Source organism: Ranitomeya imitator, chromosome 5, assembly GCF_032444005.1.
Source record: "Ranitomeya imitator isolate aRanImi1 chromosome 5, aRanImi1.pri, whole genome shotgun sequence".
Lineage (NCBI taxonomy): Eukaryota > Metazoa > Chordata > Amphibia > Anura > Dendrobatidae > Ranitomeya > Ranitomeya imitator.
Genome location: NC_091286.1, coordinates 246,875,880 through 246,947,968, shown reverse-complemented (window position 1 = coordinate 246,947,968; position 72,089 = coordinate 246,875,880).

The window sequence follows — 72,089 nt, the reverse complement described above, 5'->3', positions numbered from 1 at the left end:
CACTGGGCCTGAGTTTTGTTGCAGTCTCCCCCAAATAAAAGGGAGATTTAAATTGGCACTAAGTGGATCTACGTCACGGTTCTGTTAATTTGTCGTACATCTTCCAGCCACGTTCTGCCACTTACATTGTGTAGTGTAATACACTGGGCCTGAGTTTTGTTCCAGTCTCCCCCCCAAAAAAGGGAGATTTAAATTCACACTAAGTGGATCTACGTCACGGTTCTGTTAGTTTGTCGTACATCTTCCAGCCACGTTCTGCCACTTACATTGTATAGTGTAATACACTGGGCCTGAGTTTTGTTGCAGTCTCCCCCAAATAAAAGGGAGATTTAAATTGGCACTAAGTGGATCTACGTCACAGTTCTGTTAGTTTGTCCTACATCTCCCAGCCACATTCTGCCACTTACATTGTGTAGTGAAATACACTGGGCCTGAGTTTTGTTGTAGTCTCCCCCCCCAAAAAAAGGGAGATTTAAATTGGCACTAAGTGGATTTATGTCACAGTTCTGTTAGTTTGTCGTACATCTTCCAGCCACGTTTTGCCACTTACATTGTGTAGTGTAATACACTACGGCGTACGCCTGAGTTTTGTTGCAGTCTCCCCCCCCCAAAAAAAGGGAGATTTAAATTCTTCACAAGTTTATATACACCTTCTACCTTGTTTCACAGTTCACAGTACCATATAACGGTTGTTATTTTGGTTAGATTTTTCAAAAAATGAGGAAGTCTGGTGGAAGAGGCCTTGGGCGGGCGTTACCAGCTGGTACTGATGGTGGTGGTGGTGAAGCATCTGGTGGTAGTGGGAAAAGCAAAATAGCACCAAAGGCTCGAGGTGTTGAGCCAGTGTCATCGTCTGGCTACACAAGGCCTCGAAGGCTCCCTTATCTGGGAGTAGGAAAACAGGTTTTAAAGCCGGAGCAGCAGGAAAAAGTTTTGGCTTTCCTTGCTGACTCAGTCTCTAGCTCTTTCGACTCCTCTTCAGAAGGTTCAAAATCTAAAAGTAGCGAGTCGTCAGTGGATGCTCCCGGTGAGGAACAAGTCGCTTCCTTGTGTCCTTCACCCAAACCAAAAGTGAAGGATGCGGCAGGCGAAACTACAGTTTACTCCATGGAGCTCTTTACACATACCGTGCCTGGGTTAGAGAGGGAAATTGTTAATATACCATTACAAGATGAATTGGACATGGAGTGCACTGATGCACAGCTACAGCTAGATTATTATGCTGTTCCATTGACTCATATCACTACATTGCCCTCGCAGTGTACTGAGCCATAATCTGACCCTGATGAGACTATGGTGCCCCGTCATGAACGCTATAGCACGTTACACGGTCACACAGAGGAAGGTGCACATGAAATTGAAGAGGAGGTGATAGATGACCCAGTTGTTGACCCAGATTGGCAGCCATTGGTGGAAGAGGGTGCCGCTGCCAGTAGCTCAGAAGCGGAGGAGGATGATCGGCAGAAGCCATCTACATCGCAACAGCTTTCATCTGGCAGGCCTGTATCTGGCCAAAAATGTTTGTCAAAACCAAAAACAGTTTTAGGACAGCGTGGCCATCTGGTGAAAGTAGCACAGCGTGCAATGCCTGAAAAGGTAATCCATAGTAGGAAGAGGGCTGTGTGGTCATTTTTTAACCAAGATCTGAATGATCAGTGCAAAGTTATCTGTAAAAAGTGCTCAAAGACCTTTAGCAGAGGGAAGAATCTACTAAATTTTAATACAACGTGCATGCATAGACATTTAACCAGCATGCACTTGCAAGCCTGGACTAAGTACCAAACGTCCAGTACCGTTGGTGCACCTGCTCAGAATGAAGGTAGTCAGCAACGCTACATTGCTGCAAATGTGGAGGTATCATCGCAAGGCCAAAGCAGTCAGGGAATCACAAGTTTATTGGTAGGAAACACTGTAGGTAGGCCAACATCAAGAATACCATCACCAACCCTCTCTCAATCTGCCATGTCCACCACCACCCCCGCTAGTTCCACCATATGCAGCTCTCCAGTCCAGCTCACCCTACAAGAGACTCTCATTAGGAAAAGAAAGTATTCATCCTGTCATCCCCGCACACAGGGTTTGAACGCCCACATTGCTAGACTAATCTCGTTAGAGATGATGCCCTACCGGTTGGTTGAAAGCGAAGCTTTCAAAGCCCTGATGCCCTATGCAGTACCACGCTATGACCTTCCCCATTGACACTTCTTTGCGAGAAAAGCCATCCCAGCCCTCCACCAGCATGTCAAAGACCGCATTGCCCATGCACTGAGGCAATCAGTCAGTAGAAAGGTGCACCTCGCAACAGATGCATGGACCAGTAGACATGGCAAGGAACGTTACGTGTCCATCACGGTGCACAGGGTTAATGTGGTGGATGCAGGGTCCACAGGGGACAGCCATAGTGGGACAGTTCTGCCTAGCCCACGGTCTAGGAAACAGTTTGCTGTAGGCGTTCGCCACCCCTCCTCCTCCTCCAGAAGTGAAAGCTCGTCCACAAAGCGCAGTCGCACGACCACTCCATCCTCAGCTGCCAGTGTTGCACACGAGGTGTCCCATTATGGAACAGCTAGTGGTAAGCGTCAGCAGGCTGTGCTACAAATGAAGTGTTTGGGCGACAACAGACACACCGCGGAAGTACTGGCCGAGTACTTGCTGCAAGAAACACAGTCATGGCTAGGCAGTGTACATCTTGAGGCAGGCAAGGTAGTCAATGATAACAGAAGGAATTTTATGGCTGCCATAGCCCTTTCAGAACTGAAACACATTTCTTGCCTGGCTCACACCTTGAACCTGGTGGTGCAGTGCTTCCTCAAAAATTATCTGGAGTTACCAGCCCTGATCCTGAAGGTGCGAAGACTTTGCTCGCACATCTGCCGGTCGCCCGTACACTCCAGCTGCATGCAGAACCATCAGCGATCGCTGAATCTTCCCCAGCACCGCCTAATAATCGACGTTGCAACAAGGTGGAACTCCACACTGCAAATGCTTCAGAGGCTGTGCGAACAGAGGCGTGCTGTTATTTATTTGTGGGAGGAAACAGATACACGGGCAGGCAGTTGGATGGCAGACATGGAGTTGTCAGGTGTGCAGTGGTCGAAGCTCCAAGACCTCTGTCAAGTCCTTCAGTGTTTTGAAAAATGCACATGGCTGGTAAGTGCAGACGATGCCATCATAAGCATGAACATCCCACTAATGCGTCTGCTGATGCAAAGTTTGACGCACATCAAGGAACAGGCGTCTGCGGCCGAGGAGGGAAGCCTTGATAACAGTCAACCATTGTCTGCTCAGGGAACTCTCCTGGACGAGGTGGTGGACGAAGAGGAAGAGGAGGAGGATGATGGGGATGAATATTTATGGGAGGAGGATGCTTCACAGGGGGCAATAGAAACTGGTGGCGTTGCAAGGTCAGGTACAGGGTTTTTGTGGGACACAAGAGATGTTGATTTGCAAGAAAGTGCTCCTCAACCCAGCACAAGCAGTGAATTGACACCTGGAACATTGGCCCACATGGCTGAGTATGCCTTGCGTATCCTAAAAGGGACCCCCGCATTAACAAAATGATGACCGATGATGATTACTGGTTGGCCTGCCTCCTGGATCCACGATATAAAGGAAAATTACAAAATATCATGCCACATGAGAACCTTGAGCAAATATTGGCTACCAAACAAGCAACTCTTGTAGACCGTTTGGTTCAGGCATTCCCAGCACACAGCGGCGGTGATGGTTCTCACACGAGCTGCAGGGGGCAACATGGCAGAGGTGTTAGAGGTGCACAAATCAGAAGTGGCATTGGGCAGAGGGGTTTTATGACCAGGTTGTGGAGTGATTTCACAATGACCGCAGCCACGACACGTACTGCTGCATCGATTCAAACTGACAAGTGACAGCATTTGTCCAGTATGGTTACCAACTATTTTTCCTCCCTTATCGATGTTTTCCCTCACAAGTCATTCCTCTTTGATTACTGGGCATCTAAAATAGACACCTGGCCTGAATTGGCAGAATATGCATTACAGGAGCTCGCTTGCCCAGCTGCTAGTGTGCTATCAGAAAGAGTCTTCAGTAGGGTTGAGCGAAACGGATCGGACAATTTCAAAAATCGCCGACTTTTGGCAAAGTCGGGTTTCGTGAAACCCGACCCGATCCCACTGTGGGATCGGCCATGAGGTCGGCGATCTGCGCTCCAAAGTCGCATTTCGTATGACGTTTTCAGTGCAATTTCTCATCCAATGAAGGAGGATGCAGAGTGTGGGCAGCGTGATGACACAGGTCATGCTATTAGGGATCAGCTGACGGCACACAGTCTGAAGAAGGCGGAGGGAGATGAGTGAGAACATGAGGTGCAGGCTACGGGACAGATTCAAATAACGCTGAGGAGGCGGCGCCTGGCACCAAGGGGGTAGGAATGACGGCTGCATTGCGTCTCATTAGACGGAAAGTTCCACCTCTGGGCCATTTTCACGGTTTTTACATTTTATAAGTGTTAAGTTCAGCGTGTGCAAGGAGCATAACTAAAAGAGCCACCTTTTCCTTGTGCAGCATTACTGCTGCACAAGGTGGCTCTTTCTGTAACAAACGCCTGGGGGGGGACAGGTTGCCTTAAATTTCAGATGTAATGTCAGCGTGGAGGTAACAGGACACATTGCCGCATACACAGCTGGGGATCAGCTGACGTTACTGAAACCAATAACACTGGGTCATGTGTTTTGACTGTGCAGACGGCACTTCTGAGCAGCAACTGGCGGTGTTGGAGCCCAGGGATTACAGTTCAGGTGGTAGAAACATGAACGCCACAGGAGACCTGGATACTGTAGCCAACCAATTTTTTAATCTGAAAGAGGAGTTGCAAATTCCTGCGAGATCCAGGCCTTGTTCATTTTCAGAAAAGTAAGCCGGTCAACATTATCGGAGGATAGTCGCATGCGATGGTCTGTTAGTACACCTCCTGCGGCACTAAAGACGCGTTCCGATAATACACTAGCAGCAGGGCAAGCCAGCACCTCCAATGCATACTGACTAAGCTCTGGCCATGTATCCAGCTTAGAGACCCAAAACGTGAAGGGGGAAGAGCCGTCTGGGAGTACACTGAGAGGGCAAGCCATGTAGTCTGTCACCATCTGACGGAAGCGTTGCTCCTTGCTGACTGAAGCCATCTGTGATGGTGTAGACATTTGTGGCGGGCACACAAAAGTTTGCCACAGTTGGGCCATACTGGTCTTGCCTTGTGCTGAGGCACTACTTCTGCTCCCTGTTTGTGCTGACCTTCCTCCGCTGCCTCGACGCACTGAGCGGCTTTGTAAAGCACTAGCAGCACTGCTCTCAGTTGGACAGGAGAAGATGATGGAATGCAGCAGTGTGTCTATGTACTCCCGCATTTTATGCTCCCGCTTCAACGGTGTTATGAAGGTTTGTAAGTTGTCCCGGTAGCGTGAATCTAGCAGGGTGTACACCCAATAATCAGCCGTGTTGAGAATGTGGGCGATGCGGCAATTGTTTCTCAGGCGCTGCAGCATGAGATCAACCATGTGCTGCAGACTGCCAACAGGCCAAGAAACGCTGTCCCCTGCTTGAGGCATGATCTCTTCCTGCTCTAAATCACCCCACCCTCTCTCTACACACTGAATACTTGAGAATTGGGTAACTCCCTCCTCTGGACCGATGTCTTCCTCCTCCATTGACTCCTCCTCATCCTCCTCACAAAGTGTCCCCTGCCTAGGCCTTTGTGAGGAACCACGTCGTGCAGACTGTCCAGAAGCAGATGGAATTGGTGACTCCTCATCTTCCACCTCTTCCACAACATCATCCCTTAGCGCTTGCAGTGTTCTTTCAAGCAAGCAGATAAGGGGGGCAATCTGCACTCGCCATCCTCGTGGAATCATCGAAGGCACGCAAAACCTGGCAGACATCCTTCATAGTGGCCCACTAAGTGGTTGTGAAGTCTGAAGTCTGAACTGCGCGTAGTGCGACTTCTTTGCGCCTGATGCAGCTGGTACTCCATTACTGCTGGCTGCTGCTCACACAACCGCTCCAACATATGTAACATGGAATTCCACCTGGTGGGTAGGTCACATATGATTTGATGTTCCGGAAGGCGGAATCGGCGCTGCAGAGCTGCAATGCGCGATCTTGCCATGCTGGAACGCCACAAGTGAGCACACTCTAGGCGGACCTTGTGCAGCAGTGCATCAAGATCCGGATAATCCCTCAAAAAACTCTGCACGACCAAGTTGAGCACATGTGCCAGACATGGGATGTGAGTGAGGTTGCCTAGGGCCAGAGCTGCCACCAGATTTCGGCCATTGTCACACACTACCATGCCTGGCTGGAGATTCGCTGGCACAAACCACACGTCGCTCTCCTGCTTGATGGCATTCCAGAGCTCCTGCGCTGTGTGGCTTCAATTCCACAAAGAAATTAAGTTCAGTACGGCCTGTTGACGTTTGGCCATGGCTGTGCTCATATCGGTCATAACAGGTAAGCGTTCAGGGGTCAAGGTGGAGGTAGACCGTGACAGCTCCTGCAGCGATGATTCTGAGGAACTTGAGTATGAGGAGGCGGCAATGTGTACAGACTGGATTCCTGCAGTCCTTGGAGTTGGAAGAACATGTCCTGCGCCACTTGCATGATCTGTACCCAGCTCCACAACATTAACCCAATAGGCAGTGAGGGAAAGGTATCGCCCCTGTCCATGGTGACTGGTCCACGCATCGGTGGTGAGGTGGACCTTGCTACTGAAGGCACTCAGTAGCGCGTATTTTACGTGTCCCTCCACATGCTTTTGCAGGGCAGGAACGGCTTTCTTGCTGAAATAAAAGCGGCTGGGCACCTTGTATTGTGGGCCAATGCCATGAAGTTGCGGAAGGTGTCAGTCTCCACCAGCCTGAATGACAGCATTTCAAGGGACAGTAGTTTTGCAATGCCAGCATTCAGAGCCTGTGCTCGGGGGTGGTTTGCCTAGAATGGCCACCTTTTCTCCCATGCCTGTGCTACCAATGGCTGTAGACTGGGCTGGGAGTGTGAGGATGACTGGGAATGTGGTGATGTGGGTGGAATTACATTGGGTCTCTGGACAACAGTGCCAGAGGTTCTTCCATGGCGATCCTGTAAGGAAGCTGAACCAGCTGTGTGTGAGCTGGAGGAAGAGGCAACAACATGAGCTGAAGAGGTGGTTTGTGCTGCTGTAGGTTGGCCTAGGTCTTCAGTGTGTTTTTGTAACTCCACCGCATGCTTGGTCCGCACATGTTTCCACATATTTGTGGTATTGAGGTTGCTGACACTTTTTCCTCTTTTGACTTTCTGATGACACACCTTGCATTTTACTAAGCAAATGTCATCTGCAACTGTGTCAAAAAAGGACCAGGCACTGCAAGTCTTGGGAGCGCCCTTTTTGGCTTTTGGAAGAGCCATGCTACGAATGGGTGCCGAAGTGGAGGCTACAGGCACCGCAGTCTTCCCCCCTCCCTCTCCCTCTTTGGGCCATTTGGGAAATCTCTTCCTCAGAGCTGCTCCCACCACCTTTCTGTACCTCACGCCATGATGGGTCAAGGACCTCATCTATTCTGAATTCTGCTTTTGGGTTGTAGGTGGGAATGCAGTTGTCCCTGAGTCGCAGTCTTGGCCAGGTGTATCTGCTGATTGCAGTTCTGACTGGGATATTTAGGTGTGCAGGATTCTTTAGTCCTTGCCAGTTGTCCATGGTTCTGGGAGGAGTAGGTTCTCTGTCTGGTTCCTCTTGCCTTGCTGCTAATTCAGCAAAGATAAGTGTTTGGTTTTTTTTTCACCAGATTATAACAGTACAACTGGCTAATAATGAGTTAAATGCATCTCAGAAGAAGGGAAAAAAGGTGTTGAGCCATTTTTTTTTCTGTAGTCTGCTTTTTCTTTTCTTCCCTCTTTATCTCTGGGTGGCTGATGAGTTTTGTGCTAGCATGGATGTTCAGGAATTAGCTTCTCGTGTAGACCAGCTTGCTGCTAGGCTATAAGGTATTTCTGATTATATTGTTCAGACTCCTGCTTTAGAGCCGAAGATTCCTACTCCTGATTTGTTTTTCGGTGACAGGTCCAAATTTTTGAGTTTTAAAAACAACTGTAAACTGTTTTTTGCTCTGAGACCTCGATCCTCCGGTGATTCCATTCATCAGGTGAAAATCATCATCTCCCTGCTGCGTGGCGATCCACAGGATTGGGCATTTTCCCTGGAATATGGGAATACAGCTTTGCTTAATGTAGACTCCTTTTTGCAGTCATTAGGATTAATATATGATGAACCTAATTCTGTGGATAAAGCGAAGAAGACCTTGTTGGCCCTGTCTCAGGGTCAGGAGGCGGCAGAATTGTATTGTCAGAAATTTAGAAAATGGTTTGTGTTGACTAAATGGAATGATGATGCTTTGGTGGCAATTTTCAGAAAGGGTCTTTCTGAATCCGTTAAAGATGTTATGGTTGGGTTTCCCATACCTTTCGGTCTGAGTGATTCTATGTCTCTGGCCATTCAGATTGACCGGCGCTTGCGGGAGCGCAGAACTGTGCACGCTGTGGCATTGTCCTCAGAGCAAATTCCTGAGCCTATGCAGTGTGATAGGATTCTGTCTAGAACGGAACGACAAGGATTCAGACGTCAGAATAGGTTGTGTTATTGTGGCGACGCTTCTCATGTTATTTCATATAGAGAAACAGCAACCAACAGCACTCAATAAGACAGGATGCACGCTCCAACGTCCATGGACCGATACTCACAATATAGGAAAAGAAGCAGCATCCATTCCAGGTGAAGGATATATGAAAAAGAAGTCTTTATTCTGCCATTACATCATACAACGTTTCGGCCAAACATGGCCTTTGTCAAGTATACAACATAGCTCACCTGGCCACCTTAAATAGTGTGGAGCCAAAGCAGGCACCAATCACTAACAAGGGGCGGCCTTTATTTAACCATATACGAAAATATAAAAAATGCATAAATTACATTGCTAAAAACAAAATATATAAATACCCACATCACATTGACATCACATTGCATCATAACTACAAAATAGTTTAAGAAAAACGCCAGGAGTACTCCAATAGAGAAGCTGTGATCCAATCGTAGCTTTGTTATCTTGGCTGTCTTGGCGACGATCCACCAATAGACCATCCCATCCTCGCTGGATGGATGCTGCTTCTTTTCCTATATTGTCTCATGTTATTTCAGTCTGCCCTAAGCGTACAAAGAAGATCGCTAGTTCATTTACCATCAGTACTGTACAACCTAAATTTCTGTTATCTGTGTCCTTGATCTGCTCATTGTCATCATTTTCTGTCATGGCGTTTGTGGATTCAGGCGCCGCCTTGAACTTAATGGACTTTGAGTTTGCCAGGCGTTGTGGTTTTCCATTGCAGCCTTTGCAGAACTCTATTCCTTTAAGGGGCATCGATGCTACACCTTTGGCTAAAAATAAGCCCCAGTTTTGGACACAGGTGACCATGCGCATGGCGCCAGCCCATCAGGAAGAATGTCGATTTCTGGTGTTGCATAATTTGCATGATGCTATCATGCTGGGTTTTCCGTGGTTGCAGGTACATAATCCTGTGTTGGATTGGAAGTCTATGTCTGTGACTAGTTGGGGTTGTCAGGGGGTTCATAATGATGTTCCCTTGATGTCAATCTCCTCTTCTTCTTCTTCTGAAATTCCAGAGTTTTTGTCTGATTTTCAGGATGTATTTGATGAGCCCAAGTCCAGTTCCCTTCCACCGCACAGGGACTGTGATTGTGCTATTGACTTGATTCCAGGCTGTAAGTTTCCTAAGGGCCGACTTTTCAATCTGTCTGTGCCTGAACATACCGCCATGCGGAGTTATATTAAGGAGTCTTTGGAGAAAGGGCATATTCGGCCATCTTCTTCACCGCTGGGAGCGGGATTTTTTTTTGTTGCTAAGAAGGATGGCTCCTTGAGACCCTGTATTGATTATCGCCTCTTGAATAAGATCACTGTCAAGTTTCAATACCCTTTACCTTTGCTTTCTGATTTGTTTGCTAGGATTAAGGGGGCTAGTTGGTTTACTACGCCCGAAGGCCATTTTGAATACCTTGTGATGCCATTCGGGCCCTCTAATGCTCCGTCTGTTTTTCAGTCCTTCATGCATGATATCTTCCGGACTTATCTTGATAAAGTCTTGATTGTATATTTCGACGATATATTGATTTTTCCGATGATTGGGAGTCTCATGTGCAACAGGTCAGGATGGTATTTCAGATCCTTCGTGACAATGCTTTGTTTGTGAAGGGGTGTAAGTGTCTCTTTGGGGTGCAGAAGGTTTCTTTTTGGGCTTCATTTTTTCTCCCTCATCTATGGAGATGGATCCGGTTAAGGTTCAGGCCATTCATGATTGGATTCAACCCACATCCGTGAAGAGCCTTCAGAAATTTTTGGGTTTTGCAAATTTTTATCGCCGTTTCATTGCTAACTTCTCCAGCGTGGTTAAACCCTTGACCGATTTGACTAAGAAAGGCGCTGATGTGGCGAATTGGTCCTCTTCGGCTGTCTCTGCCATTCAGGAGCTTAAACGCTGATTTACTTCTGCTCCGGTGTTGCACCAACCGGATTTTTCGCTTCCGTTTAAGGTTGAGATTGACGCTTCTGAGATTGGGGCAGGGGCCGTTTTGTCTCAGAGGGATTCTGTTGAAGCCGCGTGCCTTCTTTTCCCGTAAGTTTTCGCCTGCTGAACGCAATTATGATGTCGGCAATCGGGAGTTGTTGGCTATGAAGTGGGCGTTTGAGGAGTGGCGACATTGGCTTGAGGGAGATAAGCACCGTATTATGGTCTTGACCGATCATAAGAATCTGATTTACCTCGAGTCTGCCAAACAGCTGAACCCTAGACAGGCTCGATGGTCTTTATTTTTTTCCCGTTTTGATTTTGTGGTTTCGTATCTTCTGGGTTCTAAGAATATTAAGGCTGATGCCCTCTCTAGGAGTTTTTTGCCTGATTCTCCTGAGGTCCTTTAACTGGTCGGCATTCTGAAAGAAGGGGTGGATCTTTCTGAGATTTCCCCTGATTTACGACGGGTCCTTCAGGAATTTCAGGCTGACAGACCTGACCGCTGTCCAGTGGGGAAACTGTTTGTTCCTGACAGATGGATTAGTAGAGTGATTTCTGAGGTTCACTGTTCTCTGTTGGCTGGTCATCCTGGTATCTTTGGTACCAGAGATTTGGTTGGTAGGTCCTTTTGGTGGCCTTCTTTGTCACGTGATGTGCGTTCTTTTGTGCAGTCCTGTGGGACTTGTGCGCGGGCCAAGCCTTGTTGTTCCCGTGCTAGTGGGTTGCTTTTGCCATTGCCGATCCCTGAGAGGCCCTGGACGCATATTTCTATGGATTTTATTTCGGATCTTCCGGTTTCCCAGAAGATGTCTGTTATCTGGGTTGTTTGTGACCGGTTCTCTAAGATGGTTCATTTGGTGCCTTTGCCTAAATTGCCTTCTTCTGATTTGGTTCCGCTGTTTTTTCAGCATGTGGTCCGTTTGCATGGTATTCCGGAGAATATTGTGTTTGACAGAGGTTCCCAGTTTGTTTCTAGGTATTGGCGGGCCTTTTGTGCTAGGCTGGGTATTGATTTGTCATTTTCTTCTGCATTTCATCCTCAGACAAATGGCCAGACCGAACGAACTAATCAGACTTTGGAGACTTATGCTTTGTGTCTGCTGATCAGGATGATTGGGTGGCCTCCTTGCCATTGGCAGAGTTTTCCCTTAATAATCGGGCTAGTTCGGCTACTTTGGTTTCGCCTTTCTTTTGTAATTTTGGTTTTCATCCTCGTTTTTCTTCTGGGCAGGTTGAACCTTCTGACTGTCCTGGTGTGGATTTTGTGGTTGACAGGTTGCAGCAGATTTGGGCTCATGTGGTGGACAATTTGGTGTTGTCTCAGGAGGAGGCTCAACCTTTTGCTAACCGTCGTCGGTGTGTTGGTTCCCGGCTTCGGGTTGGGGATCTGGTCTGGTTGTCTTCCCGTCATGTTCCTATGAAGGTTTCTTCCCCTAAGTTTAAGCCTCGGTTTATTGGTCCTCATAGGATTTCTGAGATTATTAATCCGGTGTCTTTTCAATTGGCGCTTCCGGCCTCTTTTGCTATCCATAATGTCTTCCATAGATCTTTATTGTGGAAATATGCGGTGCCCGTTGTTCCCTCTGTTGATCCTCCGGCCCCTGTCTTGGTTGATGGAGAGTTGGAGTATGTGGTTGAGAAGATTTTGGATTCTCGTTTTTCGAGGCGGAGGCTTCAGTACCTTGTCAAATGGAAGGGTTATGGCCAGGAGGATAATTCTTGGGTTTTTGCCTCTGATGTCCATGCTGCTGATTTGGTCCGTGCCTTTCATCTGGCTCGTCTTGATCGTCCTGGGGGTCCTGGTGAGGGTTCGGTGACCCCTCCTCAAGGGGGGGTACTGTTGTGAATTCTGCTTTTGGGTTCCCTCCAGTGGTTGTAGGTGGGAATGCAGTTGTCCCTGAGTCACAGTCTTGGCCAGGTGTATCTGCTGATTGCAGTTCTGACTGGGATATTTATGTGTGCAGGATTCTTTAGTCCTTGCCAGTTGTCCATGGTTCTGGGAGGAGTGGGTTCTCTGTCTGATTCCTCTTGCCTTGCAGCTAATTCAGCAAAGATAAGTGTTTGTTTGTTTTTTTCCTGTGGCACACATGCTGTGTGCTAATAATTTTGTGCTATTCATTTGTTTCTTATCCAGCTTAGATTGTGTCAGTGTTTTCTCAGTCTAGTTGGATTCTCAGGAGTTGCAGATATACGCTCCACATCTTTAGTTAGATGGTGGAACTTTTTGTATCATCTGCTGTGGATATTTTTTGAAGGGTTTTTTACTGACCGCTTAGTATTCTGTCCTATCCTTTCCTATTTAGCTAGAAGTGGCCTCTTTTGCTAAATCCTGTTTCCTGCCTGCGTGTGTCTTTCCTCTATTACTCACAGTCAATATTTGTGGGGGGCTGCCTATCCTTTGGGGTTCTGCTCTGAGGCAAGGTAGAATTCCTATTTCCATCTATAGGGGTATTTAGTCCTCCGGCTGTGTCGAGGTGTCTAGGGTTTGTTAGGCACACCCCACGGCTACTTCTAGTTGCAGTGTTAAGTTCAGGATTTGCGGTCAGTATAGGTTCCACCAACTCCAGAGAAAGTTCCATGCGGCTCCAAGGCCACCAGATCATAACACTCATCATCTACCCTACCCTCTTCCACCAATTGCTTCTCCTGGGTAGTCTCGGCAGCACAGTATGCACCAGAGAGTGGCACCTGAGTCTCATCATCAGATGTGTACTGAGGTGTGCTGACCGGAGGCACTGGCCCATCCGCCTCTTCAGACTCAGAGAGACAAAGCTGTTGGGCATCACTGCATACTGCCTCTTCTTCCATTTCTCCAATGCTGCTTGGCTTTCCACCTCTTTCCAGGCCAAAAGATTCAGAGAAATAAAGTCGAGATGGCTCCTGTCCTGGGCTCTCTGACTGCCTGGGCAATTTGGCAGGTGGTGAAGAGACAGATGGGTGCTCTCCAGTGCTCTGTGCCTGAGAGGATGTGGCACTAATTGAAGTCGATGCATTAGCTGCCATCCATCTGACAACGGCTTCAATTTGTTTTTCCCGCAGCAGCGGGGTACGGCGATCTCCTACAAAGCCAGCCGTGAACGGCGCTGCAAGGCCAAAACAAGCTCCTCTATGTAATCCTATATAGTGTTTGTCCACAATCTAGCAGGATACGGAGGGAAAGCCACTAATAGGATAAATTTGAAAAAATGGGCAGCAGGCTGCACTAATTGCAAAAAAGGACAATGGATTGAACAGTATGAGGCAGTGACGCACCCTGAGCTGACTACAGCCAGCGGTGGCTGCGGACAGACTACAGAGTAAACTGCACTCACACACACAGAGACCTTGCAGACAGCTGTGAACAGTGCTGCAAGGCAAAAGCAAGGTTCTCACACAGCGGTTGCTAAATTAGCCTGGGTAAAGCACAATGAAGCAAATTGCTATCTCTAAACTGGCCCTCAGTCAGAACACAGCGTCCTGTCCCTAACTGAATTCACAGCAGAATGAACCCAAAATGGCGGCAGCGACTTTATAGTGCATCATGACATCATTTCAGCAGCCAATCACAGCCATGCCAGTAGTTACATGCCTAACATGCAGAACAGGATGTGCCCACACTTCTAATCATTCCTCATTGGCGGAATTAAATGATACTGGCTCTTTGAATTATGGGAACTTCCGATTCCGGTATTCGATATACTGAAAGTATTGGAACTCGGTATCGGAATGCCGATACCGCAAATATCGGCCAATACCCGATACTTGCAGTATCGGAACGCTCAACACTAATGGCCACACGTCGCGTCCGTCGTGCAATGGATCCATCATGTTTTGGTGGATATTTGGAACGAAAAAACGTTCAAGTGAAGGTTTTTTGTCCGTCGCATCCGCCATTTTCTACCACGCATGCACGGCCGAAACTCCGCACTCTCCTCCGCGGACTTCAGAATGGGCAGTGGATGCGTTGAAAAATTGCATCCGCTGCCCACGTCGTGCACAAATTTCACAACGTGCGTCGGTACGTTGGCCCGACGCATAGCGATGGACCAAAACCGACCCAAGTGTGAAAAATGCCTTAATGAGCGTAGAATTTAAAAAAAAACGGAAAAAAATAGCGTGGGCTCCCGCACAATTTTCTGCACCAGAAGGGGAAAGCCGACGGCTGGGGACCAATATCTGTAGCCTGCTATGAATATCAGCCCGCAGCTGTCTGCGTAGCCTTTACTGGATTTTTCATTTTTTCCGTGTTCGTTTTTCACTCCCCTCCTTCCCAAAGCCATAACTTTTTTATTTTTCCATCAATTTTGCCATGTGTGGGCTTATTTTTTGCGGGATGAGTTGTACTTTTGAACAACATCATTAGTTTTAGCATGTCGTGTACTAGAAAACAGGAAAAAAATTCCAAGTGCGGTGAAATTGCAAAAAAAGTGCAGTCCCACACTTGTTTTTTGTTTGGCTTTTTTGCTAGGTTCACTAAATGCTAAAACTGACCTGACATTATGATTCTCCAGGTCAGTTCGAGTTCACAGACACCTAACATGACTAGGTTATTTTTTACCTAACTGGTGAAAAAACATTCCAAACTTTGCTAAAAATAAAAAAATTGCGCCATTTCCGATACTCGTAGCGTCTCCATTTTTCATGATCTGGGGTCGGTTGAGGGCTTATTTTTTGCATGCCGAGATGATGTTTTTGTGCAGATACATTCTTTTGATCGCCCGTTATTGCATTCTAATGCAATGTCGCAGCGACCCAAAAAACTTAATTCTGGCATTTCTAATTTTTTTCTCGCTACGCTGTTTAGCAATCATGTTAATGCTTTTTTTTATTTGATAGATCGGGCGATTCTGAACGCGGCGATACCAAATATGTGTAGATTTGATTTTTTTTTAATTGATTTATTTTGATTGGGGCGAAAGGGGGGGTGATTTAAACTTTTATATTTTTTTTTATTTTTTTCACATTTTTTTTTTACTTTTTTTTAAACTTTTTCCATGCTTCAATAGCCTCCATGGGAGGCTAGAAGCAGGCACAGCATGATCGGCTCTGCTACATAGCAGCGATCTGCTGTTCGCTGCTATGTAGCAGAAAAATAGGTGTGCTGTGAGCGCCGACCACAGGGTGGTCAGGGCTTACAGCTACCGGCGATCAGTAACCATAGAGGTCTCATGGACCTCTATGGTTACTATTCAGAAGCATCGTTTGACAGCGGCATTTAACTAGTTAATAGGCGTGGGCAGATCGCGATTCTGCCTGCGCCTATTACGGGCACATGTCAGCTGTTCAAAATAGCTGACATGTCCCGACTTTGATGCGGGCTCACCGCCTGAGCCCGCATTAAAGCGGGGCTTCTGACCTCGGACGTACTATCCCGTCCGAGGTCAGAAAGGGGTTAAAATAGGGGGACCCCCCAAAAAAATGACAGGGGGTTCCCCTATATTTTATAGCCAGTGAGGCTACGCAAACAGCTGTGGGCTGATATTCATAGCCTAGAGAGGGGCCATGGATATTGCCCCCCCCCCGGCTACAAATACCAATCCGCAGCTGCCCCAGAAATTCCAGCACTTAGCCCCTCTCTTCCCACTCGCGTGTAGCGGTGGGATTTGGGATTAATGTCACCTTGCTATTGTAAGGTGACATTAAGCCGGGTTAATAACGGAGAGGCATCAATAAGATGCCTATCCATTATTAATTCAATAGTAATAAAGGGTTAATAAAACATGCACACATTAGGAAAAAAGTATTTTAATATTCTTCATTTAACCATACTTACTATACTTCAGCGCCTGCAAAAATTGAAAAATAATAAACCGCATACTTCCATGTCTGCCGTAGTCCAATTATTAATGAGTGTCCCACGACGATCTCCCCTATAGAACAGTGACATCCGGTGAGGTCACTGCTTTATAGGACCCTCAGTGACGCACTGACAGGAGACAATGGCTCCTGCAGTGCATCACTGAGGTAACATTAGGACAGTCTCACTTTATGGCAATTGCTGCGTGGGAAAATTTCTCATACAGCAATGCCAAAAGTGAGACTAGGGGCTATTTTTTTTACAGCGGCGGAGGAATTCAGTGCGGAAGGATACCTTCCTCCTGTCATTATGTTCCTGGAGCCCCTACAGAGTGGTCGCATCAGCTGATGCCGCCGTTCTCCATGGGAGATCGTCGTGGGACACTCGTGGATTTCTGCGGAAAGGGAGTATATTGGTTGTTTGTTATTTTCATATTTTTTTTACAGATGACACTGACTTCGGGGAACAAAGTGACAAGTTATGGTGAGTATGAACTCTATGTTTAACTGTACTGTACTGTATGTCTGTATGTATGTACTGTATGCAATGTATGAATGTACTGTATGTAGCATGTATGTAGTATGTATGTAGTATGTATGTAGTATGTAGCATGTATGTAGCATGTATGTAGTATGTAGCATGTATGTAGCATGTATGTAGTATGTATGTATGTAGTATGTAGTATGTATGTAGTATGTATGTAGCATGTATGTAGCATGTATGTAGTATGTATGTAGTATTATTATTATTTATTGTTATAGCGTCATTTATTCCATGGCGCTTTACATGTAAGGAGCGGTATACATAATAAAAACAAGTACAATAATCTTAAACAATACAAGTCATAACTGGTACAGGAGGAGAGAGGACCCTGCCCGCGAAGGCTCACAATCAACAAGGGATGGTTGAGAATACAGTAGGCGAGGGTAAAGCTTGTCATGTAGTGGTTTGATTGATCGGTGGTTACTGCAGGTTATAGGCTTGCCGGAAGAGGTAGGTCTTCAGGTTCTTTTTGAAGGTTTCGATGGTAGGTGAGAGTCTGATATGTTGGGGTAGCGGGTTCCAGAGTAGGGGTGATACACGAGAGAAATCTTGTATACGATTGTGGGAAGAGGAGATAAGAGGGGAGTAGAGAAGGAGGTCTTGTGAGGATCGGAGGTTGCGTGTAGGTAAGTACCGGGAGACGAGGTCACAGATGTATGGAGGAGAAAGGTTGTGGATGGCTTTGTACAACATGGTTAGGGTTTTGTACTGGAGTCTCTGGGCAATGGGGAGCCAGTCAAGGGATTGACAGAGGGGAGAAGCGGTAAAGAGGTCATTGGTGACCTTAGTTAGGGCAGTTTCAGAGGAGTGGTGTGACTGGAAGCCAGATTGTAAGCGGTCAAAGAGGGAGCAAGAAGAGAGATGGGAGGACAGTTCAAGGTAGATGTGTTGTTCCAGTAGCTTGGAGGCATAGGGGAGAAGTGATATAGGGTGATAGCTAGATACAGAGGATGGGTCAAGAGAGGGCTTTTTGAGGATAGGTGTGATGGAGGCATGTTTAAAGCTTGAGGGGAAAACAGTTGTTAGTGATAGGTTGAAGAGATGGGTTAGGGTTGGGATGAAGACTGTGGTGAGGTTTGGGATAAAGCGAGATGGGATCGGGTCAAGTGCACAGGTGGTGAGATGTGATCTTGAGAGTAGAGTGGAGAGTCGATCTTCTGTAATGGTGGAGAAGTTGGTTTTGGAGGTGGAGGGCTGGAAAGTCGGGAGGAAGGGCTCTGGGGGTTGTTGACCAAAACTGTCTCTGATGTTATCAATCTTCTGCTTGAAAAATGAGGCAAAGTCTTCAGCTGAGATGAGTGGGGAGGGGGGGGTGCTGGGGGACGGAGGAGAGAATTGAAGGTGTTGAATAACTATTTAGGGTTGTGAGACAGGGAGGATATGAGAGATGAGAAGTAGGTTTGTTTAGCTGTGGCGAGTGTGCTCTTGAAAGTAGTGAGGGACTGTTTGAATGTGATGAAGTGCTCGTTGGAGTGGGATCTTTTCCATCTGCACTCAGCAGCCCTGGAAGCTTGCCTCAGTTCTTTGGTCAGGTTGGTGTGCCAGGGCTGTCTATTGATTTTGCGAGCTTTGGAATGTGTAAGTGGGGCAGCAGATTCCAAAACTACAGCTATTGTGGTGTTATATAGAGCGGCAGCATCATCCGCATTGTGTAAGGAACTTATATCTGTGAGAGGGAGGAGGGATTCAGAGAATGAGTGTAGGTCAAGGTGTTTAAGATTTCTGCGAGGGTGTGAAAGTTTGTGGGGTGGGGATTGTAGACATGGAGTGGAGAGGGAAGAGAATGTGAGAAGGTTGTAGTCAGAGAGAGGAAGAGGTGAGTTAGAGAGGTTAGATAGGGAGCAGCGGCGGGTGAAGATGAGGTCCAGGGTGTAGCCATCTTTGTGGGTGGCTGTAAAAGACCATTGAGTAAGGCCGAAGGAGGAAGTGAGAGATAGAAGTTTAGTGGCAGCTGAGAAGGAAGTGTCAATGGGGATGTTGAACATATCAGCATGTTTTCACGGACCGTGAGTCCGTTTGCAAAACACGGAGACATGTCAGTGTTCGTGGGAACACACGGATCACCTGGACCCATTAAAGTCAATGGGTCCGTGTAAACACGTACCGCACACGGATGCTGTCCGTGTGCCATCCATGTGCTGTCCGTGTGCGTTTTTCCTGTCATAGGGTTAAAATTGTAAAAATTGTTGCAATACACGGACACACGTACAGCACAGGTACAACACACAGACAGCACACGGACCCTAAAAATGTACTCACGGACATCACACGGATCCCACACGGATGGCCTACGTGAGCACACGGACACACGGACACGGATAACTTGTACCGTTTTCTCTGGTACCGGAATTATCTGGACGTGTGAGACTGGCCTAAAGGAGTTTGTCGGGACTATTTTAATTTTTTACGGCCTAAGAACTAACAGTCAGGTAATTTCTAACTACCTGCCTGTTCTTCCCAGCGCCAATCTCTACTGGCTCAGAGGAGTCACGGACCGCTCCTGCTGGCGATTCTGCAGCTCACGTCAACAGAGCAGCTCTTTCTATTTCAGGCTGCTCTGTCGACAGGTGTGACTGCTAGCATCATGCTGATTGACAGGCAGCTTCCTGCAGTCAGACATTGTGACATTGTTGTGCAGATAATCATTCTTTTTGTCATTTTTTCAGGGGGGATCTAGGCGGAATACGACAGAAAAAATTCCTTTTGCACAAACTCTTATATAGCCAATATTTAATAGTAACTGATGCAATTAGATTTCTTTAACTTCTTAAATTCTGCTATCAAGTGTGATAATGGCATTTTAAAGGATTCAACATTGTGGCAGTCAGTTCACAGAATGCCATGGCAGTCATACTGAAAACCTCCATGCTTGAGATATCTGAATTTGTATGAGTTGTGTGAATAGGCTTTATAAGAGACTGTCAATTTTACTGCAATTACTGTATTATAAGCGATTGCAGGTTGAAGTCCCCTCAAAGGACTAATTAAAGATGTAAAAGAAATACTTTTTGTTATAAAAATATTAACACCCTCTCTAAAATTTCATCAGTTTAAATCATCTCCTTTTCCCAAAATGTAAATAGAAAAATGTAAAAGGATAAAGGAAATTACCTGATTTAATAAAATCTAAAAATATTTATCTCATAGAGTGAACACCAAAAGAGAAACAAATTGAAATGCCACTTTTCTTCTCCATAATTGCCAAGAAATACCGCATATTATGTAATTTAAAGTGATATCAATAAAAATTACATCTCCATACACAAAAAAAATCCTCAAAGAGGTCCATCGACAGAAAAATAAAAGATATAAGTCCCAGAAAATAATGACACATGCCATTTATTTTTACACTAGATGATGGCCCGATTCTAATGCATCGGGTATTCTAGAATATGTATGTAGTTTATTTATGAAGTTTTCAGAATAATGCATTTTATACACAGGATTCGGCCGGCCAGGCGCGACCAATTAGCGAAGCGTGGTTCAAATTCCGCGCCAATTCGCGACCGGACTGCGCCAGCCGCTAATTGTTCGTGGCCAGCCGGGCGTGACCAATCAGTGAAGCCAGGGCGGACTCCAGGTTTTTGAGGGCCCCGGGCGAAAGAGTCTCAGTGGGCCATCCTTTTTAACACATACCACGATTCATGATGCACAGATACCGCAGAGAAATATTACCACAGCCAAGTAGCATATAACACAGCCCACGTAGCATATAACAAAGCACACATAGCATATAGCACAGCCACGTAGCATATAGCACAGGCCCACGTAGTATATAGCACAGGCCACGTAGTATATAACACAGCCCATGTAGCATATAGCACAGCCCACGTAGCATATAGCACAGCCACGTGGCATATAACACAGTCACGTAGCATATAGCACAGCCACATAGTATATAGCACAGCCACGTAGTATATAGCACAGCCACGAAGTAAATAGCACAACCCACGTAGTATATAGCACAGCCCACATAGTATATAGCACAGCCCATGCAGTATATAGCACAGCCCACGCAGTATATAGCACAGCCAATGCAGTGTATAACACTGCCCATGTAGTATATAGCACAGCCCATGCAGTGCATAACACAGCCCACGTAGTGTATAGCATAGCCCATGTAGTATATAACACAGTCATGTAGTGTATAGCACATCTCACGTAGTATATAGCACAGCTCACGCAGTATATAACACAGCCACGTAGTATATTGCCCAGCCATGTAATATATTGCACAACCACGTAATATATTGCACAGCTACGTAGTATATAGCACAGTTCAAGTAGTATATAGCACATATCACACAGTATATAACACAGCCATGTAGTATATTGCCCAGCCACGTAATATATTGCACAGCCCATGTAGTATATAGCACGGAGACGCAGTATATAACACAGCTCACCCAGTATATAACACAGCCCACATAGTATATAGCACAACGATGTATTGTATAGCACAGCCTACATGGGCTGTACTATATACTACATCGCTGTGCTATATACTACAGGGACGTAGTATATACCACAGCCAACGCAGTATATAACACAGCCCATGCAGTATATAGCACAGCCCACATAGTATTTAGCACAGCCCATGCAGTATATAGCACAGCCCACGCAGTATATAGCACAGCCCATGCAGTGCATAACACAGCCCATGTAGTGTATAGCATAGCCCACGCAGTGCATAACACAGCCCACGTAGTGTATAGCATAGCCCACGCAGTATATAACCCAGCCCATGCAGTATATAACACAGCCCACATAGTATAAAACACAGCCCACGCATTATATAACACAGCCCACGCAGTGTATAAAACAGCCCATGCAGTATATAACACAGCCCACGTAGTATATAGCAATGTGGGCACCATATCCCTGTTAATAAAGAATTCAAATATAAAATAGTTATACACTCACCTTCCGTCGGCCCCTGGATCCAGGCAAGGCATTTAGCAATGCTCCTCGCGACGCTCCGGTCCCAAGAATGCATTGCGGTCTCACGAGATGATGATGTAGCGGTCTCGCGAGACCGCAATGCATAAACCGGAGCGTCGCGAGGAGCTGAAAAGGCACCGGAAGATGAGTATATAATGATTTTTTTAAAATTATTTTTAACATTGCTGCATAGGCAGCATCAATAGTAAAAAGTTGGTCACACAGGATTAATAGCAGCGTTAATGGACTGCGTTACACCGCGGCATAACGCAGTGTAACGCAGCCATTTACCCTGTGTGAGCACTGACTGGAGGGGAGTATGGAGGGGGCATTGACAGAGAGTAGGGAGGGGCAAATTCGTGGCCGGACTGTGCCCGTCGCTGATTGGTCGCAGCCTACTGGCCGTGACCAATCAGCGACGCAGGATTTCCGTGACAGACAGACAAACAAACAGACGGAAGTACCCCTTAGACGATTAGATTATATAGATAGAAGGGTCTGATTTTTTTCACTAAAATATAAAAAAACCTATATACGTTTTTGTATCGCCATAATCATACAAACCTGAAGAATTGTGCTGTCAAATCTTTTTTTTTTACTGCACTGTGAATGCCATAAAAACAAAATCTTAATATGCCAAAGTTGCCTCTTTTAACCCTGTTTGGATTTTCCCCCCTATTTTTCAGTACTTTACATGGCAAAATAATGGGGTCATTTAAAACTGCAACTCATTACGCAAAAAAAACAAAGCCCTCGTGCATTTATGTCAATATAGAAATAATAATAAAAAAAAGTCATGGCTCTTTGATGAGGGGCAAAAAAAATGATGATGCAGAACCCCCTCCCCCCCCCCCCTCCCTGGATCTTAAGGGGTTAACATTATGAAAACAATTCCAATGATTATTTTCCATAGAAAGCGAATGCTAAATCAAACATCACATGAATTAGAATGAGATTGATAACAGACTTTCGGTGTAGAATTCTTTACTTTGCTATTTGGTATATTTGATTGATGAGCTTCCACTTGAGAGAAGGCAATCACGGACTAGCACTGATAAGTGGTCATGTACAGGTCTCCATTATCAGAAAAAAACATGTCTTGAGGAAAATGAATGAATTCTCCAGTTGAAGTGTGATTAGAAATATGAAATGTACAATTGACTTTCTTTTCCTTTGACATTTTTCGATCTGTTAATCTGACTTTTACTAACAATGCGAAGACTTTAGCTCATTATACATATCACACCTGGAGACAAATCCTCCAATAATTGCAAGTATTCTCAAGTGTTTTACCTAAATCAAACTTGTGCTCTTTCCATCTCATAAACCGTGAACTTACACAAGTATTCACATCAAAATTTACTTGATATGACAGATATTATTGTATTATTTTAAACAATACATTATTATTTTATTTGGATGCATGACATTTTAAAATTGTTGCAGTGTTTGTCATCTCTTATTTCAGTAACGTAATAATATATCTTCACTAGTGTTGAGCGATACCGTCCGATACTTGAAAGTATCGGTATCGGATAGTATCGGCCGATACCCGAAAAATATCGGATATCGCCGATACCGATATCCGATACCAATACAAGTCAATGGGACATCAAGTATCGGAAGGTATTCTCATGGTTCCCAGGGTCTGAAGGAGAGGAAACTCTCCTTCAGGCCCTGGGATCCATAGGGATGTGTAAAATAAAGAATTAAAATAAAAAATATTGATATATTTACTGTTATGCTGGCAATCAGGCAACACAGCGTGCAGTAATCAGCGCACATACAGAGATCTGGCAATAACCAAAAACAATAGGACGAGCTCTGAGACGTGGAATCTCTGTAGACTGCAGTACCTGATCTATCCTCACACAACTATAAGCAGCAGTGGATTGCGCCTAACAACTACCTATGCAACTCGGCACTGCCTGAGGAGCTGACTAGCCTGAAGATAGAAATACAAGCCTGACTTACCTCAGAGAAATACCCCAAAGGAATAGGCAGCCCCCCACATATAATGACTGTTAGCAAGATGAAAAGACAAACGTAGGAATGAAATAGATTCAGCAAAGTGAGGCCCGATATTCTAGACAGAGCGAGGATAGCAAAGAGAACTATGCAGTCTACAAAAAACCCTAAAACGAAAACCACGCAAAGGGGCAAAAAGACCCACCGTGCCGAACTAACAGCACGGCGGTGCACCCCTCTGCTTCTCAGAGCTTCCAGCAAAAGACAATAGCAAGCTGGACAGAAAAAAACAGAAAACAAACTAGAAGCACTTATCTAGCAGAGCAGCAGGCCCAAGGAAAGATGCAGTAGCTCAGATCCAACACTGGAACATTGACAAGGAGCAAGGAAGACAGACTCAGGTGGAGCTAAATAGCAAGGCAGCCAACGAGCTCACCAAAACACCTGAGGGAGGAAGCCCAGAGAGTGCAATACCACTTGTGACCACAGAAGTGAACTCAGCCACAGAATTCACAACAGTACCCCCCCCTTGAGGAGGGGTCACCGAACCCTCACCAGAACCCCCAGGCCGACCAGGATGAGCCACATGAAAGGCACGAACAAGATCTGGGGCATGGACATCAGAGGCAAAAACCCAGGAATTATCTTCCTGAGCATAACCCTTCCATTTGACCAGATACTGGAGTTTCCGTCTAGAGACACGAGAATCCAAAATCTTCTCCACAATATACTCCAATTCCCCCTCCACCAAAACAGGGGCAGGAGGCTCCACAGATGGAACCATAGGTGCCACGTATCTCCTCAACAACGACCTATGGAATACATTATGTATGGAAAAGGAGTCTGGGAGGGTCAGACGAAAAGACACCGGATTGAGAATCTCAGAAATCCTATACGGACCAATAAAACGAGGTTTAAATTTAGGAGAGGAAACCTTCATAGGAATATGACGAGAAGATAACCAAACCAAATCCCCAACACGAAGTCGGGGTCCCACACGGCGTCTGCGATTAGCGAAAAGCTGAGCCTTCTCCTGGGACAAGGTCAAATTGTCCACTACCTGAGTCCAGATCTGCTGCAACCTGTCCACCACAGAATCCACACCAGGACAGTCCGAAGACTCAACCTGTCCTGAAGAGAAACGAGGATGGAACCCAGAATTGCAGAAAAATGGAGAGACCAAGGTAGCCAAGCTGGCCCGATTATTAAGGGCGAACTCAGCCAACGGCAAAAATGACACCCAATCATCCTGGTCAGCGGAAACAAAACATCTCAGATATGTTTCCAAGGTCTGATTGGTTCGTTTGGTCTGGCCATTAGTCTGAGGATGGAAGGCCGAGGAGAAAGATAGGTCAATGCCCATCCTACCACAAAAGGCTCGCCAGAACCTCGAGACAAACTGGGAACCTCTGTCAGAAACAATATTCTCAGGAATGCCATGTAAACGAACCACATGCTGGAAGAACAAAGGCACCAAATCAGAGGAGGAAGGCAATTTAACCAAGGGCACCAGATGGACCATTTTAGAAAAGCGATCACAGACCACCCAAATGACCGACATTTTTTGAGAAACGGGAAGGTCAGAAATGAAATCCATTGAAATATGTGTCCAAGGCCTCTTCGGGACCGGCAAGGGCAAAAGCAACCCACTGGCACGTGAACAGCAGGGCTTAGCCCTAGCACAAATTCCACAGGACTGCACAAAAGCACGCACATCCCGTGACAGAGATGGCCACCAGAAGAATCTAGCAACCAACTCCCTGGTACCAAAGATTCCTGGATGACCGGCCAGCACCGAACAATGAAGTTCAGAGATAACTTTACTAGTCCACCTATCAGGGACGAACAGTTTCTCGGCCGGACAACGATCAGGTTTATTAGCCTGAAATTTCTGCAACACTCTCCGCAAATCAGGGGAGATGGCAGACACAATGACTCCTTCCTTGAGGATACTCGCCGGCTCAGATAACCCCGGAGAGTCGGGCACAAAACTCCTAGACAGAGCATCCGCCTTCACATTTTTAGAGCCCGGAAGGTATGAAATCACAAAATCAAAACGAGCAAAAAATAACGACCAACGGGCCTGTCTAGGATTCAAGCGCTTGGCAGACTCGAGATAAGTCAAGTTCTTATGATCAGTCAATACCACCACGCGATGCTTAGCACCCTCAAGCCAATGACGCCACTCCTCGAATGCCCACTTCATGGCCAGCAACTCTCGGTTGCCCACATCATAATTACGCTCAGCAGCAGAAAATTTCCTGGAAAAGAAAGCACATGGTTTGAACACTGAGCAACCAGAACCTCTCTGTGACAAAACCGCCCCTGCACCAATCTCAGAAGCATCAACCTCGACCTGGAACGGAAGAGAAACATCAGGTTGACACAACACAGGGGCACAGCAAAAACGACGCTTCAACTCCTGAAAAGCTTCCACGGCAGCAGAAGACCAATTAACCAAATCAGCACCCTTCTTGGTCAAATCGGTCAATGGTCTGGCAATGCTAGAAAAATTACAGATGAAGCGACGATAAAAATTAGCAAAGCCCAGGAATTTCTGCAGACTTTTTAGAGATGTCGGCTGAGTCCAATCCTGGATGGCCTGAACCTTAACCGGATCCATCTCGATAGTAGAAGGGGAAAAGATGAACCCCAAAAATGAAACTTTCTGCACACCGAAGAGACACTTTGATCCCTTCACGAACAAGGAATTAGCACGCAGTACCTGGAAAACCATTCTGACTTGCTTCACATGAGACTCCCAATCATCTGAGAAGATCAAAATGTCATCCAAGTAAACAATCAAGAATTTATCCAGATACTCACGGAAAATGTCATGCATAAAAGACTGAAAAACAGATGGAGCATTGGCAAGTCCGAACGGCATCACCAGATACTCAAAATGACCCTCGGGCGTATTAAATGCCGTTTTCCATTCATCTCCCTGCCTGATTCTCACCAGATTATACGCACCACGAAGATCAATCTTAGTAAACCAACTAGCCCCCTTAATCCGAGCAAACAAGTCAGAAATCAATGGCAAGGGATACTGAAACTTAACAGTGATCTTATTAAGAAGGCGGTAATCAATACACGGTCTTAGCGAACCATCCTTCTTGGCTACAAAAAAGAACCCTGCTCCCAATGGTGACGACGATGGGCGAATATGTCCCTTCTCCAGGGACTCCTTCACATAACTGCGCATAGCGGTGTGTTCAGGTACGGACAAATTAAATAAACGACCCTTAGGGAATTTACTACCAGGAATCAAATCGATAGCACAATCACAATTCCTATGCGGAGGTAGGGCATCAGACTTGGACTCTTCAAATACATCCTGAAAGTCCGACAAGAACTCTGGGATGTCAGAAGGAATGGATGACGAAATAGACAAAAATGGAACATCACCATGTACTCCCTGACAACCCCAGCTGGTTACCAACATAGAGTTCCAATCCAATACTGGATTATGGGTTTGTAGCCATGGCAACCCCAACACGACCACATCATGCAAATTATGCAGTACCAGAAAGCGAATAACTTCCTGATGTGCAGGAGCCATGCACATGGTCAGCTGGGCCCAGTACTGAGGCTTATTCTTGGCCAAAGGTGTAGCATCAATTCCTCTCAACGGAATAGGACACCGCAAAGGCTCCAAGAAAAATCCACAACGTTTAGCATAATCCAAATCCATCAGATTCAGGGCAGCGCCCGAATCCACAAACGCCATGACAGAATACGATGACAAAGAGCACATTAAGGTAATGGACAAAAGGAATTTGGACTGTACAGTACCAATAACGGCAGAGCTATCGAACCGCCTAGTGCGTTTAGGACAATCAGAAATAGCATGAGTAGAATCACCACAATAGAAACACAGTCTGTTCAGACGTCTGTGTTCTTGCCGTTCTACTTTAGTCATAGTCCTGTCGCACTGCATAGGCTCAGGTTTACTCTCAGGCAGTACCGCCAGATGGTGCACAGATTTATGCTCGCGCAAGCGACGACCGATCTGAATGGCCAAGGACATAGACTCATTCAAACCAGCAGGCATAGGAAATCCCACCATTACATCCTTAAGAGCTTCAGAGAGACCCTTTCTGAACAAAGCCGCTAGTGCAGATTCATTCCACAGAGTGAGTACTGACCATTTCCTAAATTTCTGACAATATACTTCTACATCATCCTGACCCTGGCATAAAGCCAGCAGATTTTTCTCAGCCTGATCCACTGAATTAGGCTCATCGTAAAGCAATCCGAGCGCCAGGAAAAATGCATCAACATTACTCAATGCAGAATCTCCTGGTGCAAGAGAAAACGCCCAGTCCTGTGGGTCGCCGCGCAAAAAAGAAATAATAATCAAAACCTGTTGAATAGGATTACCAGAAGAATGAGGTTTCAAGGCCAAAAATAGCTTACAATTATTTCTGAAGCTCAGGAACTTAGTTCTGTCACCAAAAAACAAATCAGGAATCGGAATTCTTGGTTCTAGCATCGATTTCTGATCAATAGTATCTTGAATCTTTTGTACATTTACAACGAGATTATCCATTGAGGAGCACAGAGCCTGAATATCCATGTCCACAGCTGTGTCCTGAAGCACTCTAATGTCTAGGGGAAAAAAAAGACTGAAGACAGAGCTAAGAAAAAAAAATGATGTCAGGATTTCTTTTTTCCCTCTATTGGGAATCATTGGTGTGGCTCCTTGTACTGTTATGCTGGCAATCAGGCAACACAGCGTGCAGTAATCAGCGCACATACAGAGATCTGGCAATAACCAAAAACAATAGGACGAGCTCTGAGACGTGGAATCTCTGTAGACTGCAGTACCTGATCTATCCTCACACAACTATAAGCAGCAGTGGATTGCGCCTAACAACTACCTATGCAACTCGGCACTGCCTGAGGAGCTGACTAGCCTGAAGATAGAAATACAAGCCTGACTTACCTCAGAGAAATACCCCAAAGGAATAGGCAGCCCCCCACATATAATGACTGTTAGCAAGATGAAAAGACAAACGTAGGAATGAAATAGATTCAGCAAAGTGAGGCCCGATATTCTAGACAGAGCGAGGATAGCAAAGAGAACTATGCAGTCTACAAAAAACCCTAAAACGAAAACCACGCAAAGGGGCAAAAAGACCCACCGTGCCGAACTAACAGCACGGCGGTGCACCCCTCTGCTTCTCAGAGCTTCCAGCAAAAGACAATAGCAAGCTGGACAGAAAAAAACAGAAAACAAACTAGAAGCACTTATCTAGCAGAGCAGCAGGCCCAAGGAAAGATGCAGTAGCTCAGATCCAACACTGGAACATTGACAAGGAGCAAGGAAGACAGACTCAGGTGGAGCTAAATAGCAAGGCAGCCAACGAGCTCACCAAAACACCTGAGGGAGGAAGCCCAGAGAGTGCAATACCACTTGTGACCACAGAAGTGAACTCAGCCACAGAATTCACAACAGTACCCCCCCCCTTGAGGAGGGGTCACCGAACCCTCACCAGAACCCCCAGGCCGACCAGGATGAGCCACATGAAAGGCACGAACAAGATCTGGGGCATGGACATCAGAGGCAAAAACCCAGGAATTATCTTCCTGAGCATAACCCTTCCATTTGACCAGATACTGGAGTTTCCGTCTAGAGACACGAGAATCCAAAATCTTCTCCACAATATACTCCAATTCCCCCTCCACCAAAACAGGGGCAGGAGGCTCCACAGATGGAACCATAGGTGCCACGTATCTCCTCAACAACGACCTATGGAATACATTATGTATGGAAAAGGAGTCTGGGAGGGTCAGACGAAAAGACACCGGATTGAGAATCTCAGAAATCCTATACGGACCAATAAAACGAGGTTTAAATTTAGGAGAGGAAACCTTCATAGGAATATGACGAGAAGATAACCAAACCAAATCCCCAACACGAAGTCGGGGTCCCACACGGCGTCTGCGATTAGCGAAAAGCTGAGCCTTCTCCTGGGACAAGGTCAAATTGTCCACTACCTGAGTCCAGATCTGCTGCAACCTGTCCACCACAGAATCCACACCAGGACAGTCCGAAGACTCAACCTGTCCTGAAGAGAAACGAGGATGGAACCCAGAATTGCAGAAAAATGGAGAGACCAAGGTAGCCAAGCTGGCCCGATTATTAAGGGCGAACTCAGCCAACGGCAAAAATGACACCCAATCATCCTGGTCAGCGGAAACAAAACATCTCAGATATGTTTCCAAGGTCTGATTGGTTCGTTTGGTCTGGCCATTAGTCTGAGGATGGAAGGCCGAGGAGAAAGATAGGTCAATGCCCATCCTACCACAAAAGGCTCGCCAGAACCTCGAGACAAACTGGGAACCTCTGTCAGAAACAATATTCTCAGGAATGCCATGTAAACGAACCACATGCTGGAAGAACAAAGGCACCAAATCAGAGGAGGAAGGCAATTTAACCAAGGGCACCAGATGGACCATTTTAGAAAAGCGATCACAGACCACCCAAATGACCGACATTTTTTGAGAAACGGGAAGGTCAGAAATGAAATCCATTGAAATATGTGTCCAAGGCCTCTTCGGGACCGGCAAGGGCAAAAGCAACCCACTGGCACGTGAACAGCAGGGCTTAGCCCTAGCACAAATTCCACAGGACTGCACAAAAGCACGCACATCCCGTGACAGAGATGGCCACCAGAAGAATCTAGCAACCAACTCCCTGGTACCAAAGATTCCTGGATGACCGGCCAGCACCGAACAATGAAGTTCAGAGATAACTTTACTAGTCCACCTATCAGGGACGAACAGTTTCTCGGCCGGACAACGATCAGGTTTATTAGCCTGAAATTTCTGCAACACTCTCCGCAAATCAGGGGAGATGGCAGACACAATGACTCCTTCCTTGAGGATACTCGCCGGCTCAGATAACCCCGGAGAGTCGGGCACAAAACTCCTAGACAGAGCATCCGCCTTCACATTTTTAGAGCCCGGAAGGTATGAAATCACAAAATCAAAACGAGCAAAAAATAACGACCAACGGGCCTGTCTAGGATTCAAGCGCTTGGCAGACTCGAGATAAGTCAAGTTCTTATGATCAGTCAATACCACCACGCGATGCTTAGCACCCTCAAGCCAATGACGCCACTCCTCGAATGCCCACTTCATGGCCAGCAACTCTCGGTTGCCCACATCATAATTACGCTCAGCAGCAGAAAATTTCCTGGAAAAGAAAGCACATGGTTTGAACACTGAGCAACCAGAACCTCTCTGTGACAAAACCGCCCCTGCACCAATCTCAGAAGCATCAACCTCGACCTGGAACGGAAGAGAAACATCAGGTTGACACAACACAGGGGCACAGCAAAAACGACGCTTCAACTCCTGAAAAGCTTCCACGGCAGCAGAAGACCAATTAACCAAATCAGCACCCTTCTTGGTCAAATCGGTCAATGGTCTGGCAATGCTAGAAAAATTACAGATGAAGCGACGATAAAAATTAGCAAAGCCCAGGAATTTCTGCAGACTTTTTAGAGATGTCGGCTGAGTCCAATCCTGGATGGCCTGAACCTTAACCGGATCCATCTCGATAGTAGAAGGGGAAAAGATGAACCCCAAAAATGAAACTTTCTGCACACCGAAGAGACACTTTGATCCCTTCACGAACAAGGAATTAGCACGCAGTACCTGGAAAACCATTCTGACTTGCTTCACATGAGACTCCCAATCATCTGAGAAGATCAAAATGTCATCCAAGTAAACAATCAAGAATTTATCCAGATACTCACGGAAAATGTCATGCATAAAAGACTGAAAAACAGATGGAGCATTGGCAAGTCCGAACGGCATCACCAGATACTCAAAATGACCCTCGGGCGTATTAAATGCCGTTTTCCATTCATCTCCCTGCCTGATTCTCACCAGATTATACGCACCACGAAGATCAATCTTAGTAAACCAACTAGCCCCCTTAATCCGAGCAAACAAGTCAGAAATCAATGGCAAGGGATACTGAAACTTAACAGTGATCTTATTAAGAAGGCGGTAATCAATACACGGTCTTAGCGAACCATCCTTCTTGGCTACAAAAAAGAACCCTGCTCCCAATGGTGACGACGATGGGCGAATATGTCCCTTCTCCAGGGACTCCTTCACATAACTGCGCATAGCGGTGTGTTCAGGTACGGACAAATTAAATAAACGACCCTTAGGGAATTTACTACCAGGAATCAAATCGATAGCACAATCACAATTCCTATGCGGAGGTAGGGCATCAGACTTGGACTCTTCAAATACATCCTGAAAGTCCGACAAGAACTCTGGGATGTCAGAAGGAATGGATGACGAAATAGACAAAAATGGAACATCACCATGTACTCCCTGACAACCCCAGCTGGTTACCGACATAGAGTTCCAATCCAATACTGGATTATGGGTTTGTAGCCATGGCAACCCCAACACGACCACATCATGCAAATTATGCAGTACCAGAAAGCGAATAACTTCCTGATGTGCAGGAGCCATGCACATGGTCAGCTGGGCCCAGTACTGAGGCTTATTCTTGGCCAAAGGTGTAGCATCAATTCCTCTCAACGGAATAGGACACCGCAAAGGCTCCAAGAAAAATCCACAACGTTTAGCATAATCCAAATCCATCAGATTCAGGGCAGCGCCCGAATCCACAAACGCCATGACAGAATACGATGACAAAGAGCACATTAAGGTAATGGACAAAAGGAATTTGGACTGTACAGTACCAATAACGGCAGAGCTATCGAACCGCCTAGTGCGTTTAGGACAATCAGAAATAGCATGAGTAGAATCACCACAATAGAAACACAGTCTGTTCAGACGTCTGTGTTCTTGCCGTTCTACTTTAGTCATAGTCCTGTCGCACTGCATAGGCTCAGGTTTACTCTCAGGCAGTACCGCCAGATGGTGCACAGATTTATGCTCGCGCAAGCGACGACCGATCTGAATGGCCAAGGACATAGACTCATTCAAACCAGCAGGCATAGGAAATCCCACCATTACATCCTTAAGAGCTTCAGAGAGACCCTTTCTGAACAAAGCCGCTAGTGCAGATTCATTCCACAGAGTGAGTACTGACCATTTCCTAAATTTCTGACAATATACTTCTACATCATCCTGACCCTGGCATAAAGCCAGCAGATTTTTCTCAGCCTGATCCACTGAATTAGGCTCATCGTAAAGCAATCCGAGCGCCAGGAAAAATGCATCAACATTACTCAATGCAGAATCTCCTGGTGCAAGAGAAAACGCCCAGTCCTGTGGGTCGCCGCGCAAAAAAGAAATAATAATCAAAACCTGTTGAATAGGATTACCAGAAGAATGAGGTTTCAAGGCCAAAAATAGCTTACAATTATTTCTGAAGCTCAGGAACTTAGTTCTGTCACCAAAAAACAAATCAGGAATCGGAATTCTTGGTTCTAGCATCGATTTCTGATCAATAGTATCTTGAATCTTTTGTACATTTACAACGAGATTATCCATTGAGGAGCACAGAGCCTGAATATCCATGTCCACAGCTGTGTCCTGAAGCACTCTAATGTCTAGGGGAAAAAAAAGACTGAAGACAGAGCTAAGAAAAAAAAATGATGTCAGGATTTCTTTTTTCCCTCTATTGGGAATCATTGGTGTGGCTCCTTGTACTGTTATGCTGGCAATCAGGCAACACAGCGTGCAGTAATCAGCGCACATACAGAGATCTGGCAATAACCAAAAACAATAGGACGAGCTCTGAGACGTGGAATCTCTGTAGACTGCAGTACCTGATCTATCCTCACACAACTATAAGCAGCAGTGGATTGCGCCTAACAACTACCTATGCAACTCGGCACTGCCTGAGGAGCTGACTAGCCTGAAGATAGAAATACAAGCCTGACTTACCTCAGAGAAATACCCCAAAGGAATAGGCAGCCCCCCACATATAATGACTGTTAGCAAGATGAAAAGACAAACGTAGGAATGAAATAGATTCAGCAAAGTGAGGCCCGATATTCTAGACAGAGCGAGGATAGCAAAGAGAACTATGCAGTCTACAAAAAACCCTAAAACGAAAACCACGCAAAGGGGCAAAAAGACCCACCGTGCCGAACTAACAGCACGGCGGTGCACCCCTCTGCTTCTCAGAGCTTCCAGCAAAAGACAATAGCAAGCTGGACAGAAAAAAACAGAAAACAAACTAGAAGCACTTATCTAGCAGAGCAGCAGGCCCAAGGAAAGATGCAGTAGCTCAGATCCAACACTGGAACATTGACAAGGAGCAAGGAAGACAGACTCAGGTGGAGCTAAATAGCAAGGCAGCCAACGAGCTCACCAAAACACCTGAGGGAGGAAGCCCAGAGAGTGCAATACCACTTGTGACCACAGAAGTGAACTCAGCCACAGAATTCACAACAGTTTACCTCTCCGGCGGCCCCTGAACTCAGAGCGGGTAACCGGCAGGCTTCTTTGTTCAAAATCAGTGCTTTTAGGACCTGATCACCTGATTTACGACCAATCACAAGCCGTGACGTCATTCGCAGGTCCTTAACGCGCTCATTTTTTAAAAATGAGCGCGGTAATGACTTTCAAAGACGTAGCGGCTTGTGATTGTGATCACAAGCCGCTACGTCTTTGAAAGTCATTAACGCGCTCATTTTTAAAAATGAGCGCGTTAATAGCTTGCGGTGACGTCGCGGCTTGTGATTGGTCGCGTGGCGGTCACATGGGCGGCCCGCGACCAATCAGAAGCCGGGACGTGATTCTCAGGTCCTAAAAGCGCTGATTTTGAACAACGAAGCCTGCTTGTTACCCGCGCTGAGTCCAGGGGCCGCCGGAGAGGTAAATATATCAATATTTTTTATTTTAATTCTTTATTTTACACATCTCTATGTATCCGATACCGATACCCGATACCACAAAAGTATCGGATCTCGGTATCGGAATTCCGATACCGCAAGTATCGGCCGATACCCGATACTTGCGGTATCGGAATGCTCAACACTAATCTTCACTGCATACAGATTTTACCTGTGAATTGAAATAATTTATAATGACTTATAAATTCTGTCAGTGAAAGAAGCAGATTTTCCTGATAATATATGTTAAAAAGTTGCTTATATTCATGTGTACTATTGATTTGTGAATAAAAATTAAAATGACAATTATCCTTTAATCCCTTTATGACCTTAGACATATAGGTAGATCCAAGGTCGCCTCCCTCCCTTTGATGCGAGCTACGGCGATGCCTGTAACTTTTCCAGCACGTCCGCACATGTTAAATGCCGCTGTCAAGTTCCGACAGTGACATTTAACATGCTAGCGCAGGAAACGCGTCATAAACCCCGCCCATCGGCACCCATGTCAGATGACCGTGGGTCGCTGATAGGTTGGCATGACAACCTGGGGTCTGCAGGAGACCCCTGTGGTTCTGATCACCAAATTGTTATGAGCATCGATGGGCATTTTTGCTGCACACAGCAGGACTACAGCCCGGCTGTGTGTAGCACAGGCGATTTGATGATCGCAGCTTCTATTGAAGGTAGTGAAAAGTAAAAAAAAAAGGGGTTAAAAAAATCTACTATATAATTGTCTAAGGGTCACTTCCGTCTTTCTGTCTTTCTGTCTGTCCTTCTTTCTGTCACGGATATTCATTAGTCGCGGCCTCTGTCTGTCAAGGAAATCCAAGTCCCTGATTGGTCACGTCAAAACAGCCACGACCAATCAGCGACGGGCACAGTCCGGAAGAAAATGGCCGCTCCTTACTCCCCACAGTCACTGCCCGGCGCCCGCATACTCCCGTCCAGCCACCGCTAACACAGGGTTAATGCCGGCGGTAACGGATCGCGTTATGCCGTGGGTAACGCACTCCGTCCCCAACTTTTTACTATTGATGCTGCCTATGCAGCATCAATAGTAAAAAAATGTAATGTTAACAAAAAACAAAAAACCTGCTATACTCACCCTCCGTAGTCTGCCAAGCCGCTCGCGCCTGCCGCCATCTTCCGTTCCCAGCGATGCATTGCTAAATTACCCAGAAGATTTAGCAGTCTCGCGAGAAGAAGGGGAGCAAAAAACGAAAATGCAAAAAATAAAAAGCCCAATAGACAAATATTTTCCTTTGTCCCCTATGATATTCACTTTACGCATAGAGTTTCTGGCTGAGCAAATTAGTATGATCATGAGAAATATTTATAGAGGAAATAGCACTGTTTTACTCATAATCCATTATCGTTCTTTTTTTGCCTGCTTACCAGGAATACACACATGTGGTTCACTTGATTTTAAATTAACAGAAGACCGCAAGAAGGGACCCGCCTATCTGTTCTCAGTTTCTTGCCTGAAATTATATTAAAAAAAATAAGTATTTGAGAACATACACTTTGCACTGGTGCTGAATCTGGGAGATAGTGTGACCCATACATATGAGTGTTGTTGGACACCTGGGTGGCACCCCCTGTGCCTACGATTTTGTATCAGAGATGGTCACCATGCAGTGCTACACCTTAGGGTATGTGCACACGATGCGGAAAACGCTGTGCATCCGCAGCGTTTCTGCAGCTGTGGGTGCACAGCAGTTTCCCATGAGTTTACATTACAATGTAAACCTATGGGAAACAAAAAACGCTGTGCACATGCTGCGGAAAAAAACACGCGGAAACGCAGCGGTTTACATTCCACAGCATGTCACTTCTTTCTGCGGATTCCGCAGCGGTTTTACAGCTGCTCCAATAGAAAACCACAGTTGTAAAACCGCAGTGAAATCCGCATGAAATCCGCAGAAAAACCGTGGTAAATCCGTGGTAAATCCACGATAAATCTGCAGCAAAAACGCAGCGTTTTTACCCTGCAGATTTATCAAATCCTCTGCGGAAAAATCCGTAGTGTACCAGAATATGTGTGCACATAGCATTAAAGGGACACTGTCACCTGGATTTGGAGGGAACAATCTTCAGCCATGGAGGCGGGGTTTTGGGGTTTTTGATTCACCCTTTCCTTACCCGCTGGCTGCATGCTGACTGCAATATTGGATTGAAGTTCATTCTCTGTCCTCCATAGTACACACCTGCGCTGTGCAAGATTGTCTTGTGCAGGCATGTACTACGGAGGACAGAGAATGAACTTCAATCCAATATTGCAGCCAGCATGCAGGTAGCGGGTAAGGAAAGGGTGAATCAAAAACCCCAAAACCCCGCCTCCATGGCTGAAGATTGTTCCCTCCAAATCCAGGTGACAGTGTCCCTTTAAAGTGCAAGAACGAACTGAGGTGGTAATGGGCTTATACACTTTGATCAATATGTTCACAGAACCTTGTGTTGTGCTTTGAAATTTTTACTTAGCAGTAGTAGATAAAAGTATAATAATTTTGTGTAGTAGAAGTCACGTTTTTCATTATGTATATTATTCTACATGGTTATGAATCTGAATATCCGATGAAGCAATAAAGGCAGAGGTTCCCAGCTCACCAAACTCTTAGGGCATGTTTCCACGTCAAAAACGCAGCGTCCAGATGTTACAGCATAGTGGAGGGGATTTAATGAAATCCCATCTCCACTATACAGGAAAAAATGAATGCGTTTTTGCTGCGAAAACGCACATGCGGCGCATTTTTTCAGAACGCAGCATGTTGCTACAATGAGCAAAACACGCACGAACGCCGCAGGTGACCTGCTAGTGACCTCAGGTGCAGATTTGGTCAGGATTTTACCTGCATAAAATCCTGACCAAATCCTGAAGCAATCCTGAACGTGGACACATACCCTTAGGCTTCCGTCACACTAGCAGTATTTGGTCAGTATTTTACATCAGTATTTGAAAGCCAAAACCAGGAGTGGGTGATAAATGAAGAAGTGGTGCATATGCTTCTATTATACTTTTCCTCTAATTGTTCCACTCCTGGTTTTGGCTTGCAAATACTGATGTAAAATACTGACCAAATACTGCTAGTGTGACGGCAGCCTTAAAATATATACACAGAGCTGGAGACCACGCTACTTTCAATATTCAACTTCAGACGATCCAGAGAAAACAGGCTGATCTGACTCTGTAAAGTGACGAGTTGATGCTCCACAGCAACCTGGTACTTTGCAGGAAAATCGCATCCCAGTCCCAATGTGCTCTCAGGTGTAGGGGGCATCACACTCACTTGTAGGCCATAAGTCTCTGCTGTCTTCAGGCCTCCATATTCACGAGCCGCCGCACATAATTTAAGGGACATGTTCATTTTAACAACTAAAAATGAACTGGACAATTAAAGTTCACAAGATTGTAACAGAAAGTATCAGGCACAATACTCCTTATTCTTTGTTTCCTTAACCCTTTAGCATCCAATGACAGACACAGGCCTTTCTCTGTATGGTGCGGGCTCCGGCGATGAGCCAACACCTTTTCTGGCAGATGACAGGTGATCTGATCAGCTGACATGTGCCCAGAACAGCCAAGGGTGGAATCGCGATTCACCCACAGCTGTTAACATGTTAAATGCAAACTCTATCAAACTCTGGCAGTGGCATTTAAAATGGACGCTCAGGAAGAGCATCTTTACCTAATCCCATTGGCACCCGTGTCACATGGCCATAGGTCGCCGATGGGTTGGCATGACAAACTGGGGTCAGCAGGAGACTCCTGTGGTTGTCATTGTTGGATCGCTATGAGCACCGCCTGGTGGTCGGCTCTCTTAGCAAGTGAGCATATTTGCTACATAGAGCAGAGCTGCAGCCCTTCTCTATGTAGCAGAGGCAATCGGACAAGTGCAGCTTCTAGTCTCCCATGAAGACTATTGAAGCAAGTAAAAAGTTAAAAAAAATGTTTAAAAAAATATAAATGTTCAAATCACCTCCCTTTCGCCCTATTCAAAATAAAACAATTTTAAAAAAATCAAATATACACATATTTGGTATCACCACATCGCCCGATGTATCAATATATAAAAAGAATTACCGTAATCCAATTGGGAAATGGCGTAGCGAAAAAAAAATCGAAACACCAGAATTACAATTTTTTTGGTCACTGCAGCATTGTAATAAAATGCAATAACGGGCAATCAATAGATTGTACAAACCAAAATGGTGTCAATAAAAATGTAAGATCGGCGTGCAAATAATAAGCCCTCACCCAGCCCCAGATCCCGAAAAATCTAGATGCTACAGAACTCGGAAAATGGCAACTTTTTTTTTGTTACGCAAACTTTGGAATTTTTTTCACCACTTAGATAGACTTATTTTGTGGCAATGAACTCGTAATGACTTGGATATTCATAATGACAGGTCAGTTTTAGCATTTAGTGAACCTAGTAAAAAAAGCCAAATAAAAAACAAGTGTGGGATTGCACATTTTTTTGCAATTTCACTGGACAAAAGTACAACTCGTCCCACAAAAAAACAAGCCCTCACATGGCCATTTTGACCAAAAAATAAAAAAGTCATGGCTCTGGGAAGAAGGGGAGCAAAAAATGAAATTTCAAAACCCAAAATACCCCTCGTCATTAACCCCTTTACCCCCAAGGGTGGTTTGCACGTCAATGACCAGGCCAATTTTTACAATTCTGACCACTGTCCCTTTATGAGGTTATAACTCCGAAACGCTTCAACGGATCCTGGTGATTCTGACACTGTTTTCTCGTGACATATTGTACTTCATGATAGTGGTAAAATTTCTTTGATAGTACCTGCGTTTATTTGTGAAAAAAACGGAAATTTGGCGAAAATTTTGAAAATTTCGCAATTTTCAAATTTTGAATTTTTATGCAATTAAATCACAGAGATATGTCACACAAAATACTTAATAAGTAACATTTCCCACATGTCTCCTTTACATCAGCATAATTTTGGAACCAATTTTTTTTTTTGTTAGGGAGTTATAAGGGTTAAAAGTTGACCAGCAATTTCTCATTTTTACAACACCATTTTTTTTTAGGGACCACGTCTCATTTGAAGTCATTTTGAGGGGTCTATATGATAGAAAATGCCCAAGTGTGACACCATTCTAAAAACTGCACCCCTCAAGGTGCTCAAAACTACATTCAAGAAGTTTATTAACCCTTCAGGTGTTTAATAGGAATTTTTGGAATGTTTAAATAAAAATGAACATTTAACTTTTTTACACAAAAAATTTACTTCAGCTCCAATTTGTTTTATTTTACCAAGGGTAACAGGAGAAATTGGACCCAAAAAGTTGTTGTCCAATTTGTCCTGAGTACGCTGATACCCCATATGTGGCAGTAAACCACTGTTTGGGCGCATGGGAGAGCTCGGAAGGGAAGGAGCGCTATTTGACTTTTCAATGCAAAATTGACAGGAATTGAGATGGGACGCCATGTTGCGTTTGGAGAGCCACTGATGTGCCTAAACATTGAAACCCCCCACAAGTGACACCATTTTGGAAAGTAGACCCCCTAAGGAACTTATCTGGATGTGTGGTGAGCACTTTGACCCACCAAGTGCTTCACAGAAGTTTATAATGCAGAACCGTAAAAATAAAAAATCATATTTTTTCACAAAAATTATATTTTTGCCCCCAATTTTTTATTTTTCCAAGGGTAAGAGAAGAAATTAGACCTCAAAAGTTGTTGTCCAATTTGTCCTGAGTACGCTGATACCCCATATGTGGCAGTAAACCACTGTTTGGGCGCATGGGAGAGCTCGGAAGGGAAGGAGCGCAGTTTGACTTTTCAATGCAAAATTGACAGAAATTGAGATGGGACGCCATGTTGCGTTTGGAGAGCCACTGATGTGCTTAAACATTGAAACCCCCCACAAGTGACACCATTTTGGAAAGTAGACCCCCTAAGGAACTTATCTAGAGGTGTGGTGAGCACTTTGACCCACCAAGTGCTTCACAGAAGTTTATAATGCAGAACCGTAAAAATAAAAAATCATATTTTTTCACAAAAATTATATTTTTGCCCCCAATTTTTTATTTTTCCAAGGGTAAGAGAAGAAATTGGACCTCAAAAGTTGTTGTACAATTTGTCCTGAGTACGCTGATACCCCATATGTGGCAGTAAACCACTGTTTGGGCGCATGGGAGAGCTCGGAAGGGAAGGAGCGCCGTTTGACTTTTCAATGCAAAATTGACAGGAATTGAGATGGGACGCCATGTTGCGTTTGGAGAGCCACTGATGTGCCTAAACATTGAAACCCCCCACAAGTGACACCATTTTGGAAAGTAGACCCCCTAAGGAACTTATCTGGATGTGTGGTGAGCACTTTGACCCACCAAGGGCTTCACAGAAGTTTATAATGCAGAGCCATAAAAATAAAACAAAATTTTTTTCCCACAAAAATTATTTTTTAGCCCCCAGTTTTGTATTTTCCCTAGGGTAACAGGAGAAATTGGACCCCAAAAGTTGTTGTCCAATTTGTCCTGAGTACACTGATACCCCATATGTGGGGGGGAACCACCGTTTGGGCGCATGGGAGGGCTCGGAAGGGAAGGAGCGCCATTTGGAATGCTGACTTAGATGGAATGGTCTGCAGGCGTCACATTGCGTTTGCAGAGCCCCTAATGTACCTAAACAGTAGAAACCCCCCACAAGTGACACCATTTTGGAAAGTAGACCCCCTAAGGAACTCATCTTGATGTGTTGTGAGAGCTTTGAACCCCCAAGTATTTCACTACAGTTTATAATGCAGAGCCATGCAAATAAAAAATATTTTTTTTCCACAAAAATTATATTTTAGCGCCCAGTTTTGTATTTTTCCAAGGTTAGCAGGAGAAATTGGACCCGAAATGTTGTTGTCCAATTTGTCCTGAGTACGCTGATACCCGATATGTGGGGGGGAACCACCGTTTGGGCGCATGGGAGGGCTCGGAAGGGAAGGAGCATCATTTGGAATGCACATTGTGTTTGCAGAGCCCCTAATGTACCTAAACAGTAGAAACCCCCCACAAGTGACCCCATATTGGAAACTAGACCCCTCAATGAACTTATCTAGATGTGTTGTGAGAACTTTGAACCCCCAAGTGTTTCACTACAGTTTATAACGCAGAGCCGTGAAAATAAAAAATCTTTTTGTTTTCCCACAAAAATTATTTTTTAGCCCCCAGTTTTGTATTTTCCCAAGGGTAACAGGAGAAATTGGTCCACAAAAGTTGTTGTCCAATTTGTCCTGAGTACGCTGATACCCCATATGTTGGGGTAAACTCCTGTTTGGGCACACAGGAGAGCTCGGAAGCGAAGGAGCACTGTTTTACTTTTTCAACGCAGAATTGGCTGGAATTGAGATCGGACGCCATGTCGTGTTTGGAAAGCCCCTGATGTGCCGAAACAGTGGAAACCCCCCAATTATAACTGAAACCCTAATCTAAACACACCCCTAACCCTAATTCCAACGGTAACCCTAACCACACCTCTAACCCTGACACACCCCTAACCCTAATCCCAACCCTATTCCCAACTGTAAATGTAATCTAAACCCTAACCCTAACTTTAGCCCCAACCCTAACTGTAGCCCCAACCCTAACCCTAACCCTAGCCCTAACCCTAGCCCTAACCCTAACCCTAGCCCTAACCCTAGCCCTAACCCTAGCCCTAACCCTAGCCCTAACCCTAGCCCTAACCCTAACCCTAGCCCTAACCCTAGCCCTAACCCTAGCCCTAGCCCTAACCCTAGCCCTAACCCTAGCCCTAACCCTAACCCTAGCCCTAGCCCTAACCCTAGCCCTAACCCTAGCCCTAACCCTAGCCCTAACCCTAGCCCTAACCCTAGCCCTAGCCCTAACCCTAGCCCTAACCCTAGCCCTAATGGGAAAATGGAAATAAATACATTTTTTTTTATTTTTCCCTAACTAAGGGGGTGATGAAGGGGGGTTTGATTTACTTTTATAGCGAGTTTTTTAGCGGATTTTTATGATTGGCAGCCGTCACACACTGAAAGACCCTTTTTATTGCAAAAAATATTTTTTGCAATACCACATTTTGAGAGCTATAATTTTTCCATATTTTGGTCCACAGAGTCATGTGAGGTCTTGTTTTTTGCGGGACGAGTTGACGTTTTTATTGAAAACATTTTTGGGCACGTGACATTTTTTCATCGCTTTTTATTCCGATTTTTGTGAGGAAGAATGACCAAAAGCCAGCTATTCATGAATTTCTATTGGGGGAGGCGTTTATACCGTTCCGCGTTTGGTAAAATTGATAAATCAGTTTTATTCTTCGGGTCAGTACGATTACAGCGATACCTCATTTATATCATTTTTTTATGGTTTGGCGCTTTTATACGATAAAAACTATTTTACAGAAAAAATAATTATTTTTGCATCGCTTTATTCTCAGGACTATAACTTTTTTATTTTTTTGCTGATGATGCTGTATGGCGGCTCTTTTTTTGTGGGACAATATGACGCTTTCAGTGGTACCATGGGTATTTATATCTGTCTTTTTGATCGCGTGTTATTCCACTTTTTGTTCGGCGGTATGATAATAAAGCGTTGTTTTTTGCCTCGTTTTTTTTTTTTTTTTCTTACGGTGTTTACTGAAGGGGTTAACTAGTGGGACAGTTTTATAGGTCGGGTCGTTACGGACGCGGCGATACTAAATATGTGTACTTTTATTGGTTTTTTTTTTTAGTTAGATGAAGAAATGTATTTATGGGAATAATATATATATTTTTTTTCATTATTTTGGAATATTTTTTTTAATTTTTTTTACACATTTGGAAAAATTTTTTTTTACTTTTTTACTTTGTCCCAGGGGGGGACATCACAGATCAGTGATCTGACAGTTTGCACAGCACTCTGTCAGATCACTGATCTGACATGCAGCGCTGCAGGCTTCACAGTGCCTGCTCTGAGCAGGCTCTGTGAAGCCACCTCCCTCCCTGCAGGACCCGGATCCGCGGCCATCTTGGATCCGGGGCTGGAGGGAGCAGGGAGGGAGGTGAGACCCTCGCAGCAACGCGATCACATCGCGTTGCTGCGGGGGGCTCAGGGAAGCCCGCAGGGAGCCCCCTCCCTGCGCGGTGCTTCCCTGCACCGCCGGCACATCGCGATCATCTTTGATCGCGGTGTGCCAGGGGTTAATGTGCCGGGGGCGGTCCGTGACCGCTCCTGGCACATAGTGCCGGATGTCAGCTGCGATAAGCAGCTGACACCCGGCCGCGATCGGCCGCGCTCCCCCCGTGAGCGCGGCCGATCGGCTATGACGTACTATCCCGTCCAGGGTCAGATAAGCCCAGGGCACCTCGACGGGATAGTACGTCTAAGGTCACAGAGGGGTTAAGGAGTTAAAGGGAAAAATAAAGTTAATTTTAATCAATAGATCTTTGAATAATAATAAACTACACAATTGAATGTGTTTAATAAAATTGTTCATGTGATGAGAAAATCTTATAGATGCACCCCTGCTATGTGCTATGTGCTATTTAATGGCTGCATCTAACAATGTAGGAGCATGGTTTGATCATACCACAGCTCCTGGCCAGGGGAAGGAGCAAAAGAGTTTACAGGCATTACAGCAGGGGATCTCAGTCTATTGATTTTTTTAAGTGAAACACTGCTTAAAAATAGTCAGTGAAATGTTTCACCTCAAAGAAAGAATCATCTGTGATCCTGTGTTGTCATGTCTGTTTACTCTTTTGCTACATCCCTTGACCAGGAACTGTACTGTGATCAGACCATGGTCCTGCACAGTCAGACACAGCCATTACACAATACATATCAGGGGCACACTTATAAGATTATCTCAGCACAGGACCATTTTTTTAACACATCCAATTGTGTAACTTATTTTTATTTCAAGATCAATTGATTAAAATGTTCTTTGTTCATGGGACGTCCAAGGTTGTCTCCCTGCATTTGATGCCTACTCCAAAGCGAGCTGAGCCCACATCTTTACCTGTACGTGAGAGCTGATGTGATCAGCTGTCATGTGACACTAATAGTCGCGGCTGGACTTGCGATCCACAGGTAACTTCTAACAAGAAAACAAGATGGGGGACAGGGACCATCCGATATCTCGGAGGTGGTACGTCCAACTTGTCCACATCTATGACTCTCTCCCAGGCCCTTTCATTCTCCATGAAGGGCTTATCCTGCTCTCTGTTTTCCCATATCACGCCTATGGCGTATCACCGCTGACATCCCTCCATCTTTAAGAAGGTGACTCTGGTACTGGCTGTTAGTTCTTGCAACCTTAGAGGTACATGATCAATTGTCCTTTAATCAAAGAAAATATTGAGACGAGTTCCATATTATTCCATAAACCACATTTTATGCTGTATGTCATAGGTATTGACTTTTCCCCTGGTGGTCAACCCCGTATACCTGGTAGCTATCTTGTCACCCGCTTAGTTAGATAAAAATGCTGAAAATTTGTTTTTACATTCTTTGCACTTGGGCTTATGGATAGGGTTGAAGTTGAGGTTAGGGATGGGATCAGGGTTAAGGTTGGGTTAGGTCTGTGTTAGGGTTGGAGTTAGGGTTGTGTTAGGGTTAGGGGTGTGTTAGTGTTAGGGTTGGGATTAGAATTGTTTTTTTCAAAAGTAAAAAAGTGCTCAGTGCTCGAGTTTGCATCAAGTGGTAAGGTATGCATGGAGTATTGTGGATCCGTGCATGATTGTTTTGGGTGTCTAACAGCTGCAAAATATTGTGGCAGGGACTCAAGCATGTCTGTCAAGCACTCGTGATATTCGGTGTATACGGTGTATACCTGAGCACCCGATGCAAATTGTAGCAGCGAGCACTTGTGCTCAACACTAGTGACAACATATTCAATATGACGACCTAATGTTATCAAATTCTGGGTCATACCTGTTGGTTCAAAAAATGCTCACTATTCCCCTGAATAAAATCATTGAGGAGTGTGGTTTCCAAAATGGGGTCACGTGTTATGGTTTTCACTGTTTGGGCGCATCAACGGCTCTTCAAACGCGACATGGCGTCTGATAATTAAACCTGCAAATCTTGCCTTCCTTTCCGAGCCCTGCTGTCCACTCAAACAGTAGATTTCCCCCACAAGATATTGGCACATTCAGGAGAAATTGCACAGCAGATTTTGTGTTCCATTTTTTCCCATTACCCTTGTGAAAATAAAAATGTTTGGGTCTAAAGTAAATTTTTTGTGAAAAAAATTAGATGTTCATTTCTTCCTTCCACATTTCTTCAGTTCCTGTGAAGCAACTGAAGGGTTAATAAACTTCTTAATTGTGGTTTTGAGCACCTTGAGGGTGCAGTTTTTAGAATGGTGTCAATTTTGGGTACTTTCTGTCATATAGACCCCCTCAAAGTCACTTCAAATTTGATGTGTTCCCGAAAAAATGGTTTTGTAAATTTTGTTGGACAAATTAGAAATCACTGATCAACTTTTAACTCTTCTAACTTCCTAACAAAAAATATATGTTTCCAAAATTGTACTGATGTAAAGTAGACATATGGTAATAGTTATTAACTAATTTGTGTGACATAACTCTCTGATTTATGGGAATAAAAAGTAAAAGTTTGAAAATTGTGAAATTTTCAACATTTTTTCCAAATTTCCATTTTTTTCTCAAACGGAAGTCATATCTATTTTTATACCACTTTCATGAAGTAAAATATGTCATGAAAAAACAGTCTAAAAATCAGTGGAATAGATTGAAGCATTCCATCCAGAGTTGTAACATCATAAAATGGTCATTAAGGTCAAAATTGGCTCAGTCACTAAGGGCAGGGCCGGCTTCAGCACCCGTCACAAGAGCTTGGGCCTAGAGCAGGTGGGAGGCTCACTTGTTGTCGGGGACTCCGGCGTGCAATGGGGTCCTGGTACTTGTGTCAGTGGAAGCTCCTGCCCACAAGTGGGCCCCCTAGCCAATTACAGCCAATGAAAACTCAAAAGTCATTATCTCAGTAAAATAGAATACTTTATAACACCAGCTTGAAAAATTATTTTAAAATACAAAATGTTGACCTACTGAAATGTATGTTCAGTAAATGGACTCAATACATGGTTGGGGCTCCTTTTGCATCAATTACTGTGTCAATGCGGCATGGCATGGAGGCGATCAGCCTGTGGCACTGCTGAGGTGTTATGGAAGCTCAGGTTGCTTTGATAGCAGCCTTCAGCTCATCTGCATTGTTGGGTCTGGTGTCATCTTCCTCTTGACAATACCCCACAGATTCTGTATAGGTTAAGATCAGGCAAGTTTGCTGGCCAATCAAGGACGGTGATACTGTTGTTTTTAAAACAGGTATTGGTGCGTTTGGCAGTGTGGACAAGTGCCAAGTCCTGCTGGAGATTAAAATATCCATCTCCAAAAAGCTTGTCACCAGAGAGAAGCATGAAGTGCTCTAAAATTTCCTGGTAGACGGCTGCACTGACTTTGGTCTTGATAAAACACAGTGGACCCACACCTGCAGATGACATTGCTCCACAAATCATCACTGATTGTGGAAACTTCACACTAGACCTCAAGCAGCTTGGATTGTGTGCCTCTCCACTCTTCCTCCAGACTCTGGGGCCTTGATTTCCAAATGAAATAGAAAATGTACTTTCATCTGAAAACAACACCTTGGACCACTGAGCAGCAGACCAGATCTTTTTCTCCTTGGCCCAGGTAAAACGCTTTTGGCATTGTCTATTGGTCATGAATGGTTTGTGTTATGATCTGGTGATTAGGGAGCGACATGCGTCTAGCTCTGTGCAGGTGGCAACTATACTGACCGCGGTCCCTAAGTTCAACACAACACTAGAAGTAGCCGTGTAATGCTCCTAACTCGGCCTAGGCATCTCGTAACAGCCTAAGAGCTAACTACCCCTAAAGATAGAAGCAAGAAAACTATCTTGCCTCAGAGAAAATCCCCAAAGGATAGATTAGCCCCCCACAAATAATGACTGTGAGAGGAGAAGGAAATGACATACGTAGTATGAAACAAAATTTAGCACAGGAGGCCACTTCTAGCTAAATAGAAAAGTACAGAACAGAACGCTGTGCGGTCAGTAAAAAAAAACTAGAAAAAGTCCACCGCAGAGAAATGCAAAAATATCCACACCTGACTAAAGGTGTGGAGGGCAAACTCTGCTGCCCAGAGCATCCAGCTTAAATGAATAGACCCATACTGAAAAGCTGGACAAATGAACAAAAACAAAGAAAGTGCTGAACAACAAGTCCACAACAAGAGAACCGCAAAAGGACAAGCAAGGACTTAGCTTTAGATGAACTGGTCAGAGTGTGAGGAAAGTCCTAAAAGCAATGACTCCAGGCAGGAACAATTGACAACTGTCATTGAATGAGGGATAAGGCCAGACTAATATAGCGGAGCCAGAAAGACGATCAGTGAAAACAGCTGCTGAAGCTAAATCCAAGAAGCAGCCATACCACTCAAAACCACAGGAGGGAGCCAAAGAGCAGAACTCACAAAAATGCTACTTACAACCACCGGAGGGAGCCCAAGAGTGGAATTCACAACAGTACCCCCCCTTAAGGAGGGGTCACCGAACCCTCACCAGAGCCCCCAGGCCGATCAGGATGAGCCAAATGAAAAGCACGAACCAAATCGGCGGCATGAACATCGGAGGCAACAACCCAAGAATTATCCTCCTGGCCATAACCCTTCCACTTGACAAGATACTGAAGCTTCCTCCTCGAAAAACGAGAATCCAAAATTTTCTCAACCACATATTCCAACTCCCCCTCAACCAACACCGGGGCAGGAGGATCAACAGATGGAACAACGGGCACCACATATCTCCGCAACAAAGATCTATGGAAAACATTGTGGATGGCAAAAGAGGCTGGAAGGGCCAAACGAAAAGACACAGGATTGATAATCTCAGAAATGTTATAAGGACCAATAAAGGTCTTGAACTTAGGGGAAGAAACCTTCATAGGAACATGACGAGAGGGCAACCAAACCAAATCCCCCACACGAAGCCGAGGACCAACACACCGACGGCGGTTAGCAAAATGCTGAGCCTTTTCCTGGGACGTCAAATTGTCTACCACATGAGCCCAAATCCGCTGTAACTTGTCCATCACAGAATCAACACCAGGACTATCAGAAGGCTCAACCTGCCCTGAAAAAAAACGAGGATGGAAACCAAAATTACAAAAGAAATGCGAAACCAAAGTAGCCGAACTGGCCCGATTATTAAGGGCAAACTCGGCCAACGGCAAGAAAGTCACCCAATCATCCTGATCAGCAGACACAAAGCATCTCAAATAGGTTTCCAAGGTCAGATTAGTTCGCTCAGTTTGGCCATTGGTCTGAGGATGGAACGCCGAAGAAAAAGACAAATCAATACCCATCCTAGCACAAAAGGCCCGCCAAAAACTGGAAACAAACTGGGAACCTCTGTCAGACACAATATTCTCCGGAATGCCATGCAAACGAACCACATGCTGAAAAAACAATGGAACCAAATCAGAGGAGGAAGGCAATTTAGGCAAAGGTACCAAATGGACCATTTTAGAGAACCGGTCACAAACCACCAAGATAACAGACATCCTCTGGGACACAGGAAGTTCCGAAATAAAATCCATGGAAATATGCGTCCAAGGCCTCTCCGGGACGGGCAAAGGCAAAAGCAACCCACTAGCGCGGGAACAGCAAGGCTTGGCTCGGGCGCAAGTCCCACAGGACTGCACAAAAGCACGGACATCACGCGACAAGGAAGGCCACCAAAATGACCTAGCAACCAAATCTCTGGTACCAAAAATCCCAGGATGACCAGCCAACACTGAACAATGGACCTCAGAAATCACCTTACTCGTCCATCTAACAGGAACAAACAGCTTCCCCACAGGACAGCGGTCAGGCCTATCAGCCTGAAATTCCTGAAGCACCCGCCGCAAATCAGGGGAGATGGCAGAAAGAATCACCCCTTCCTTAAGAATGCCAACCGGCTCAAGGACTCCAGGAGAATCCGGCAAAAAACTCCTAGAGAGGGCATCCGCCTTAATATTCTTAGATCCTGGAAGATATGAGACCACAAAATCAAAACGGGAGAAAAACAGGGACCACCGAGCCTGTCTAGGGTTCAGCCGCTTGGCCGACTCAAGGTAAATCAAATTCTTATGATCGGTCAAGACCACAATGCGGTGCTTGGCTCCCTCAAGCCAATGTCGCCACTCCTCAAATGCCCACTTCATAGCCAACAACTCCCGATTGCCGACATCATAATTGCGTCCCGCAGGCAAAAACTTTCGGGAAAAGAAGGCACATGGCTTCATCAAGGAACCATCAGAATTCCTCTGTGACAAAACGGCCCCTGCCCCAATCTCAGAAGCGTCAACCTCAACCTGAAAAGGAAGAGAAACATCCGGTTGACGCAACACAGAGGCAGAAGTAAATCGGCGTTTAAGCTCCTGAAAGGCCTCAACAGCCTCATAGGACCAATTAGTCACATCAGCGCCTTTCTTCGTCAAATCGGTCAGGGGTTTAACCACACTAGAGAAGTTAGCAATGAAACGGCGATAAAAATTAGCAAAGCCCAAAAATTTCTGAAGGCTCTTCACAGATGTTGGTTGAATCCAGTCATGAATGGCTTGGACCTTAACAGGATTCATTTCTATAGACGAAGGAGAAAAAATAAACCCCAAAAAAGAGACCTTCTGAACTCCAAATAGGCACTTAGACCCCTTCAGAAATAGAGCATTATCACGAAGGATCTGGAATACCATCCTGACCTGCTTCACATGAGACTCCCAATCATCGGAAAAAATCAAAATATCATCCAAATACACAATCAGGAATTTGTCAAGATAATTGCGGAAAATATCATGCATGAAAGACTGGAACACAGATGGAGCATTAGAGAGCCCAAATGGCATCACAAGGTATTCAAAATGGCCTTTGGGCGTATTAAATGCAGTCTTCCATTCGTTACCCTGTTTAATACGAACAAGATTATATGCCCCTCGAAGGTCAATCTTGGTAAACCAACTAGCCCCCTTAATCCTAGCAAACAAATCAGAGAGCAAAGGTAAAGAATATTGGAATTTGACCGTGATCTTATTAAGAAGGCGATAATCAATACAGGGTCTTAAGGAGCCATCCTTCTTGGCAACAAAAAAGAATCCCACTCCCAATGGTGACGAAGACGGCCGAATATGCCCCTTCTCTAAAGACTCCTTAACATAGCTCCGCATGGCGGCATGCTCTGGCACAGACAGGTTGAAAAGTCGGCCCTTAGGGAACTTACAGCCAGGAATCAAGTCAATAGCACAATCACAGTCCCTGTGTGGTGGAAGGGAACTGGACTTGGGCTCATCGAATACAACCTGGAAATCTAACAAAAATTCAGGAACATCAGAAGAGGGGGAAGAGGAAATTGACATCAAAGGAACGTCACTATGTACCCCTTGACAACCCCAACTAGTCACAGACATTGATTTCCAATCCAGCACTGGATTGTGTACTTGTAACCATGGAAAACCCAGTACAACATCATGTAAATTATGCAACACCAGAAAACGGCAATCTTCCTGATGTGCAGGAGCCGTGTACATAGTCATCTGCGTCCAGTACTGAGGTTTATTCTTGGCCAATGGTGTAGTATCAATACCCCTCAAGGGTATGGGACTCTGCAAAGGCTGCAAAGAAAAACCACAGAGCCTAGCGAATTCTAAGTCCATTAAGTTCAGAGCAGCGCCTGAATCCACAAATGCCATGACAGAAAAAGATGACAATGAGCAAATCAGGGTCACAGACAGGAGAAACTTGGGCTGCACAGTACTAATGGTAACAGATCTAGCGACCCTCTTAATACGCTTAGGGCAATCAGAAATAGTATGAACAGAATCACCACAGTAAAAGCACAGCCCATTCTGACGTCTGTATCCCCTCTGTTCCGCTCTAGTCAAAATCCTATCACATTGCATGGGCTCAGGACTTTGCTTAGAGGACACTGCCATATGGTGCACCACTTTGTGTTCGCACAGGCGCCGATCAATCTGAATGGCCAGAGACATAGATTCGCTCAAACCAACAGGCGTGGGAAACCCCACCATAACATCTTTAAGGGCTTCAGAAAGACCCTTTCTGAAAATTGCTGCCAGAGCGTCCTCATTCCATTTAGTGAGCACAGACCATTTTCTAAATTTCTGGCAGTATAATTCTGCCGCTTCCTGACCCTGACACAGGACCAACAGTGTTTTCTCACCATGCTCTACAGAGTTAGGTTCGTCATACAATAATCCGAGCGATTGAAAAAATGCATCTACATTAAGCAATGCTGGATTCCCTGACTCAAGTGAGAATGCCCAGTCCTGAGGGTCGCCACGCAGTAGAGAAATAACTATCTTTACTTGCTGAACGGGGTCACCAGAGGAACGGGGTTTCAGAGCAAAAAACAATTTGCAGTTATTTTTAAAGTTCAAAAACTTAGATCTATCCCCGTAAAACAAATCCGGAGTAGGAATTCTAGGCTCTAAGGTCGGAGTCTGAACCACATAATCTTGAATACTCTGTACTCTTGCAGCAAGCTGATCCACACGAGAAAACAAACCCTGAACATCCATGCCTGCATCCAAATCCCGAATCACCCAGAGATCAAGAGGAAGGAAAAAGACAAAACAAACTAAAGAAAAAAAAATGGCTCAGAACTCTTTTTCTCTTCCTTCTTTTGAGAGGCATTCAGCTCATTTTTGGCCAGTTGTACTGTTATGATCTGGTGATTAGGGAGCGACATGCGTCTAGCTCTGAGCAGGTGGCAACTATACTGACCGCAGTCCCTAAGCTCAACACAACACTAGAAGTAGCCGTGGAATGCACCTAACTCGGCCTAGGCATCTCGTAACAGCCTAAGAGCTAACTACCCCTAAAGATAGAAGCAGGAAAACTATCTTGCCTCAGAGAAAATCCCCAAAGGATAGATTAGCCCCCCACAAATAATGACTGTGAGAGGAGAAGGAAATGACATACGTAGTATGAAACAAGATTTAGCACAGGAGGCCACTTCTAGCTAAATAGAAAAGTACAGAACAGAACGCTGTGCGGTCAGTAAAAAAAAACTAGAAAAAGTCCACCGCAGAGAAATGCAAAAATCTCCACACCTGACTAAAGGTGTGGAGGGCAAACTCTGCTGCCCAGAGCTTCCAGCTTAACTGAATAGACCCATACTGAAAAGCTGGACAAATGAACAAAAACAAAGAAAGTGCTGAACAACAAAGTCCACAACAAGAGAACCGCAAAAGGACAAGCAAGGGCTTAGCTTTAGATGAACTGGTCAGAGTGTCAGGAAAGTCCTAAGAGCAATGACTCCAGGCAGGAACAATTGACAACTGTCATTGAATGAGGAATAAGGCCAGACTAATATAGCCGAGCCAGAAAGACGATCAGTGAAAACAGCTGCTGAAGCTAAATCCAAGAAGCAGCCATACCACTCAAAACCACAGGAGGGAGCCAAAGAGCAGAACTCACAAAAATGCTACTTACAACCACCGGAGGGAGCCCAAGAGCGGAATTCACAACAGGTTTGACACAAGGAATGCGATACTTGTAGCCCATGTCCTGGATACTAGGGTTGAGCGACCTTTACTTTTATAGGATCGGGTCGGGTTTCACGAAACCCGACTTTTTCAAAAGTCGGGTCGAGTGAAATTGGCCGATCCTATAAAAAAGTTGGGGTCGGGGTCGGCCGAAACTCGAAACCCAATGCAGTGCATTGGGTTTCCAATGGTTCGCAGGGTCTGAAGGAGCGGAAACTCTCCTTCAGGCCTTGGGATCCATAATTAAGTGTAAAATAAATAATTAAAATAAAAAATATCGCCATACTTACCCTCTGACGCGCCCTGGTACTAACCGGAAACCTTCCTTCCTTAGAATCAGCCTTCCAAGACCTTGCGCTGACGTCGCGGCTTGTGATTGGTCGCGCGGCCGCCCATGTGACCGCTCGCGCGACCAATCACAAGCCGCGACGTCACCGAAGGTCCTGGAAGGGCTGATTCTTAGGAAGGAAGGCTGCCGGAAAGAAGCAGGGCGCGTCCGAGGGTGAGTATATTCCTATTAGGTATATACTTACCCTCGGACGCGCCCTGCTTCTTTCCGGCAGCCTTCCTTCCTAAGAATCAGCCCTTCCAGGACCTTCGGTGACGTCGCGGTGATGTCGCGGTGACGTCGCGGCTTGTGATTGGTCGCGCGAGCGGTCACATGGGCGGCCGCGCGACCAATCACAAGCCGCGACGTCACCGCAAGGTCTTGGAAGGCTGATTCTAAGGAAGGAAGGTTTCCGGTTAGTACCAGGGCGCGTCAGAGGGTAAGTATGGCGATATTTTTTATTTTAATTCTTTATTTTACACTTAAATCTGAATTCCAATACCAATTCCCGATATCTTAAACATATTGGGAATCGGTATCGGAATTCCGATTCCAGATTCAGAAGATCGTCGACTTCATGGCCGACCCCACACAGAGGTCGGGTTTCATGAAACCCGACTTTGCCAAAAGTCGGCGACTTCTGAAAATTTTCAACCCGTTTTGCTCAACCCTACTGGATACCTCTGTGTGATGGCTCTTGAAGCAATTACTCGAGCAGCAGCCCGCTCCTTGTGAATCTTCCCCAAATTTTGGCCTTTTCTTAACAATCCTTTTAAAGGCTGTGGATATCCAAGTTGCTTGTGCATCTTTTTCTATTACATTTTTTCCCTTCACTCAACTTTCCATTAATATACTTGGATACAGCCAGTTTCTTTAGCAATTACCTTTTGTGGCTTACCCTCCTTGTGGAGTGTGCAAATGACTGCCTTCTGAATATCTGTCAAGTCAACAGTCTTCTCCATGATTGTGGAGCCTACTGAAACATACTAAGGGACCTTTTAAAACACTTAGGAAGCTTCTGCAGGTGTGTTTTGTTAATTATGAAAATTTTCTGTGATAATGACTCTTGAGTTTTCATTGGCTGTAAGCCAAAATCATCAACATTAACAGAAATAAACTTGAAATAGATCACTCTGTTTGTAATGGCTCTATATAATATATGAGTTTCACTTTTTGTATTGAAGAACTGAAATAAATTAACTTTTTGATGATATTCTAATTTTGTGAAAATCACCTGTATATTACATATTGAGCAATGCATGGGGCCAATTACATATGGAGCAATAAATGGTGCCAATTACATATGGAACATCTAATGGGGCCAGTTACTGTTGTGAATTCTGCTCTTGGGCTCCCTCCGGTGGTTATGAGTGGTAGTGCTGCTGTCTGTGGATCGCAGCATTTATCAGGTGTGTTCAATTTGGACTCAGCTATTTAGTCCTGCTTGATCCTTTAGTCAGTGCCAGTTGTCCATTGTTTTTGGAGGATTCACATCCCTTCTGGTCTCTCCTGTTTGCTGTGCTTTTCTTCAAAGATAAGTCCTGGCTTTGTTTTTGCTGACCACCTGCTGTGGACCTTATATTTCTGTGCATTTTCATGTTTTGTCTTGTCCAGCTTTGTCTGTGAAGGATTTTTTGCAGCCAAGCTGTGTCTCTGGAAATGCAGATATACCCTCCATGTCTTTAGTCATATGTGGTGATTTGTATTTTCTGTGGTGGATATTTTCTAGTGTTTTAATACTGACCGCATAGTACTCTGTTCTATTCTTTCTTTTTAGCTAGTATGGCCTCCTATGCTAAATCCTGATTTCATGTCTGCGTATGTTATTTCCCTCTCCTCTCACAGTCAATATTTGTTGGGGGCTGTCTTTTCCTTTGGGGATTTTCTCTGAGACTAGATAGGATTCCTGTTTCTGTCTTTAGGGGTAGTTAGTTCTTAGGCTGTGTCGAGGGGTCTAGGGAGTGTTTTCCTTAGCCTATTCCTCCCTCTTAATCTCTGGGTGGCTGCGGAACCTAGTAATGACATGAGTGTTCAGAAGTTAGTTTCTCGTGTGGATCAGCTTGCTGCTAGGGTACAGGGTATTTCAGATTATATTGTTCAGACTCCTGCCTTAGAACCTAGGATTCCCACTCCTGATTTATTCTTTGGTGACAGATCCAAATTTTTGAGTTTCAAAAATAACTGTAAACTGTTTTTTGCATTGAGACCCCGGTCTTCTGGTGATCCCATTCAGCAGGTTAAAATCATCATATCCCTGCTGCGTGGTGACCCACAGGATTGGGCATTTTCCCTGGAAACTGACAATCCTGCTTTGCTTAATGTTGATTCTTTCTTTCAAGCATTGGGGTTATTGTATGATGAGCCTAATTCTGTGGATCAAGCTGAGAAAATCTTGTTGGCCCTGTGTCAAGGTCAAGAAGCGGCAGAATCGTATTGCCAGAAATTTAGAAAATGGTCTGTACTGACTAAATGGAATGAGGATGCCTTGGCAGCAATTTTCAGAAAGGGTCTTTCTGAATCCGTCTGTTATGGTGGGGTTCCCCACGCCTGCTGGTCTGAGTGATTCTATGTCTCTGGCCATTCAGATTGATCGGCGCTTGCACGAGCGCAGAGTTGTGCACACTGTGGCGTTGTCCTCTGAGCGGAGCCCTGAGCCTATGCAGTGTGATAGGATTTTGTCTAAAGCTGAACGTCAAAGATTCAGGCGTCAGAATAGGTTGTGTTTTTACTGCGGCGATTCTGCTCATGTTATATCTGATTGCCCTAAGCGTACAAAGAGAATCGCTAGTTCTGTTACCATCAGTACTGTACAACCTAAATTTCTGTTATCTGTGACCTTGATCTGCTCATTATCATCATTTTCTGTGATGGCATTTGTGGATTCAGGCGCCGCTCTGAACTTAATGGACTTAGAATTTGCCAGACGTTGTGGTTTTCCCTTGCAGCCTTTGCAGAACCCTATTCCTTTGAGGGGCATTGATGCTACACCATTGGCTAAAAATAAACCTCAGTTTTGGACACAGCTGACCATGCGCATGGCGCCAGCCCATCAGGAAGATTGTCGTTTTCTGGTGTTGCATAATTTGCATGATGATATTGTGCTGGGTTTTCCATGGTTACAGTTACATAATCCGGTGTTAGATTGGAGATCTATGTCTGTGACTAGTTGGGGTTGTCAGGGGGTTCATGGTCACGTTCCTTTGATGTCAATTTCCTCTTCCCCCTCTTCTGAAATTCCTGAGTTTTTGTCAGATTTCCAGGATGTATTCAATGAGCCCAAATCCAGTTCCCTTCCACCGCATAGGGACTGTGATTGTGCTATTGACTTGATTCCAGGTTGTAAGTTCCCTAAGGGCTGACTTTTCAACCTGTCTGTGCCAGAACATGCCGCCATGCGGAGCTATATTAAGGAGTCTTTGGAGAAGGGGCATATTCGGCCATCTTCTTCACCATTAGGAGCAGGTTTTTTTTTGTTGCCAAGAAGGATGGCTCCTTGAGACCCTATATTGATTATCGCCTCTTGAATAAGATCACGGTCAAATTTCAATACCCTTTGCCTTTGCTTAATGATTTGTTTGCTAGGATTAAGGGGGCTAGCTGGTTTACTAAGATTGACCTTCGAGGGGCATATAATCTTATTCGTATTAAGCAAGGTGACGAATGGAAAACTGCATTTAATATGCCCGAAGGCCATTTTGAATACCTTGTGATGCCATTCGGACTCTCTAATGCCCCATCTGTGTTCCAATCCTTCATGCATGATATCTTTCGGAGTTATCTTGATAAATTCATGGTTGTATATTTGGATGATATTTTGATTTTTTCCGATGATTGGGAGTCTCATGTGAAACAGGTCAGGATGGTATTTCAGATCCTCCGTAATAATGCTTTATTTGTGAAGGGGTCAAAGTGCCTCTTTGGAGTGCAGAAGGTTTCTTTTTTGGGCTTCATTTTTTCTCCCGCATCTATAGAAATGGATCCGGTTAAGGTTCAGGCCATTCATGATTGGATTCAGCCCACATCTGTGAAGAGCCTTCAGAAATTCTTGGGCTTTGCTAATTTTTATCGTCGTTTCATTGCCAACTTCTCCAGTGTGGTTAAACCTCTGACCGATTTGACAAAGAAAGGCGCTGATGTGACGAATTGGTCCTCCGCGGCTGTTTCTGCCTTTCAGGAGCTTAAATGCCGATTTACTTCTGCCCCTGTGTTGCGTCAGCTGGATGTTTCTCTTCCATTTCAGGTTGAGGTTGACGCATCTGAAATTGGGGCAGGGGCCGTTTTGTCTCAGAGGAATTCTGATGGTTCCTTGATGAAACCGTGTGCCTTCTTTTCTCGGAAGTTGTCGCCTGCGGAAGGCAATTATGATGTCGGCAATCGGGAGTTGTTGGCTATGAAGTGGGCATTTGAGGAGTGGCGACATTGGCTTGAGGGGGCCAAGCACCGTATTGTGGTCCTGACCGATCATAAGAATCTGATTTACCTCGAGTCTGCCAAACGGCTGAATCCTAGAGAGGCTCGATGGTCCCTGTTTTTTTTTATTTTGTGGTCTCGTACATTCCTGGTACTAAGAATGTTAAGGTGGATGCCCTCTCTAGGAGTTTTTTTCCTGATTCCCCTGGGGTTCTTGAGCCGGTCGGCATTCTGAAGGAAGGGGTGATTCTTTCTGCCATCTCCCCTGATTTACGACGGGTTCTTCAGGAATTTCAGGCTAATAAACCTGACCTCTGTCCAGTGGGGAAACTGTTTGTTCCTGATAGATGGACTAGTAAAGTGATTTCTGAGGTTCATTGTTCTGTGTTGGCTGGCCATCCTGCGATTTTTGGTACCAGAGATTTGGTTGGTAGGTCCTTTTGGCGGCCTTCTTTGTCGCGGGATGTGCGTTCTTTTGTGCAGTCCTGTGGGATTTGTGCGCGGGCTAAGCCTTGCTGTTCCCGCGCTAGTGGGTTGCTTCTGCCTTTGCCGGTCCCTGAGAGACCTTGGACGCATATTTCTATGGATTTTATGTCAGAGCTTCCGGTTTCCCAGAGGATGTCTGTTATCTGGGTGGTTTGTGACCGGTTTTCTAAGATGGTTCATTTGGTACCTTTGCCTAAATTGCCTTCCTCTTCTGATTTGGTTCCATTGTTTTTTCAGCATGTGGTTTGTTTGCATGGCATTCTGGAGAATATTGTGTCCGATAGAGGTTCCCAGTTTGTTTCTAGGTTTTGGCGGGCCTTTTGTGCTTGGCTGGGCATTGATTTGTCTTTTTCTTCCGCATTTCATCCTCAGACAAATGGCCAAACCGAGCGAACTAATCAGACTTTGGAAACTTATTTGAGATGCTTTGTGTCTGCTGATCAGGATGATTGGGTGGCTTTCTTGCCATTGGCCGAGTTTGCCCTTAATAATCGGGCTAGTTCTACTACCTTGGTTTCGCCTTTTTTTTGTAATTTTGGTTTTCATCCTCGTTTTTCTTCAGGGCAGGTTGAGCCTTCTGATTGTCCTGGTGTGGATTTTGTGGTTGACAGGCTGCAGCAGATTTGGGCTCATGTGGTGGACAATTTGGTGTTGTCTCAAGAGGTGGCTCAGCATTTTGCTAACAGTCGTCGGTGTGTTGGTTCCCGGCTTCGGGTTGGGGATTTGGTCTGGTTGTCTTCCCGTCATGTTCCTATGAAGGTTTCTTCCCCTAAGTTCAAGCCTCGGTTTATTGGTCCCTATAGGATTTCAGAGATTATCAATCCTGTGTCTTTTCGTTTGGCCCTTCCAGCCTCTTTTTCCATCCATAATGTTTTCCATAGATCTTTGTTGCGGAAGTATGTGGTGCCCGTTGTTCCCTGTGTTGATCCTCCGGCTCCGGTGTTGATTGATGGGGAGTTGGAGTATGTGGTTGAGAAGATTTTGGATTCTCGTTTTTCAAGGCGGAAGCTTCAGTATCTGGTCAAATGGAAGGGTTATGGCCAGGAGGATAATTCTTGGGTTGTTGCCTCCGATGTTCATGCTGACGATTTGGTTCGTGCCTTTCATTTGGCTCGTCCTGATCGGCCTGGGGGCTCTGGTGAGGGTTCAGTGACCCCTCCTCAAGGGGGGGTACTGTTGTGAATTCTGCTCTTGGTCTCCCTCCGGTGGTTATGAGTGGTAGTGCTGCTGTCCGTGGATCGCAGCATTTACCAGGTGTGTTCAATTTGGACTCAGCTATTTAGTCCTGCTTGATCCTTTAGTCAGTGCCAGTTGTCCATTGTTTTTGGAGGATTCACATCCCTTCTGGTCTCTCCTGTTTGCTGTGCTTTTCTTCAAAGATAAGTCCTGGCTTTGTTTTTGCTGTCCATCTGCTGTGGACCTTATAGTTCTGTGCATTTTCATGTTTTGTCTTGTCCAGCTTTGTCTGTGAAGGATTTTTTGCAGCCAGGCTGTGTCTCTGGAAATGCAGATATACCCTCCATGTCTTTAGTCAGATGTGGTGATTTGTATTTTCTGTGGTGGATATTTTCTAGTGTTTTAATACTGACCGCATAGTACTCTGTTCTATTCTTTCTTTTTAGCTAGTATGGCCTCCTATGCTAAATCCTGATTTCATGTCTGCGTATGTTATTTCCCTCTCCTCTCACAGTCAATATTTGTGGGGGGCTGTCTTTTCCTTTGGGGATTTTCTCTGAGGCAAGATAGGATTCCTGTTTCTGTCTTTAGGGGTAGTTAGTTCTTAGGCTGTGTCGAGGGGTCTAGGGAGTGTTAGGTACCCCCCACGGCTACTTCTAGTTGCGCTGCTAAGTTCAGGGTTTGTGGTCAGTACAGGTACCACCTTCTCCAGAGTACGTCTCATGCTGCTCCAAGGCCACCAGATCATAACAAGTTACACATGAAGCAGTATATGCGGCCAATTACATATAGAGCATCTTATGGGGTATATTATATGTGGAGCAGAATATGGGGCCCATTATGCAGCTCTAGCAAAAATTAAGAGACCACCACATCAAACCCTGTCATGGGCAGCCCAATCTCCAGACCTGAACCCCATTGAAAACCTCTGGAATGTAATCAAGAGGATGATGGATAGTCACAAGACATCAAACAAAGAACTGCTTACATTTTGATGCCAGAAGCAATGAGAAAGACTGGTGGAAAGCATGCCAAGACGCATGAAAGCTGTGATTTCAAATCTTGGTTATTCCACAAAATATTGATTTCTGAACTGTTCCTGAGTTAAAACATTAGCATTGTTCTTTCTATATGATTGTGAACTTGTTTTTTTTTGCATTATTTGAGGTCTTAGAGCACTGTTTTTTTTTTATTTTGACCATTTTTTTTGTCAGGAAAAAAATATAAAATTTATTGCTTGGAAATTCGGAGACATGCTGTCAGGAGTTTATAGACTGAAAGAACAATTTACATTTTACTCAAAAATATACCTATAAAGAGAAAAATCAGACAAACTGAACATTTTGCAGTGGTCTCTTAATTTTTGCCAGAGCTGTATATGAAGCACCTTATGGGGCCAATAACGTATGGAGCATCTTATGGGGCCAATTATATATAGAGCATCTTATAAGGCCAATTACATATGGAGCATTTTATGGATCCAATTACATATGGAGCAGTATATCAGGGCAATTATACATGGAGCATATTATGGGGCATTTATACACTGCTCAAAAAAATAAAGGGAACACAAAAATACCACATCATAGATACTGTATCTCTGAATGAAATATTCCAGTTGCAAATTTTTATTCACTGCATAGTGGAATGTGTTGAGAACAATAAAACATAACAATTATCAGTGTAAATCAAAATGAATATCCCATGGAGGTCTGGATTTGGAATGATACTAAAATTCAAAGTGGAAAATTAAATTACAGGCTGATCCAACTTCAGTGGAAATGCCTCATGACAAGGAAAAGATGCTCAGCATTGTGTGTGGCCGCCACTTGCTTGTATGACCTCCTTAATGTACAACACCTGGGCATGCTCCTGATGTGGTGGCAGATGGTCTCCTGAGGGATCTCCTGCCTGCCAGACCTAGACTGAAGCATCCACAAACTCCTGGACAGTCTGTGGTGCAATGGGACGTTGGTGGATGGAGTGAGACATGATGTCCCAGATGTGCTCAATCGGATTCAGGTCTGGGGAATGGGCAGGCCAGTCCATAGCTTCAATACTTCATCTTGCAGGAACTGCTGACACGCTACAGCCACATGAGGTCTGGCATTGTCCTGCATTAGGAGGAACCCAGGGCCAACCGCACCAGCATATGATCTCACAAGGAGTCTGAGGATCTCATCTTGTACCTAATGGCAGTCAGGCTACCTCTGGCGAGCACTGGAGGGCTGTGCGACCCTCCAAAGAAATGCAACCCCACACCAATACTGACCAACTGCCAAAGCGGTCATGCTGAAGGATGTTGCAGGCAGCAGATCGCTCTCCATGGCATCTCCAGACTCAGTCAGGTCTGCCACATGTGCTCAGCATGAGCCTGCTTTCATCTGTGAAGAGCACAGGGTGTCAGTGGCAAATTTTACTCAAAAATATACCTATAAAGAGAAAAATCAGACAAACTGAACATTTTGCAGTGGTCTCTTAATTTTGCCAGAGCTGTATATGAAGCACCTTATGGGGCCAATAACGTATGGAGCATCTTATGGGGCCAATTATATATAGAGCATCTTATAAGGCCAATTACATATGGAGCATTTTATGGATCCAATTACATATGGAGCAGTATATCAGGGCAATTATACATGGAGCATCTTATGGGGCATTTATACACTGCTCAAAAAAATAAAGGGAACACAAAAATACCACATCATAGATGCTGTATCTCTGAATGAAATATTCCAGTTGCAAATTTTTATTCACTGCATAGTGGAATGTGTTGAGAACAATAAAACATAACAATTATCAGTGTAAATCAAAATGAATATCCCATGGAGGTCTGGATTTGGAATGATACTAAAATTCAAAGTGGAAAATTAAATTACAGGCTGATCCACAATGCTCAGCATTGTGTGTGGCCGCCACTTGCTTGTATGACCTCCCTAATGTACAACATCTGGGCATGCTCCTGATGTGGCGGCAGATGGTGTCCTGAGGGATCTCCTGCCAGACCTGGACACGCTCCAGCCACATGAGGTCTGGCATTGTCCTGCATTAGGAGTAACCCAGGGCCAACCGCACCAGCATATGGCCTCACAAGGAGTCTGAGGATCTCATCTCGTACCTAATGGCAGTCAGACTACCTCTGGCGAGCACATGGAGGGCTGTGCGACCCTCCAAAGAAATGCCACCCCACACCATTATTGACCCACTGCCAAACTGGTCATGCTGAAGGATATTGAAGGCAGCAGTTTGCTCTCCACGGTGTCTCCAGACTCTGTCACGTCTGTCACATGTGCTTAGTGTGAACCTGCTTTCATCTGTGAAGAGCACAGGGTGCCAGTGGCAAATTTGATAATCCTGGTGTTCTGTGGCAAATGCCAAGCATCCTGCATGGTGTTGGGCTGTGAGCACAACCCCCATCTGTGGACGTCGGGCAGTCAAACCATCCTCATGGAGTCGGTTTCTAACCGTTTGTGCAGACACATGCACATTTGTGGCCTGCTGGAGGTCCTTTTGCGTGGCTCTGGCAGTGCTCCTCCTGTTCCTCCTTGCACAAAGGCAGAGGTATCAGTCCTGCTGCTGGGTTCTTGCCCTCCTATGGCCCCCTCCACGTCTCCTGATGTACTGGCCTGTCTCCTGGTAGCATCTCCAGCCTCTGGACACTACGCTGACAGACCCAGCAAACCTTTTTGCCACAGCTCACATTGATGTGCAATCCTGGTTGAGCTGCACCACCTGAGCCACTTGTGTGGGTTGTAGAGTTGGTGTCATGCTACCATGACAGTGAAAGCACAACCAACATTCAAAAGTGACCAAAACATCAGCCAGAAAGTATTGGTACTGAGATGTGGTCTGTAGTCCCCACCGGCAGAACCACTTCTTTATTGAATGTGTCTTGATAATTGCCAACAATTTCTGTCTGTTGTCTATTCCATTTGCACAACAGCATGTGAAATTGTTTGTCAAACAGTGTTGCATCTGAAGTGGACAGTTTGATTTCACAGAAGTTTGATTTATTTGGAGTTATATTCTGTTGTTTAAGTGTTCCCTTTATTTTTTTAGCAGTGTATACAGTTAGGTCCATATATATTTGGACAGAGACAACATTTTTCTAAATTTTGGTTATAGACATTACCACAATGAATTTTAAACAAAACAATTCAGATGGGGTTGAAGTTCAGACTTTCAGCTTTCATTTGAGGGTACCCACATTAAAATTGGATGAAGGGTTTAGGAGTTTCAGCTCCTTAACATGTGCCACCCTGTTTTTAAAGGGACCAAAAGTAATTGGACAATTGACTCCAAGGCTATTTCATGGAGAGGTGTGGGCGATCCCTTTGACCCGTGGAAGCGCTCGGTATTAGCGCGAAACGGCCGTCGTCGTCTTGCCTGTCGCACTCCCTCTCTCACTCCCTCCCTTGAACCGCGAAGATGTTTTGCTATATGCTCCAATAAAGGACGTTTGAATTGCCACTGATTGGTGAGTGCTATTGCGTTTTTTCTACTTTTTTATTTATATGATCCCTTTGTTATGTCATTCTCAATTAAGCAGATAAAAGGCCTGGAGTTGATTTGAGGTGTGGTTGTTCTGTCTCCGCCATCTAATATTGTTACCCTGATTATTTGCTTGCATAATTGCAGTTTCCTCAGTATACAGTATTGATATATTCATGCCTTTATTCATCTGTGATGCTTTGGCTCCCTCTAGCGGCCAGAGTTATGTTGGCAGTTCAATCTTGTTTTTGTATTATCCATGTCTGATTCTCCTCCTCCTTTGCAATGCATTATGGTAGCTCAGCCTCCATTTCCCTCCATTTTTCCTTTCACTTTCCTCAGTCTGCCTTCAAGGAAAGACGCTTCACTTCATCCCCCTTGCGATTGCATTGCCGGTATGTCTTTATGTATGTATGTATCTGTTCTATACCATGCACTGATTCTATTTATATCACTGTTCACAGTTTCACCGCATCAATATACCACTACGTTTAATAAAGCACAGACTCAACCACAGTCTCCTTATTGGACCCCGGTATAGCGGTTTAGCTGACTGTATAGCTACGTATGAGCCTGCCTCAGCTAGTGAGGACAGAACAGTGAAACGGCAGCCATCCAACTAGTGGGATTCAAGTCACCGGCTACTCAGAGACTAAATACAGCTACAGCAATCTCTGCACAGCCAAGCACTTTCCCAAGACACCATGTCTCACAAATCGCATAGGACAAGATCTGTTACTTCCGTCTCCTCAAAGACAACATCCATCAGCAGCGCTGTCGCCATTGCCCGCGCAAATGCTGAAGCTGCCAACATACGAGCGAGCTTTGCTGACCAAGAGATGCAACTTAAATTAGAAAAAGCACGCATAGATGAAGAGAGAGCCGATCAAGAGAGAAGGTCGCGCTTAGAGAGAGCCGATCAAAAGAGAAGGTCGCAGTTAGAGAAGGCACGTGTGGATGCCGCCTTAGAAAGCCTAGCAGCAAAAAGGGAAGCTGCCGCAGCCCTCGCCGAAGCAGAATCGATAGAAGCAGCGCAAAATCCCAAGCTGCATAGCCAAAGCAGTACGTCGAGTCTGGAGTTTCCACTGCAAGACTCACCACAACGCACATCTCAGTATGTTAATGACCTTCCTGATCCAAACTATAACCCTGAACCAGTACCAAAACCAGAATACGACACCTCCAGCGAAGTGAGCGAGAGTCGTCAGGAGGCTCAGGACAGAAACAAACTCGAAAATGTGAGGCAAAACAACTCTGCTAATGACTACCTTGCCCCTCATCAGGTAACCAATGTGGATCACCCTGCTGACACACCGTACATCAGGCCGAAGCAATACGACACCGGCTGGCGCCACCCTGAGGACACTAACAGGTACGGACGCACCTCACATCACTATCAGGGTGACCCATCACCAGTATACTCTGCTGACAACCGGTTCACGACAGAATTTGCCAAGTTCTTCACACGACGTGAACTGGTTGCCAAGGGACTCATGAAATTCACTGACCGAGCTGAAGGTTACAGAGCTTGGAAAGCTTCCTTCCAAAATGTCATTAGAGACTTGGGGCTACAACACAGAGAAGAGATAGACCTGTTAGTCAAATACCTGGGAGAAGAGTCAGTCAAACACGCAGTAAGGATCAGAGACATTAATATAAACCGCCCTGAGACTGGCCTCAAAGAGATCTGGAAAAGGCTGGATGAGTGTTACGGCTCAGCAGAAGTAATAGAAAGAGCCTTGTTCAAAAGAATCGATGACTTTCCTAAAATATCTAACAAAGGTCTCCAGAAACTTAGAGAGCTAAGCGACCTGCTAAAGGAAGTCCAAGTTGCCAAATATGAGGACGACCTACAGGGACTTGCATTTCTCGACACAGCCATAGGTGTTAACCCTATAGTCCAGAAGTTGCCCTACAATCTACAGGAGAGGTGGCTCACACATGGTTCCATGTACAAATACAAACACAGCGTTCCATTCCCTCCCTTCTCCGTTTTTGTAGACTTCATACACCAACAAGCGAGAATTAGAAACGATCCCAGCTTTGACTTTGCAATACCATATGCCACACCATCACCACCTGCAAATACACGCAGAACATCTGTGGCAGTACACAAGACTTATGTTTCTTCTTCAGATTCTAATTACAGGTCTGCTGGCTGCTCCCAATCAGAGACAAAGGTGCAGGACCCTGACAAGCAGTGCCCACTTCATCAGAAGCCTCATCCTCTCCTGAAATGCAGAGCCTTCAGAGGAAAATCTATGCCAGATCGCAGAAGCTTCCTGAAAGAAAACGGTATCTGCTACAAGTGCTGCTCGTCCACAGCTCATCTCGCCAAGGATTGCAAGGTCAGTGTAAAATGCACAGAATGTGGCACCACAGATCATAACACCGCTCTACACCCTGGCCCAGCTCCATGGAGTACACAAAACACGCCTGCTGACAGTGAGCATGGCGGGGAGGAAAGGAACACTGATACAGCTACGCCAGAGATCACTTCACAATGCACCGAGGTCTGCAAAGGGACAATAGACAGTAGGTCCTGTTCAAAAATATGCCTCGTCAAAGTATACCCGAAGGGCCATAGAGACCAAGCTGTAAGACTGTATGCTATCTTAGATGACCAAAGTAATCGATCCTTGGCTAGATCAACGTTCTTTGACCTATTCAACATCAAAGGGCCAAGCACTCCCTACTCCTTAAAGACGTGTGCAGGTACTGTGACAACAGCAGGCAGGAAAGCTACTGACTACCAGATCGAGTCTTTAGACGGACAATTCTGCCTACCACTACCTACGATCATCGAATGTAACCAGATCCCAGACAACAGATCTGAAATCCCTACGCCAGATGTAGCAATCCATCACGCTCACTTAAAACAAATAGCACACCTCATACCGGAACTCGACCATCAGGCCCAGATAATTCTGCTGTTGGGGAGAGATATCCTACAGGTTCATAAAGTGAGACGTCATATCAACGGACTCCACAATGCTCCCTATGCCCAAAGGCTAGACTTAGGATGGGTCATAATTGGCAACGTATGCTTGGGACGCATGCACGCCCCATCTTCTGTGACAAGCATGCTGACAAATACATTGGAGAAAGGACGTCCATCTCTGTTTCAACCTTGTAACAATGAGTTCCATGTCAGGGAACTGCCACACAGCATCCAACTACCTGACCATTTAATAGACTTTACTCACGACAGCAGTATAGTGTCGGGAAGCTATGAGGATCAGTTAGGGGGCACAGTCTTCCAGAGAACTAAGCAGGACAACCAAGTGGCAATGTCGGTAGAGGACAAGTTGTTCTTAGAGGTAATGGACAAGGGACTCTTTAAAGATGAGACCAACAGCTGGGTCGCACCTCTTCCCTTCAAAACCCACAGACCACGTCTACCGAACAACAGAAATCAGGCATTACAACGTTTCTCCTCTCTCATTCGTAATCTGCAAAAGAAACCAGAGATGAAAGATCACTTTTTCTCCTTCATGTCAAAGATTTTTGAAAACCGTCACGCAGAACTAGCTCCCACTCTCAAAGACTCTGAAGAATGCTGGTTCCTACCCATGTTCGGAGTATACCACCCTAAGAAACCAGGCCAGATCAGAGCCGTGTTTGATTCCAGTGCTAAATTTAATGATGTCTCCCTGAATGACGTTCTGCTGACAGGACCAGACCTCAATAACAAACTACTGGGTGTACTTATGCGCTTCCGTAAGGATTCCATTGCCTTCATCGCTGACATCCAGCAAATGTTCCATTGTTTCCTTGTGAGAGAGAGAGACAGGAACTTCCTAAGATTCTTTTGGTACAGAGACAATGATCCTACTAAAGAAGTCACAGAGTATCGCATGAGAGTGCACATCTTTGGCAACAGTCCTTCACCTGCAGTCGCCACTTACGGACTCAAAAGGTCAGCTCAGGAAGGAGAACCAGAATACGGAGCAGATGTCAGACAATTCATAGAAAAGGACTTTTATGTCGACGACTGTCTAAAAGCCATGCCTTCAAATGAGACTGCCATCAGTCTTCTCAGGAGAGCTCAGGACATGCTTGCCTGCTCGAACCTTAGGCTTCATAAAATAGCCTCAAACAGCCAAGAACTCATGGAAGCGTTCCCTTCTCAAGACCTATGTAATGGTCTCAGAGACCTGGACCTGGGGTCAGACCCCGCACCAATGCAACGCAGCCTCGGGCTTCTCTGGAATCTATAATCAGACACTTTCCCCTTTCAGGTCAGCCAGGAAGAAAGGCCTTTCACACGTAGAGGCGTCCTGTCTACCATCAACAGTCTGTACGACCCCTTGGGTTTCGCAGCTCCTGTTACTATACAAGGCAAGGCCCTACTAAGAGACTTAACTAGGGAAACATCTGACTGGGATGCACCTCTGCCACCTGATAAGAGGATCCAGTGGGAAGAGTGGAAGAACTCGTTAGCGGCACTCTCCAACTTGCATATGCCAAGACCATACACCCGTGTGCCATCTACTGAGATACAGAGCCAAAGACTGTACGTATTTGCAGATGCTTCTGTCAAAGCAATTGCCGCTGTTGCCTACCTCAAGACTGTAGACTCCAAATGTCAGTGCCACATTGGTTTCATCATGGGAAAGGCCAAACTCGCACCACAACCAGAGCACACTATACCCAGGTTAGAGCTTTGTACCGCAGTCTTAGCCGTTGAGTTAGCGGAGTTCATCGCATCCGAAATGGATATCGACCTGAAACAAGCCAAGTTCTACTCAGACAGAAAAGTAGTCCTGGGATATATCCACAACGAAACCAGGCGATTCTACGTTTATGTCAATAACAGAGTGCTACGAATCAGGAGATCAGTTCACCCACAGCAGTGGCATTACATACCCACAGACCAGAATCCCGCAGATCATGCAACTAGAGCAGTTGACGCAAGTCGACTAGGAAGCACAACGTGGCTCTCTGGACCAAAACTATTGTACATTGAGGAATGTTTTCCAGACACCTTTGAACTAGTAGGAGAGGACTCAGATGCTGAAATCCGCCCTCAGGTGTCTACACTACATACAATGACCTCTGTTATCCAGCTTGGATCTTGCAGGTTCGACAGATTCTCAAGTTGGAAGTCACTTACTCGAGCCATTACCTGCCTGACTCATATAGCTCGCTCATTCGGGACCACCAGAACTCGTGACATGGAAAAATCTAAAAGAGCAGCGAGGCTTACCCACGAAAGCCTAATCACCTTCATGGCTGAAGCTGCAGCTATAATCAATGCAAGACCCCTGGTTCCAGTTCCTAACGACCCTGAGGAGCCCTTGTTATTGACTCCAGCTACTTTACTTACCCAGAAAACAGGACTGTCCAGTGCCCCTCCAGGAGGATTCGACGCGAAGGACCTCTACAAGCGCCAATGGAGACAGGTACAAAGTCTTGCAAATACTTTCTGGGACAGGTGGCGCAAACAATATTTGTCTACCCTGCAGCCACGGACGAAGTGGCAATCTACTAAACCTAATCTAACTGTAGGTGACCTTGTTCTTGTGAAAGACTGTCAGATTCACCGGAACCAGTGGCCACTTGGTCTAGTTACCGCAACGTTCCCGAGCAAGGACGGCAACATCCGCAAAGTTGAGCTAAGGATGACCAAAGGGAATGAACCTAAGACATTTTCCAGACCGGTATCTGAACTGGTCCTATTGTTGCCTTCGGAAGAAAGGAGTAGTGACATCCGTTGATGCCAGACGGGGAGTGTTCTGTCTCCGCCATCTAATATTGTTACCCTGATTATTTGCTTGCATAATTGCAGTTTCCTCAGTATACAGTATTGATATATTCATGCCTTTATTCATCTGTGATGCTTTGGCTCCCTCTAGCGGCCAGAGTTATGTTGGCAGTTCAATCTTGTTTTTGTATTATCCATGTCTGATTCTCCTCCTCCTTTGCAATGCATTATGGTAGCTCAGCCTCCATTTCCCTCCATTTTTCCTTTCACTTTCCTCAGTCTGCCTTCAAGGAAAGACGCTTCACTTCATCCCCCTTGCGATTGCATTGCCGGTATGTCTTTATGCTTCCTATAGATATTTCTGCTCCATATTAGCCTAGCCTAGCCAGTTGTACTCCCAGTTCAGTTACTAGCTTCCTAAATGTTATGCATAATGTACCTCATGTGTAGTATGTATCTGTTCTATACCATGCACTGATTCTATTTATATCGTTGTTCACAGTTTCACCGCATCAATATACCACTACGTTTAATAAACCACAGTCTCCTTATTGGACCCCGGTATAGCGGTTTAGCTGACTGTATAGCTACGTATGAGCCTGCCTCAGCTAGTGAGGACAGAACAGTGGTGCTTGCATTTGGAAGGTTTTGCTGTTTAGTAAACATGCGGTCAAAGGAGCTCTCCATGCAGGTGAAACAAGCCATCGTTAAGCTGCGAAAACAGAAAAAACCCATCCGAGAAATTGCTACAATATTAGGAGTGGCAAAATCTACAGTTTGATACATCCTGAGAAAGAAACAAAGCACTGGTGAACTCATCAATGCAAAAAGACCTGGGTGCCCACGGAAGACAACAGTGGTGGATGATCACAGAATAATCTCCATGGTGAAGAGAAACCCTTCACAACAGCCAACCAAGTGACCAACACTCTCCAGGAGGTCGGCGTATCAATATCCAAATCTACCATAAAGAGAAGACTGCATGAAAGTAAATACAGAGGGTTCACTGCACGGTGCAAGCCACTCATAAGCATCAAGAATAAAAAGGCTAGACTGGACTTTGCTTAAAAAAACATCTAAAAAAGCCACCACAGTTCTGGAAGAACATTCTTTGGACAGATGAAACCAAGATCAACCTCTACCAGAATGATGGAAAGAGAAAAGTATGGTGAAGGCGTGGTACAGCTCATGATCCAAAGCATACCACATCATATGTAAAACACGGCGGAGGCAGTGTGATGGCTTGGGCATGCATGGCTGCCAGTGGCACTGGGTCACTAGTGTTTATTGATGATGTGACACAGGACAGAAGTAGCCGAATTAATTCTGAGGTATTCAGAGACATACTGTGTGCTCAGATCCAGCCAAATGCAGCAAAACTGATTGGTTGTCGTTTCATACTACAGATGGACAATGACTCAAAACATAAAGCCAAAGCAACCCAGGAGTTTATTAAAGCAAAGAAGTGGAATATTCTTGAATGGCCAAGTCAGTCACCTGATCTCAACCCAATTGAGCATGCATTTCACTTGTTAAAGACTAAACTTCAGACAGAACGGCCCACAAACAAACAGCAACTGAAAACCACCGCAGTGAAGGCCTGGCAGAGCATCAAAAAGGAGGAAACACAGCATCTGGTGATGTCCATGAGTTCAAGACTTCAGGCAGCCATTGCCAACAAAGGGTTTTCAACCAAGTACTAAAAATCACATTTTATTTAAAATTATTTACTCTGACCAATTACTTTTGGTCCCTTTTAAAAACAGGGTGGTACATGTTAAGGAGCTGAAACTCCTAAACCCTTCATCCAATTTTAATGTGGATACCCTCAAATGAAAGCTGAAAGTCTGACCTTCAACTGCATCTGAATTGTTTTGTTTAAAATTCATTGTGGTAATGTCTATAACCAAAATTAGAAAAATGTTGTCTCTGTCCAAATATATATGGACCTAACTGTATGTAGCATTGTATGGGGCCAATTCTGTTTGGAACAATATGTGGGGACCATCATAAACTGCATGGAGCATTATATGTGGCCCATTCTGTTTGAAGAAATTTATGGGGCCCATCATACTGTATGTAGCATTATGTTAGAACCACACCAGATCCCCGCCTTTGTCAGGCAGGGTCTTCGGCATGTCTCTTCGCTCACCCATGCTGTGGATGGTTCTTCCCTTCCTCATGCTCTGCATGCTTCCAGCAGGTCCTCTGGCCATGTCCTTAGGGCACATGCGTGGCTCTCCCATCCTCTTAAAGGGCACTCACTATTTCTTCCCCAGCCAATGGCTGTGG